This window comes from Eucalyptus grandis, chromosome 1 (assembly GCF_016545825.1).
Source record: "Eucalyptus grandis isolate ANBG69807.140 chromosome 1, ASM1654582v1, whole genome shotgun sequence".
Taxonomy (NCBI): Eukaryota; Viridiplantae; Streptophyta; class Magnoliopsida; order Myrtales; family Myrtaceae; genus Eucalyptus; species Eucalyptus grandis.
Genome location: NC_052612.1, coordinates 25,230,822 through 25,302,910, shown reverse-complemented (window position 1 = coordinate 25,302,910; position 72,089 = coordinate 25,230,822). Strand labels below are relative to the sequence as shown.

General features: G+C 39.0%; 4 protein-coding genes across 4 annotated transcripts; 2 read left to right on the top strand and 2 right to left on the bottom strand.

The window, feature by feature from the left end:
• Positions 1–23,965: 23,965 nt before the first annotated feature.
• LOC104436221 (probable membrane-associated kinase regulator 3) lies at positions 23,966–25,628 on the top strand. The gene has a single exon (XM_010048948.3). The coding sequence runs from the start codon at positions 24,349–24,351 to the stop codon at positions 25,453–25,455; it is 1,107 nt and encodes a 368-aa protein (XP_010047250.2). The 5' UTR covers positions 23,966–24,348; the 3' UTR covers positions 25,456–25,628.
• A 3,899-nt stretch (positions 25,629–29,527) lies between these two features.
• On the bottom strand, positions 29,528–33,728 carry LOC104436231 (ankyrin repeat-containing protein ITN1). The gene is made up of 4 exons (XM_010048955.3): positions 33,502–33,728; positions 32,472–33,035; positions 31,375–31,784; positions 29,528–30,717 (listed from the first exon to the last, which is right to left on the bottom strand). The coding sequence occupies exons 1-4, from the start codon at positions 33,521–33,523 to the stop codon at positions 29,893–29,895; spliced, it is 1,821 nt and encodes a 606-aa protein (XP_010047257.1). The 5' UTR covers positions 33,524–33,728; the 3' UTR covers positions 29,528–29,892.
• A 4,558-nt stretch (positions 33,729–38,286) lies between these two features.
• Positions 38,287–42,766, top strand: LOC104436241 (probable pectate lyase 4). Its single transcript, XM_010048966.3, has 5 exons — positions 38,287–38,745; positions 39,367–39,718; positions 39,801–40,011; positions 40,146–40,214; positions 42,191–42,766. Exons 1-5 carry the CDS (start codon positions 38,460–38,462, stop codon positions 42,425–42,427), a joined length of 1,155 nt encoding a protein of 384 aa, XP_010047268.2. The 5' UTR covers positions 38,287–38,459; the 3' UTR covers positions 42,428–42,766.
• Positions 42,767–44,637: 1,871 nt separating this feature from the next.
• On the bottom strand, positions 44,638–46,837 carry LOC104455045 (exocyst complex component EXO70H1-like). Its single transcript, XM_018860057.2, has one exon. The coding sequence runs from the start codon at positions 46,700–46,702 to the stop codon at positions 44,828–44,830; it is 1,875 nt and encodes a 624-aa protein (XP_018715602.2). The 5' UTR covers positions 46,703–46,837; the 3' UTR covers positions 44,638–44,827.
• Between the last annotated feature and the right edge of the window lie 25,252 nt (positions 46,838–72,089).

Sequence of the window (72,089 nt, the reverse complement as noted above, 5' to 3'; positions counted from 1 at the left end):
TGAGGGAAGTTATGCTCGAGGCCATTTTCATCACAGAATTCTGAGAAGCTTTGGTTTTCAAATTCTCCACTATGATCGGTTCGAATAGATGTGATATTATAATCTCTCATTTTGAATTCTCCGAGCAAATTTTATGAAAGAATGAATGCATCATGCTTGTAAGTTGGGAACATTACCCATGCGTACCTTGAGTAATCATCAACAATTACTACACAGTACCTTTTGTCTCCTAGACTTGTACTCCTTGTAGGCCCGAAGAAGTCCAAATGTAATAGCTGCAAAGCTTGGTTAGTGCCGACAATGTTTATTGATTTGAGTGAACTTCTCACTTGTTTACGAGAGAGGATCCATTACATGGCTTAGATTTCTCATATCTATTCTTGGGTAAGCCATGAACAAGATCTTTCGAAGATATAATGAAAATTTGCTTCATTTTGACATGACTTGATTTCTTGTGCCATAGCTCTTGTTCATCTTTGATGGACACTAAGCATTGAGCAGCAACAAGATTGATATCAAGCAAATATATATTGCTGTAGCATATTCTAGTAAATCATTTAGATTTATCCTTACTAACTCCAAAACATGTAACTTCCTTAAAGCTAATCTCGGAGCCCTTGTCACAAAGTTGACCGATAGTTATTAGGTCGTGGTTTAGTATTTTGACAAGTTATACATCTTCAATGATTAGATTTTCTAACTTGATGTTCTATTTGCCAACTATTTTGCCTTTGTCCTTTCCTGCGAAAGTGATAGTACCACTATTTATATGATTAAACTCACAAACTTAGTAGTATCTCTAGTCATGTGTTGTAAATAGCCACCGACAAGATACCACTTGTTTTTCTTCATAATCATTCGCAACAAAGAAAATTCTCATCATTTTCTTGGTCTCCAAACAGACATGGGTCCTTTTTGGTCAGGCTTGGGAGCTGTATTGAATCACCAATAGATTTTATTGGGTTTGCCTACTCAGTTGGACATTCATATTTGAAATGCCACGTTAATTGCAGGTTGAACAGCTATGAAATTGTTCACCAATGAACTTATTGAAATGGTTCTTATGAAAATAAGCCGAAGGTTTTCATTTCAATCTCTCTTTCACTTTTGGAAAGTAATTCTTCTCTTCCTCATCGTCCACATGACCCAAATCAATTTGTTGCAATGATAAATCTGAATAGATATAATGCGTAACATCCTCGATTCCGACCCCATAAGGATCGGCCATAAGGTCCAAAAATGATCGATCATGGACCATTTGGCCATGGATCAATCGGTTCAATCAGCAAGAAATTGTGGATTGGTCATAGTCTGACCAATCAACCGACCGACCAATCAGCCGGTCACGAATCGGTCGAGGTGTTGGCCCCGAATTTTCTGTTAAATTATATCTCCAGTTTGAGCGTTTGCAAAAACGCGATTCACTTGAATTAAATTTTCCATGGGATGTGTGAACCAAGACAAACGAAAAAGGAGGGGTTCTTTACCTGCAGCGTCCGTCACCGAAGAAGGAATCAATTGGTGGGGCCCAAGGTCAAACCTTTGACCTTGGGGGCACACACACACATGTTCAGCGACGAAGAAAGAAGCCAAAATGCGTGGTGAGCCCTTTTATGTGGTGGGCCCTTGATCTGGGCACATATATATACAAACAGAATTCACTTTCCTTTTTTGAGTGCGTGCGTGGAGCGGCCGAAGACCTACGTAGAATGAAGCCATCGAAGTCTACGAAGCCGTATGTCCACGAAGCCGCAAGTCCTCCGTGTGAAGCTTTGAAGAGATACAATAGAAGCTGTATGTAGAGCCTATTGTTTTGAGCTTGAATGCTCGGTATTTTTGTGTCGTGAGTTTATGTCCAAGTGAGTTGTTTATTTATAAATACTTTGGATTTGGGGTTAAATCTAGGTGTGGGAAACACTTGAGCATTTGAGCGATTGTAAACTCTGATTCTCCGATTATAGTGGATTATTTGCTGCTGGCTCTCCCCGTGGAGTAGGTACCGATACTCGGACCGAACCACGTAAATTTCTAGTGTCCTTATTTTTCTCATTTATTTTTCTGGTGATTTTGCATTGACGTAAATTGCAAGATCTTGTCGTTTCCGCGTATTATATCCCAACAATTGGTATCGGAGCTTGGGGTTGGATTTTTTGATTGTGATTTGGAGCTTTTGTTTGTTTGATTATTATATGGAAATTTTGTTACTGCAATTATGTCTGAGAGAAAATTTGAAATTGAGAAGTTTAACAGGAGCAATAACTTTGTGTTATGGAGCATCAAGATACGGGCATTATTGACAAAACAAAGTTTGGCCAAGGCACTAGATGGTGAAGATGAGTTGCCCATTATAATGAAAGGCTCAAAGAGGATAGAGCTGATGGAAAGAGCAAAAAGTACAATCTTGTTAAATTTTTCGGATGAGATCTTAATAGAGGTTGCAGAGGAGAAGAATGCCGTAGCATTATGGGCAAAACTTCAAACACTCTATGTGAAGAAAGGTTTGAACAATCGCTTGTATATGTTGAATAAGATGTTTCAATTTAGATATACTGAAGGTGCGTCTGTTAGAACCCACCTAGATGAATTTAATAAACTTATGATGGATCTGAAGAACGTCGGTAAGATACTTGATGATGAAGAACATGGCATGATGTTGTTAGCCTCTTTACCAGAGTCATAGGAGCACTTTACTGATTCACTATTGCAAGATGTACTGCAATTACCTTAAAAGAGGTAAAGTCCACCTTGTTCTCTAAGGAGTGGCAGAGAAAGTTGCGAGATGACGGTTTGGCGCAAGGAGCAACGCAAGCACTGACGATTCAGGGTAGAGAACAACATTGAGGGCCTAGTAGTAGCAGAGGTAAAAACATATCAAAATCACACCATAGAAAGTCCAAGCGACGCGTGAAGTGCTTTGAGTGTCGCAAGGAGGGGCATATCATGAGAGATTTTCCAAAGTAGAGAAATAAAGCTGATAGGCAGAATGCCACAAGTAGTGTGGCAAACGTTGCCCAGGGGAGCAATGTTGATGTAGAAGCTATTTTATGTGTGATTGCTACTTCGTCAGGAGACAAATAAGTGTTGGATTCGGGGTGTTCTTATCATATGACGTTTCGTAAGAACTGGTTTACTACTTACCAGACTACAGATGGTGGTAGGGTTCTTTTGGGGAATAATGCAGTCTATAAGGCTGTGGGGATAGGGACAATTCGGATTCGGATGCACGATGGGGTAGTGCGCACATTGATAGATGTGAGGCATTTACCAGAGCTCAAGAAGAATCTTATTTCTCTGGGGACACTCGATGACATCAGGTATAGGTACACCGCTGAAGGTGTAGTACTGAAGGTCTCTCGAGGTGCCATGACAGTGATGAAGGGGAGGAAAGTGATTACTCTCTATCATCTACTGGGAGAGACCGTGACCGGAATCGTTGCAATTTCATCAGGTGAGTCAAACTCTAATTTGACTCAGTTATGACATATGCGTTTGGGGCACATAAGTGAGACAGGTATGACGATGCTGAGTGAAAGGGGGTTGTTGAAGGGTCAAAAGACAGGAAAATTTGACTTATGTGAGCACTGCATCTATGGGAAGCAGCACCAAGTTAAGTTCACTACATCTATTCATTCGACCAAACAACCAGTTGAATATATTCATTCAGATGCCTAGGGCCCATCTTCAGTTCCTTCGAAAGGAAGTGCCCAATATATGCTGACATTTATCGACGATTATTCGAGGAAGGTATGGGTATACTTTCTGAAGCACAAATATGATGTGTTTGATCGGTTCAAGAAATTTAAGCCATTGATTGAGAAGCAGTCATATAAATAAATCAAGTGCCTGAGAACCGATAATGACATGGAGTTCTGTGATAAAGATTTTACCAAGTTTTGCAAGAAAGAATGTATTGTGAGACACTGCACGGTACCTGGGACACCACAACAGAATGGCGTGGTAGAATGAAAGAACAGAACTTTGCTTGAGCGAGCTTGATGCATGCTTCGCATGTATGACTTGGTAAGGAATTTTGGGCCGAAGCAGTGAACATGTCATGTTACTAGGTTAATCGATCTCCATCATCTACTATCGAGTGGAAGAATCCTGAAGAAATATAGTCGAGGAAACCTATTGATTACTCTGGATTATGTATATTTGGATGTCCTGCGTATGCTTATGTGAGTGATGGTAAGCTTAAGCCGAGGGTGAAGAAGTGCATATTTTCTGGGTTATGTACATGGGGTGAAAGGCTACCAGCTTAGTGCACTGATCCTAGATCACCTGGTTTTCTAATTAGCAAAGATGTGATCTTTGACGAGACCACAATGCTTCAACAGAGGAGTTCTAAGACACAACCGGCAGAGAAGATAGATCATGGTACCATTAGTGAGATGGAGATTCAGGTGGAGACTTTAGAGACCTCGAAGTAACAGAGGTTGAGATTGCAGATGAAGCTGCAATTCCTGAAGTCGGTGATAGTGAACAACCAGCAAAGCTGTAGTACACTATAGCCGCAGATAGACAGAGAAGACAAATTAAATCACCAGTACGTTATGATTATATAGATATTGCTTATGTATTAACTGTGGGTGATAAGGTGGAGACATATGAGCTTTCATCTTACTCTGAGGCGATGGCTAGTTCGGAGTCATCGCAGTGGCTAGGGGCTATGGGTGAAGAGATGGAATCACTCCATCGAATTCAAACATGGGAGCTAGTCAAAGTACCCAAGAGCCAAAAGATTATTGGAAGTAAATGGGTCTTCAAATGGAAAGAGGGCATTCTCGATGTTGAGGCAGCAAGGTATAAGGCGAGACTTGTGGCGAAGGGATATACACAGCGTGAGGGCATTGACTATAATGAGGCGTTCTCTCCCGTGGTAAGACATACTTATATTCGTGTTTTACTTGCCTTAGTTGCTTCGCAGAATCTCGAGTTAGAGCAGGTAGATGTGAAAACTGCATTTTTTCACGGTTAGTTGGAGGAGCAAATTTATATGAGGCAATCAAAGGGATTTGCTATTCCGGGTAAGGAAGATCATGTTTGCTTGTTAAAGAAATCTTTGTATGGGCTGAAACAGTCTCCTAGGCAGTGGTATAAGTATTTTGATGCTTTCATGGCTAGTCAAGACTACACAAAAAGTCAGATGGATAGCTACGTTTACTTTAGGAGATTGGAGAATGGTTCTTTGATTTATCTACTCTTATATGTTGATGATATGCTGATAACAGCTAAAAATATGTCTGATATTGATGTGTCGAAGATGCAGTTAAATGCTGAATTTGAGATGAAAGATTTAGGTGCTGTAAAGAAAATTTTGGGTATGGAGATTTTGTGTGACAGGGTTGTAGGATTTTTACATCTATCTCAAAAGAAATACATTGAGAAGACCATGGCACATTTTAATATGCAGTCGGCAAAATATGTAAGTACACCTTTAGCGAAGCACTTTAAACTTTCAAATAGATTATCACCGTAGACTGAGGAGGAGGAGGAGGAGCATATGTCCCATATTCCTTATTCTAGTGCCGTGGGTAGTATTATGTATGCTATAGTGTACACTAGGCTTGATATTTCATAAGCTGTGAGCGTGGTTAGTCGCTATATAAAGCGTTATGGTAAAGTTCATTGGGAAGCTGTGAAATGGATCCTTAGATATTTGAAGGGGACAACAGACGTGGGTATAGTGTACCGAAGGGACAGCAATGGTAGTGAGACCATTGATTTTGTGGATTCGGATCACACTGGTAACTTGGATAATTGTAGGTCTTTACCAGGGTATGTGTTTATACTAGCGGGTGGTGCAGTTAGTTGGAAAGTATCCTTACAAGATGACATTGCCTTATCTTCGACTAAGGCAGAGTATATGGCATTAACCTTTGTAGCGAAGGAGGCGATATGGTTACAAAGTTTGCTCACGAACTTTGGATTAGAACATAAAAGTGTGGATGTACACTATGATAATCAATGTGTGATATATTTGGCATATAATCCAGTTTATTACGAGCAAACGAAGCATATCAACATCAGGTACCACTCATCCAAGATGTCTTAGCTAAGGGTAATGTTACTGTTAAAAAGATTGCTACAGCAGATAACCTGGCAGACATGATGACTAAGTTTGTTCCTTTAGCGAAGCTCAAGCTCTACATGAGCTCTATTGGCATCTGTGGAGAGTGAACGCTCGTCAAGGCATTGGGAGAGCAGCATGAATAATGAGCACTATAACTTGATTTCAAATATCGAGCCAATGTGGAGAATTGTTAAATTATGTCTCGAATTTGAGCGTTTGCAAAAATGCGATTCGCTTGGATTAAATTTTCTATGGGACGTGCGAACTAGGACAAAAAAAAAAGGAGGGGTTCATTACTTGCAACGTCTGTCACTGAAGAAGGAATCAATTGGTGGGGCCCAAGGTCAAACCTTTGACCTTGGGGACACACACACATATGTTAATGTCAAAGAAAGGAGCCAAAATGCGTGGTGGGCCCTTTTACATGGTGAGCCCTTGATCTAGGCACATATATATATACAAATAGAATTCACTTTCCTTTTTTGAATGCGTGCATGGAGCGGCCAAAGACCTATGTAGAATGAAGCTGCTGAAGTCTACGAAGCCATATGTCCACGAAGCCGCAAGTCCTCCGCGCGAAGCTTTGAAGAGATACAATAGAAGTTGTACGTAGAGCCTATTGTTTTGAGCTTGAACGCGCAGTATTTTTGTGCCGTGAGTTTATGTCCAAGTGAGTTATTTATTTATAAACACTTTGGATTTGTGGTTAAATCTAGGTGTGGGAAACACTTGAGCATTTGAGCGATTGTAAACTTTGATTCTTCGTTTATAGTGGATTATTTGCCGCTGGCTCTTCTTGTGGACGTAGATACCAATACTCGAACCGAACCACGTAAATTTCTAGTGTCCTTATTTTTCTTGTTTATTTTTCTGGTGATTTCGCGTTGACGTAAATTGCAAGATCCTGTTGTTTCCACATATTATATCTCAACATTTTCTACTGACCATATTGATGGGATAGGATCACCAGCTCATAGATGACTTTTTGATCATGAAAATTGATCATGGGATGATTTTGGATCGGTGGATGGTCATGGGTCGATCCGACCGGTCGTAGTTTCTGGCTGCGGGTGATTCCGCTGGTTATGCACTGATACACCAACGATCCAAATTGACCAAATGCGACTTCCTTCCAACCAAAAATGCATCATTCCCTATTTAATTCTTAGTGATCAGAACATAATCTTGAATTGGTGATGTTTGATCATAGATTGCTAATGCACCGACCATAAACCCTACCGGTGGATTGGGTGTCGACCGGTATAAGCCTTGGGATAGACCCGGCTATTCTGTCACTCATTCTAAGGTCCATGGGTGCCTTGGCTTAGTGCTAGGCCATGGGTAGCCTTAGAATTGGTCTCAAATTAGTCAAAGGACGATTGACCTTATTGGCCGACCGACCGTCCAAAGGAATGGTTTGGGCGAATATGGGACATGATAGCCGAACCTTGGGTGTATGTGACTTGATTTTTCGAAGTGTAGCTAATGATTCATTCTCCGGTCCTGAAACCAACTTGGATGATAGAATTCTCTAGATTGCCTCATTAATGAAGAAAAAGACAAAATAAAGAGAATTCTAGAACCTCTTTATTTAATGAAAGGATGAGTTGTCCCCTTGAAAAGTCAAACGTCATGATGGCGGCAAAATATTTGGAAGTTTTAGAAAAAGTGACGTACATGTGGACCAATTGGAATGCGCTACATGAGCCCTCATTATGACCGAATATTCTAGAATTGCCAAGTTGGCAACCTAGAGTAGCATCAATATAATACTTCATTAAATGTCCATTAAATGCGGGGTATTAGTGGGACCAATAGGAGGGCGAAAAGTGAGTCGTCATCAATGATGCCTACAAGCCTAGATTGCCAAGCAAGATGTTCCAGCGAGCCAACTCATTCTTTAGGCCTCAATTATTCGACTAATAGACTTGCCACCCAAGAAATTTAGGCGGGCCACTTGAACACTTCGGAATGGACTGCTTGACATTGTAATGATGACACCAAGGGTTATAAATAGGAGGAGCCCTTCCTCATTTTCCTCACATTGTCATACATTTCCTCCTCCTCCTTCTTCTTTCTCCCAGCCTTGCATCCTCAATCCATCAAGCTATATAAGTTGGTCATCAAGGTTTGCCAAGATAAGTAACATCCCTAAGTCTCCTCTACGGCGGTAGTCTCAATTGTCAAGTCTAGTTAGGTGCTCACCCGTCAAGCCATGGGTAAGATGTTGGATATTTTGTATGATTTTGCTCATGTTTGTGCTTGAATGTGTGCTTGAGTTGTTCACGCTCGGAATGAGGCCGAGGTTTGTTCGGATTGAGTTCATCTCAAGGCAAGGTCGCCCCAAGCCATTAAGCCTTGGTTTCGGTATAAATAGGATGCTAGGTCCAAACCTCGCTTGGTGCGAAAATCGCCTAAGGCCGCAAGGTCTTAAGTCGACATTGAGGCGTGTTGATCTTATGCCTTGATCAGTACACGGATTGTCCAAATCTACGAGGTCTTGGTAAGGCACCAAGCATGCCGATTTCTATAGTCCAAGTGGACGTGGGGACTTTGTGCTTGGTGTTGGATCAAACCATGAGCTGAGGGTCATTCTTGATACATGTGCATTCACATCGAGTTGGAGCTAAGGTTCGTCAAGCTTGGGATCATCACTTAAGTGAGGTGTACCTAAGCCTCGAGGTTTTGGATCGGTATTGTGGCGTACTGTTTTTTAGACTTGTCCGGTGTGGGGATTGGCGCTAAGTGATTGATTTAAGTTACAGACCAAAGATTGTTCACAACATATGCATTAATGAAGTATAAGAAAATCCTGACACACACGCATGAATGAGCATGCCTTCAGGCTATGCAAGCGTCAGCTAAGAGTAAAGATAAGAACCGGCTTGTATGATGCATTTATGCATGCACTTAATGAGGAAAATGTGTCCGTTGCCATGAAGCGTTGGCGATGATGCCTCATTCATTGAACGTGATGCCTTGGTTGAGTTGTGATGCCTTGATTGAGCTAGGATACTTGGTCTTGAACCCGAAAGCCTCGGGAAGCTAGCCCGAGAAGTTTCGGTCGAGCCAAAATGCTCAGGTCAAGCAAGGAAGCCCAGCAAGAAGCTAGAAGCCCCAGTCGAGTCGAGAGGGCCTGGTCGAGCTAGGACAACAATGCTACATAAATTTGCATGATTGTCAGTTTATGCATAAGTATGATATGTCGATATATTTATTGATATGTCAAAGGAAAGTATGCATTGAAGTATGTTGTGATGGACATTTGCATGTAGTCAAGGGTAGCAACAAGTTTGCTATTGATATGCTATCGACACTATTTGCGAGTGTGTACTTGCTGGGCCTTAATGACGAGATGCTTTCCTAGCAGAAAACTAGGAATTTTACTTACTGAGTTTCCCAAAACTCATCCCTCATCCTTTAGTCTTGTAGGAATAGAAATCTCACATCAATTTTGGGAGCTGCAATCACGCTAGAGAAGATAGGATTTCCCTTGGCCTATGTGGAAAACTTGTACTGTGATGTAAAAAGAAAAGATGACCCCTAGAGAAAGGACTTGTAAAAGTATTGTTATGATATAAATTAGTGTGTTTTGTGTAATATATGTCCCAGTCTTCCAACAGTTGTTTATCCGGGGAGTTGTTTATTCACGTTTCCGAATGTGCTTAATGAAAAGATAAAAAGAATGGGACGATAACATGCCTGGGACGTTACGAAAATAACCCCCGTCGCTCCTAACCCTAGAGATGGAGTTGGGGTCGTGGCATAATGTGCTCAAGTGTTTTTTTTTTACCAGAGAGAATTTCATGTCGATTTTGGAAATTTCTTTCTTAAGAGAAGCACTTTCAATTTGAGAAAGTTCATGCTCACCTTTAAAAGTGACAAGTTCCATCTGCAGATTTTCAAGTTATTTTATTTGAGAAAGATTTTGGCTTGTGAGTTTTGAAACTTCAATTTTTAACTTAGAAATATTTTTGATGCCTTACCTCTCGGAAATCCTACACCTCTTCATCAGAGAGTTCATATGTATTTACCTCATTTTCTTTGTTAGCTTATGGGTTAGCCACTACACACAAATTTACCTCATCATCATCACTTGATTTGCTTTTAGTGTCACTCCAAGTTTCAGCTTTCAATGGTCGTTTCTTCTTTTCATGTTTGCCATTCTTCTTTTTGATGTGTCCTAGCTTCTTTGTTTTCATAGTAGATAATATTCTTACTTTTGGTCTCTTCTTTGTTTTAAAGGACTTCTTGTCTCTTTGAGGATCCCATTTGTCTTGTGCCTTGGAAATTTCTTTCTTTCCTCACATTGTTCTTGAATATTCTTACTAGTAGTACCACGTCCTCATCATCTTCAAATGAATTTTGCTCACTTGTATCATCATGCTAAGCTTTAAATGTGATAATTTTTTTACATTTGCTATTTTTATCCTTATCCATATGCTCAGGTTCATAGGACATCAGTGTGTTTATCAGTTCATCCATGGTTATAGGTTGGATTCTTATTGTTTCTTGTATGGATATCTTTACATGACTCCATTATTTGGAAGTGCTCTCAAGAGCTCGTTCAATTTCTCAAAATTAGTTAAGATCTTCCTTTGATTGGCTAGACTATTCATGATCTCAATGAATCTTGTAAATATTTGAGTCATTATTTCGTTAGACTTCATCTTCAATAGCTTGTAATTCTTGAAAGAATATTCGTTTTCATCTTTCTCACTCTATCAATTCTTTCAAATGTGACTAGGAGTCAATCCCATTTTTTTCTTAACTGTCGCACAAGAAAAAAATTCTATTTAATCAATCCCATATATTCTTAACTGTCACACAAGAAGAAATTATGTTTAACTCATTTTGTGCAGTTCTTCTATGTGCTTTTTTGAGATGAGTAGCAACCATGACAACTTGTGCATTGTTGCCTTCCTATTGGACATGAGCTCTAGCTAGTATTGTTGGTCAATTTGAATTATATCCTACATGAAAAGATCATGTGCTTTAATGTAACCTTGCATTCTTTTTTTCTTTTTTCTTTTTTGTAGTACCCGTAGTTATTGCCATTAAATATGGAGGTTTGCTAGGAGCTTGAGAATCAAGAGTAAATAAGCTAATTTAGCAACAGATACGGATCTTTATGCTCAAAAGTGAAAAACTCCAAGTAACAAGCAACAAAAATTTGATACCAATAGTTAGGGGCTAACTAAGCAATCTAAATGGAGATGAATAAGTATTTTAAAGACTTTGACAATCTTTTGTACAAATCAACAACCACTACTGAAATCAATTGAAGCAGATGATATCAAATGAACATGAAGCTATTGATAAGATATAGATGATAATCAACAAGTAGAGATAGCACACAACAATCTATAAATCCTCATGCTACATGCACTCTCTAGACTAACAACCTTAACATAAGCTGAAATCCACTAATAATTTTCAAGATAAGTTATAATTACCAAGTATTGATTCTATCAATGATAGATTACACTAACAAGATTCACGTGCTGTCACCTTGTACACTTAATTTTATCAAGATTACAAAGCAGCAAGAAGACTACACTGAAAATCTTAGACTAACAGATCATGCTTTTATCAAAAGAGAGAATGATGATGGACATTAATAGTTTTATCTATTTTTGTCCAACCATTTGAGCTTCATTCATTGTCATTTATATGGACATCTTCAATCTTACTACTGGAGATGGTCTCAAGGAGCAAAGAATTGTTACGAGTTGTTAGGAGTTAGTGGTATGAGAATAGGATTGCCTATATAATCTTTTTCCTCAAACATCAACAAGATTTCTAAAAATGGAGTTTGCTGGACCTGTCACATCATCAAGTACTCTAATAGTCTAATGAAGTCTGTCAATTGCTCTTTGACGATTTCAGGTTCTCCTATTGCGGTGTTTCCAATTGCTAACGGCTATAAATTTTGCTTCAAACGGTCATTTATAAATGGACATGTTAATAGCATCACCAATGACTTGATGTTAGCGCAATCCATTGCTCATAATTAGCATGTGCATATATTATCACTAAGTAGTTGATATTGTCCATGGAAAATCTACATGAAATGATATGCGATTCATCTTTTGATGATACTTCTAAGCATATCAGCTTTCAATGACTTCACAAATCGACCATGGTCCTTCCAATTCCTCATGAATACCTTGTCATATCTGACTTCTTCATCTCCTAACGAAATCTACATTACCACAATTAGTCTTTGCTGAGCTATTTAACTAGTAATGCACATCTATAATTGTTATAGTAGATGTTATACCAAAGATAGCTTAGGAATCGTAAGAGTTCCATAGAAATGCTCTCCAACATCTACCAGAGCTGAGGAGGAACCTTTCCTCATTTAATACCCTCAATACAATTAGATATTTGTTCTTTGCTCAAGATTGATGGTTGAAAGTCTCATGGGATGCGCTTTCCATGATGACAAGAAAGAGAGATAAGGGTTGTATACTTTCTCCAAGTATTTATGGGAATAGTCTTTATAATATCCTCAATTTTGACCCTTATTTTGGTCCCAACTAGGAGGCTAAGTTAGATAAGCCAATCTTCTTGAAGAACAAGAGTCAAATGTATTAAATGAGGATAACGAGTGTGGAGGCTTATGCATCCCAAATAATTAATGAAAGGGGATGACTCATGGCCAAAGGAAATGATGACAAGTGATCTTGCAAGCCAAGTAGGGTACCACCTCTCCCCCATAGACTTGCCACCTTTAGTTTCATAGGTTTTAACTTTCTAATTTTTCGAAACTACTAGATCTTTTCTGCTTTCCGATTTTATAAAGCTCTTTTTGCTTCAAATTTGGAGAAACTTCCTTCATAAAAGTTGTTCAAAACATCTTAATCTATAACATATTTAAATTTCATATTTTCATAAGGTACAATGATTGGGACGAAGACCCAATTAATTATCATATAGAACCTGCCCAGTATAGTGAAAATGATAACCAGGTTGCTTTCTCGATTTTTTTATAAAATCTTCCCTTTCAAATTTGGACATAATTCATTCACAAAATTTTAAAATGACATACATATAACATATTAAAATTTCAAAGAGTTTTGTGAAGATTTGGATTTCGAAATGAGTTTCTCTCTTATCATTGAATCTGCTTGACGGACGAATTTTTGGGTTGTGTTCAATGATTGTTTGCTCTTTTCAGAGAACGAATTTGGCTTGGATCTTTTATGAAAGATATTTTTTGAGGTCTTCTCTACAACATATTGAAATTTTATAATTTTTCAAGCCCGTTTGATAAGGTAATGGTACTGATTTCGAAAGTTGCTCAAAACTGTTTTCGCCTAAGAATGGGAGAACCACACGCCCAACTTGGAGGCAAAGGGGGCTGCATGCCTAACTTAAGGAGGAAACCAATTGAGAGTCTTCTTGGCTTGAAGATACGAAAGCATTAAATGCAAGAAGCCTTGTCAACGTCTTAGGTGTCCATCTTAAGATTATGTAATAATGGCAAAAGATTTGCCTTGGTAAATAAGTTAGTGATTTATGGCTTAAGTGAACCATACCATAGACAGTTCTAAAATGCTTAGCTTATTGAGCAAGAAAAGTCAAGAAAATGTGCCAAAAATCCAAGACTTATGATGGCCATATCTTAGGCATTAAATGAAGGGATGAATCACTAGCTTAGAAGGCCATTTGAAGATTTGATCATCGTTGCGTAAGATTTTCCTTGGAGATTAAGTTAAGCCAAGTAATGATGAAATGGTGACTCACAAGCTTAGGTGGACCAATTAGGAGTGGCTTGGCGAATAAATAGCATGTGTTCCTTGGAGCTAGTCCTTAAATGAAGGTATGACTCACTAACTTAAGTGGCAAGGAGAAGACTCGGTAATCATGACGATAGGATCTTCCTTAAAGAATAAGTTAGGGCCATTAATGAAGCTTGGCCTATAAATAGGAGAACCACTCCCATCCATTCTCTCTAACCTTTGGCTCATTTCTTTTCCTCCTCCTTTCTTGCATGTCCTCTCCCTCTCTGGACCTTGCTTGCCCACCACGTCACAAAACGACCCTTTCTTGGTAAATCACCTATAGTTTATCGTGGTTTATCGAAGGTAAGCAGAATCTCTAACTCTTGGTTAGGGCAATAGCCTACATCGTCAAGTTTAGTGGTTTGCTCACCCGTGCAAGTCGCGTGTATGGTGTAGTGTTTTTTTGTATGGTTTGTTCATGTTTGTATGCTTGAGTGTGTTCACACCTCGGGATGAGGTCAAGGTTCGCTCAGCTTAGAATCAACGTTAAGTCACGATAGCCTAAGCCGTGAGGCCTTAGATCGGTATTGAAGTGTGTTGATTCTAAGTCTTGTTGGGTGCGGACATTAGCCTAAGTGTGCGGCTTAAGCCACGAACCAAGAATTGTGCCTGACATATCATATAGCATGATGTTAAGAGCCATGGCATCCTCACTTAAGTGAGCATGCCCTTGAGCCTTACATACATTAGCTAAGAAAAAAGATGAAAAACTAGCTTATGTGATACACTTGTATGATGCAATTAAAGAGGAAAAAGCGCCCATTGCCACATAGGATTGGCGGCGACGCCTCATTCCTTGAACGGGATGCCCTAGCTAAGCCTGGATGCCTCGAGTAAGCTAGCTATGGAATGCCCTGGTTGAGCCCAGATGCCTAGGTTGAGCCCGGATGCCTTGGTGAGCTAGTGCCAAGATGCCTCGGTTGAGTCGGGATGCCTTGGTTGAGCTAAGATGCCTAGCTGAAACTAGATATCGCAGTTGAGCCAAAAGGGCCTGGTTGAGCTAGGACAATGATAAATGAATTTGCATGAGTGCCGGTATATGAATAAGCATGATATATTGATGTGTTCATTGATATGCTAAAGGTAAGCATGTATTAAAGTGTGCGGTAATGGACATCTACATGTAGTCGATGATAGGGATTTTTTCTTACTGAGTCCATGACTCACCCCATTATTTTTTAGAATTATAAGTATGGAGGAGTTGCAATCTCAATAGGGGAGCTAAGATTTACTCTGACCTTTTTGAGCATAGAGCATGTAATGATTATAAATATAATGACCATCACAAAAGGGCTTGTAGATATAACTAATGTAATTATGTGTTTGCAAGTGGTTGTTTTCCTAGCCGCTTGTTGTCGTCTGGGTGTTATATGTACGCTTCCGCATGTGCTTAATGAAAAGATAAAAAGAAATGAGATGATGATGCGCCTAAGATGTCACAAAAATAACCTTTACTGCTCAAGACCCTAGAGAGGGAGTCGGGATCGTTACAGTCTTAGTAATGTATGTAATTAAGATGTGACAGGGTTATAGCGCAAGTGACTAAGGCACGTGTTAGAGAGAGTGATAAGCATTATGAGTGACAAAGGTCTTTTATGTGGCTAGAAGACTCAAAGGTGAACCTTTGCTAGCAATGTAACCTTAGCAAGTAGCACAACATGTAGTTAAATAAAGTTCACATAAGCGAGGATACAATTGATTACATTCACTCACACTTACGGCATTGTCTTCTTAGGTGCAATTGAGATCAATGCCAAGTAATTATTATCCTAGTAAGGTTTAGGTTTTGTTTTCCAAAGCACAAGGGCAAGGTTTCAATGATGCTAGCAAGAACACCTAGAGGGAGGGTGAATAGGTGTTTAAAAAAAATCTTGACAAATAAACGTGGAATAAAATAAATTATGAACAAAGTCTGATAAATGAGTCACCAGACTTCTGGCAAATGTTTAGAATCAATTAAGCGATCAAACAAATTTTTGAAATAACCTATAATAATGCAACAGACTTAAATAAGGAGAGTTAAGGGAAGAGAAGATTGCATATATAATTTATAGTGGTTCAGCTTTAATTTAAGTCTACGTTCATTCTCCTATATTGACAGCCTTTTGGTTGGAATTCACTATAGTATCAATAGAGTAATACAATTTATGAGTGCAAACACTCAGTGGAAGATCCCTTCTAACTCACTAAATCACTCTTTTTGTGATTTTCTCTCTTGAATACAATTTATAGGACCACCGAAGAAGAACAAGTAGTCGAAAAAACTTCAGACTTTAGAATTCTAAGTTTCACGTCTCATCCTTCAAATAGATTGAATGACCTCCTTAAATATTCCTCCATGTCACACTAGCCGTTGATATTTTTCGGAGGAATTTCTTCCAATCAATCCGTTAGACAAAATCGATTAAAAAGATTTTGTAACTATTTGAAGATTAAGATGGAAAATCCACTGATTTTGGTCCCCCATACAATCAGAATCTAGGTTTCCATAAGTAGATTCTTCCCAAAAAAGAATTTGTCTTCAAGATTGATTTCATCAATTTGTGATTGATTCCATCAATGTATTTATAAAGAAAAGTGAAATCTTTTGCTAGAGAACTAGATGTTGCAAAATAAATTCCTAATAAGTTCATTTTGAATTCTTGTCACAAGATCAATAAGTCTGAATCTGATTTCATCCTCGTTTTGGACACGGTTTCATCTACTTTTTGCTAGAGAACTAGATGTTGCAAAATAAATTCCTAAAGTGAAATCTGATTTCATCCTCGTTTTGGCAAAAGTCTTCGATATAACTTGAGAAGCATTTTGTTCTTCAAAATAAGAGTAAAAAGCAAGGTTTTGATGGCAAGAATAAATTGACTGATAAGATGAAGAGCCTAATAAAGTAGAGTTGATGGAGAAAGTGAAAAGTATAATGATGTTAAATATGTTGGATAGGGTATTGATTGAAGTGACTAAAGAGAAAGATGCCGTGGCATTGTGGACAAAACTTAAGGCATTTTATCTTATGAAAGGTTTAAATAATCACTTTTATAGGCTTAAAATTATATTTTAGTTCTAGATGGTTGAAGGCACATCCATCAGAGCCCACTTAGATGAGTTTAACAAACTCATGATGGACTTGAAGAACATAAATGAGGCATTGCTTGATGAGAAACAAGATATGATATTGTTGACATCTCTACTAGATTCTTTTGAGCACTTTATGGATTCACTACTATTAGGCATACTATGATTACCTTGGAAAAGGTAAAGTTTGCCTTGTTTTCTAAGGAGTGGTTAAAAAAATTACAAGAAGATAGCGCAAAATACTGTGCAAAGTTTAGTTATCTGAGGTAGAGACGAATGAAGAGAGTCTTGAGGTAGTAGATGGACCGTTCTAAATTGAGATGCAACATTTGAAACTATCAATGTTATCACTGAGGTAGAACGCTATAGGAGAGATTGTCCGAAGTACAAGGGTAAAGGATTTAAGGTGGAGTCTACAAGCAATGATAATATTATTACAATAATAGATAATAGCTTTACTAATGCCAATGCTGTATTAACAGTCACCATGAGTTCATTAGGTGATAAGGTGCTTATGGGAAATGATGCTACTTGTGAAGTAGTAGGAATAACTAGTTTAGATTAAGAGTGGTGCAAATGTTCACAAATGTTAGGCATATACCGAAGTTCAGAAAGAACCTTATCTCATTGAGTGCTTTTGACAAGTTCGGAAATTAGATCTCATTGCAGGTAGAGTTTTAAAGGACTCTTGATATGTGCTTATTGTGATGCAAGGAAATGATAGACTACGGGTTGTCACCTCTAAAGAATGACAGTAATTGGCTCATGTACTGGATTCTCTAAAGCTTCATATCAAAGCATGACACCATTGTGGCACATAAGACTCAAACGCATGAGTAAGAGGGAGATGATTTTTTTGAGTTGAAGGGGTCTATTGGGAGCCCATCGAATTAATAAGCTAAACTCTATGAACACCGCAACATGGGTAATCAATGGAGAGTGAACTTACGTAGGGCAGTTTACTAGATCTTAGAGATTTTATGTTGCTACATACACTCAAATTTCTGGGGACCTTCTCCAAGGGTGGTGCTAGGTATGTATTGTCTTTTGTTGATGATGTTTCAAGAAAAGTCCAGATTTGTTGTCTTAAGCACAAGAGGGAGGTGCTCGGTCAGTTCAATTCTAGGAGGGCAATGATTGAAAAGTAACTAGGAAGAAATAGCATGTGCTTAAAAACTGATACAAGGTTGCAATTCTGTTTTGATGAGCTTGGCAAGTTTTGCATAGAGGAAAGCATAGTGAAACACTCGCTGTTTCAACACACTACTTAGCGGAGTTGTAGAACTAATTAACAAAACTATATTGGAGAGAGCTCACTCTTTACTCCCTAATGCTAGATGAGATAAAGACTTATAGGCTGAAACAGTGAATATCAATAATTGATTAGTGAACAAATCACTATCATTAGCAATTGATTGGAAAACTCTTAAGGAAATATGGTCAGGTAGCCTGTTGATTACATTGGACTGAGGATGTTCATTTTCCCTACTTATGCTCATGTGAGTGATGGTGTGCCAAAGCCATGGTAAGAAAGTTCATATTCCTATGCTATGCACATGGGGTGAAGGGATATTGGATGTGCCACAATTAGGAAACTTCACCCAATTTTATGTTCAGTAGAGAGGTTACCTGTGACGAATATACTCTATTTCCAAAGGGGAGTAAGGGATCAATTGGAGAGAAGATTTAATTGGCACCTGAAAATATATGGAGCTTTAGGTAGAGCCTAAAGATGTTCAAAGTACAATAGAGTGCTTGCAAAATTGCTAGATTCTATAGTGGTTAACCGGTTGTTTCGAGGTCACAATTGATGAAGCTTCAGGTGATTAATGGAGGTGGATGAGGTAGAATGACAATTGTTTGCAAATATTGAAATAGATTATAAGAGTGCAATAGAGATGGTTTCAAGTATGGAGATGCCTTAAGAGACTATTAGAATGTTTCAAGTGACTGGAAAGAGTTACGTAAGAAAAGTGTTAAAGTGCTTTGACATGTAGCTAATAAATTCTATAAGTACCCTACTTGCCACATATCATAAATTGTCTAGTTTGTTACTGTGTACTTGGATGGAAGAGGAGCACTCGTCCCATGCTTCAAATGTTAGTATTGTTAATTGTCTGAGTTATGCCAATGATAATACTAGGCTTGTTCTATCACATGCAATTAGGAAAATGTATATGACTAATCCATTGTGATGCTATGAAGTGGATCATCTAGATTTTATTGGAAACGACAAACATTGGGCTATGTTTCAAAAGATGCAATAACTGGGTTTGTGAACCCAGGTCATGTAGGAAACTTGAAAGATAGTCAATTTTTTGAGCAATTATGCATTTGCTTTTGTTAGTTGTGCTCTGTTTTGGAAGATGTTGTTGAAAGGCATGGTGACTACTAAAAGGAGCCAAAGTGGTGGTGGGGTCTAATAAATTGGTTAGTGATGTTGATGGGGGACATTCAGTTGATGTGGTGTTTGGTGACATCTGGACCCTTAGAGTGCCAAAAGTTGATACAAATGGACATTTAAGTGTCAAAAGTTACGAAAGTGACACTTAAAGTACCAAAATCTGAATAAAATTGATCACTTAAGTACCAATTCGGCCAAAATCCGATCAAAACGCTAACGTGTCAATTTTCCGGTGAAACAAGTGGAAAACAACATCATTTTAGTGCTGACGTGATAAAAAATCAATATAAAAATTAATTTAATTAAATTTATTTAAAACATTTAAAAATACAAGTACAAATATTAAAAATTTAAAAATTTAAAAAAAAAAAGAAAAAAAAAAAGGGAGGCGGCCGAGGGCTAAGGGCGATGGAGGGGGAGGGTGGGCCGGCGTCACGGCCCTCGCCCGGCCAAGCCAAGGGCCATCACCCGCTGGGCATCCGCCTCCCCCTTTTAATTTTGTTAATTTTTGTATTTGTATTTTTTAAAAATAAATTTAGTTTTAAATTTAATTTAATTAATTTTTATATTAATTTTTTACCACATCAACACCAAAACAATATCGTTTTTGCATTGTTTGGTCATGTCATCGTGCAAAATGACGCTATTTTGCACTTGCTTCGTCGAAAAATTGACACGTCAACATTTTGGTCGGATTTTGGCCAGAGTAGCACTTAAGTAATCAATTTCTCTCCGATTTTGGCACTTAAGTGTCACTTTTGTAACTTTTTGCACTTAAGTATTCTTTTGTGCTAACTTTTGGCACTTAAAGTGTACTTTTGCCGGTGTTTAGTAGAAGTAAGAGCATTGGAGAATTGGGTTCATTCGTGATCAGAATTTCTGCATTAGATAGATCAAGTCAAGAGGGGATATGACCATGAAGAAATTTTTTGCGGTATATAATTTTGTAGACATGTGGTTCGACTTCATTCCTTTCGTTAAGTCAAGCTCTGCTTGGGCGCGAGATACCTCTGATGGTTAAGCACCCAATGGGATGTTGGGTGAGCTAAGATGGATAATGAGCATTAAGACTTGCCTAAATGTCAAGCCAAGGTTGAGTTTATTAAGAATATGCCTCTAGTTTGAGTAGATTTCCTAAGTTGAGTGAATTTCCTAAAGAAATGGTTCCTATTTTGGATAGGAATAATATATGTGTGTCCGTGTGTACTCTATTTGATATCAGATACAGCAAAGCAAACAATAAGAGTTTAATATTCTCTATGTTTTTTGAGTGAGATCTCCGTGAGAGATTGTGAGATAATACTTGTAAGTTTACTTTGGGCTTAATTTAGATGTGTGAAATAATCGAGTGTGTAAATGATTGTAACTTTATAATTCTCACATTGATTAGTGAATTATTTGTTGTTGGCTCTTCCTATAGAATAGGTACCCAATTCAGATCGAATCGTGTAAAGTTTTGATTTTTTTTATCGTTCCTTATCTATTTATCTGGTGTTTTGGCATTGACCTAATTATAAGATTTGTTAGTGTTTTCGTATTATATTACAACAATAATTTATAATGCTCGAAAAGGTCCCAAAGCCCCAAATCATTCTTGGAGCTCTCACGATTGAACAAAAATTTCCAGGTCTCTAAGTTATGGCGACAATGTCAACTCACCGAAATAAATCGTGTTCATAGTCTCGAGCCTTAGGCCCCGATTTGGGACAAAACCTCGTCCGTGAATTGGTGATTTTACCTATCAATATTGAGCTCATTGGAAAACTCTCAACACAAGCATCCTAATGCCACAATAATCAAGCAAATTGAATGTCAGTACGCAAGTTACGAGCCTGGAAAGTTGCACGTCACAAGGATGAGGCACACCCGCCTTATGTCGAGGCACTCGCAGGTCAACTTGAGGTGGTTGCTTCAGCCTATAAGTACGGCCCCCCTCCCCCCATTTTTATATCAAGCATTTATTTATGGCACACTCCCGCTTCAACATGAAGTAACCCCTCCTCCCCCTTCCTTTCCCCGAACTAGTTTGTGAAAGGAATCTCTCCAAAAAGGTCTTTCTTTAATGAGATTTGAGCTTCTAATCTCTTCTTCAGCGTTCTAAATCCTCCTATTTATATGCGGTTAAAAAGCATTTGTAGAGAGTTATATTAGATTCTAGATCTTAGATAACTCTGTTTGGCTGTTAATCAATGCATGTTCTAGGCCGTCCTGATGCCAAATCAATCTTAGATTCCAGACTATGTTCTTGTGCCATCGAAAATTCTACTAGAGATTATGAATATTTCTAGGCAATTGTAAATCTGCAGTTGGGCCGTTATGCTACTAAATATAATTGTTATGGTAGCTGCGCTACGATGCTTGTTATTATTGTTGATGATTTATAAACTGGTTGTTTGGAGAGGATATAGGGTGGTGGATATATAAAAATGCTTAATTAAATATGTGAGTCAACCCATAGTTAAATATTGGACAATGCGACTAGAGGTCAAAAACCACCGGACAGTGCAATTCAAACCCATGAATTGAGCCCCGTGCAGAAGATCATTGATATCATGATTTAGGATTCAGTTATGATTTTTTAGTCGAATTATGATTCTGCTTTAGCCTGGCCAAAAGGGAAACATGCGTTTCTACATTACCGTGTCTAAGTAAAGCCGCTAATTGAAATTGCAATGTGATATTTGTATCTGGTTTCCCATATCTTGTGATTTTCCATGTTATGTTTCGATTCCAAAATTGCCATGTGTATTTTCCATGTTATGTTTCCACGTCATTTCATTGACGTCCTCTTTCAATTTCATTTACCATGTCATGTTTGCAGCCAAATCACCATTTCATATCATTTTTCGTGTTATATTTGGTTGATTTTCCATATCCTGCTTCCTTCTAAATTACCATGTCATGTAATTTTCATTTCACTTTTCAAATCCAAATTGTCATATCATGTTTGCATTGCTATGTCATGTTATTTTCATGTCACGTTTTAATTCCAAATTGCCATCCCAAGTTTGCATCTACATTGCCACGTCTTGTGATCTTCCATGTTATGTTTCAACCTCAAATTGTCATGTCCTGTTTGCATACGAATTGCTATATCATGCCATTTTCATGTTGTGTTTTAATTCAAAATCACCACGTCATGTCATAGTTGCATTCGGATTCATGTCATTTTCCATTCAATGCCATTTTTGCATAAAATTTGCATCCCGTGAGGAACGGATTCGAATTGTATATTATGTCATTTCCATGTCAGTTTTAATTTCATTCATGCATGTGACCCTTGTCGACATTACAAATGCACACCTCACGTCATCCAAAACGACTTCTCATTTCATCTGCATCTCATGCGTACACACTTTCACACACACACATGGAAGTCACGCCTCTACACCGAGAAAACGGGCTCGCTAACCAATAACAACATCGAACGGGTCTTCTAGCAACATTTTGAATTTTAAGATAGAACATTATATATGTTTACGATAATGATGAATAGTTAGGAACTTTTATTTTAAAAATAAATAAAATGGGCTGTGGTATTGAATGAGCACCGTGGGATGCTAATTCGTCCCAAGTGTGACTAAACTCCTAGATTTAAAATCTCTAATTTTTGTTTGACAAGTTTACTGCACACGTGCACTAGGTAGCTCACCTTCTCATCATTATCCAAGCGTCCAAATGACTTAGGTTTTCAAAACTAATTGGCGGCGAATTTAATATGTTTTTTAAGCTCGTTACCATATTCGCATCTCATAAATTACCTGAAACTAGGATTTCGGGAAGATGCTAGGAACCAAGACGCTCCTAGCCAGCAACCATTGATTTTGCAAAATCAAGGTACTGCACTAGTAATTGCACCAAGAAAAATGCATTAGGATTTTAGACGAGAGAAATGCAAAACGAATAGGTATTTCTATTTTATTTCAATCATTCTAATCAAATTGAATGCATATTATATCTATTTTAAAATGCAAACCTTGGCCCTGTAATTTTCCTCTTTTCTGATACGACATCGATGATCCCATGTACCATTACCCAATGTTATATAATCCCATGAACTTCCCAAAAGAAGTCCACTGTTTGTCGTTCAGTCCAATTACTCCTCATCAGAATGCTCATTTGGACAAAATGAGAATATATGCCATTTCATCATTTCTCATTTTCATACTAAGTCCTCTCAACGACTCCGTCTCTTTGTCTTCTCTCTCTAGTCTGCCCATGACAATGCTGTTTAACACTAAAATCACCAACTATGAACCTATTCAAACAAAATATAATTGCTTGAGCAAGAAGAAGTGCTTTTCTTTTCGTGATAATTAGAAATCCAAACAATGAAGATCTACTAACTTATATCTACATTAGTAATGTTTCTCACCAAGAAATAATCCATGAATGGGCCACGGATGTTTCTAAAAAGTTTCAAGACTTGATTAAACCAAATAAAAATAGAGAAATGTTGAATAAATAAAATAAAAAGTGGTGGGCAGAAGTGTCATTTTCCTCCTTTTCTTGATGTGCCTTGCAAGCATTTGTTGGATGTTGATGCCCAAGGCTTAGGCGTCAGAATGAGACCAAAGGAGGATTTTTTCTTTTTGTTCCTCATTTTTCTCTGGCTTTTGCTTTTACATGTATCAATTCATGTGTGGAGGAGGGAGGAGAACAAGCAAAATGGATCAGCTGGTCAGGCGGTGGCTAGTCTCCTTTCCCGGTCTGAAAATGGTAAACTATTAATTGAATTCAAAACTTTGTAGTTTTCTTCTTGGAAGCATTCAATATTTTAAGTAAGAAGCTCTGACAATTTTCCTAGAACCCAATGTCTTTGATTTCTCTTTTCCCCCACTGAAATTTGCTTTTTCTACATTGGCACCATCCTCACTTTAAATGATGCCCGCTCTCCCCCCTCTTCTCCCACACCAATAAGCTCATCTCCCCATAATCATCACCCTCACCGTACCAAACGAGAGAGAGAGAGAGAGAGAGAGAGAGAGAGAGAGAGAGATTTGGTCAAAGAAATGGCCAGAGATCAAGAACAGCCATCATGTAGCCATGCACATGGTTTGGAGGAAGAAGATGAAGAAGACTACATAGACATGGAGGTGAACATGGGGATGAGCACTTCATCTTCCTCAATCAGCCCAAACTCATTCTCCTACAGTATCTCTGCTACTTCACCTCCACCCCAAGCCAGAGATTTTGAGTTCCAAATGCCCTCATCTACTTCTTGCCCAGCTGATGAGCTCTTCTACAAAGGCAAGCTCCTCCCTCTCCACCTCCCTCCCAGGCTCCAGATGGTCCAAACCCTCATCCAAGGCCAAGACCCATGTGAGGAGAAATTCCCCATTCTGCCATCATCAGCCTCAGCTCCTTCAACAAGAACAAGCACCCCACTGGGCTCCTGCAACATCTCCCCTGCCCAGTCTTGCAGGGTCAGCTGTGAGCTGAGCCCATCAGATGTTGATGACGATGACGATAGCTTCTTCTTTGAGTGGTCCAATGAGGTCAGAGGCTTCATCAATCACGAACACCCAAAGAAGCGCAACCCTGGTAATTGGTCCAAGAAGCTGAAGCAGATCAGGCAGTCCTCCCTCTGCCAAAGGATCAGAACCTCTTCCAGGGCATTCCTCAGGTCCCTGTTCAGCAAGTCTGGGTGCTCAGATGAGTCTAGTGCTAAAGCCTCAGTGGTTGCATGCAATGCAGAAACAGAGAAGCTCGGCAGAGAGAGAGAACTCTGCAGCAAGTACATGAGAGTAGAGAACAAGAAGAAGAAGAAGAAAAGCAACCTCTTCGGAGAGAATTGCATCAATGATGGGTTCAAGATGAAATTAGCATCGGCCATAATGAAGGATATCGAGGGGGAGTATGCCGAGAGCAACGGTTTTATCCATAGGAAGTCATTTTCGGGTGCGATTCAACGGCATCCGGGGACCAAGTGCACATCCTCTTCCAGCTCTTCTTCTTCTTCTTCATCTTCTTCGTCTTCGTCGTCTTTTTCGTTTAATTTGAATGGGGTGAACGAGTTTCAGCTGCTGAAAAGGAGCAGCAGCGCGAATTCGGAGCTGGAGAGTTGGATTGAAGGAGCGATTGCTCACTGCAAACAGTCTCAACACACGTTCGTTTAGTCTTTGGGGAAAGATCCCTCAAAAGAGAAGTTGGGTTCATGACTCTGGTAATTGATCCAACAGCGAGTGTTTCGTGTTTGAGTTGGATTTCAACAGCTCTATAGCTTCAGCATACAATGTAATATGTACATGTACTCTCTCTTTGAACAGAGGGCAAGTATCAAGTCGAGATGGTTCACCATATTTGTTGATGATCCCACATGATTTTTTTTTTTTTTTTTTTTTTGAAAGCTTACTTAAAAATTTCACTTATGCCCGATGTACGAAGGCATTGCAGCACACAACAAAGTGATTATGTCGCAATTTGATAAGCGAAAACACGTGGATATGCCATCTGAATTAATGAACCGATACAGTATTAAGAATGTTAGATATGAGGACCACACTCAGTTCATGCTTCCATGATGATCTAACTTGTTGGATATCCCATTATTCACATGAAGGCCAAAAAAAAAAAAAAAAAAGAGAGAGTAAATATGAAACTGTAAAAGATACAGGAAAAGAGGTATGAACTGTAGGTCAATTTCCAATTGATACGTCGCCAAAAAAAAATTTCTTCAATTGATGCACTTTCTCAAGTTAGGTCACGATGGAGGCCTGCAGATGCCTTACTTTGTTGAAACCGAACGCACGGGTTAGTACGATGCGCGAAAACTGATTCACAACATCAACCTTACCACCCCACCCCCCCAAAAAAAAGAAAAGAGAAAAAAGAAGAAAAGGGAGCACGGAAAGGCTGTCGAAGCTTTTGTTTCAGCAAAAGCAAAGCATAACAGGACGTTCAGCACAAATGCGTGCTTCATCCTTTTTTCAAACAGTGAAGAACTGAACTAGAATCTCTAGTCCACTGCTTTAGCTGAGGTCCTAAGGTCGTAAAAGGCACGGTATCTTCCAAGGACAGTTAAAGTTTTTGCTGGACAAAAGCTTGGAAAGAGAACTCCGCATGAAAATGATGAACATCATCAGCTGTGGCTGCTTCTCTGTAGAAGTATAAAGTTGGCCGAAAAAGTCTGCGAGTGTGTGGTTACTGACGGGGTCAGAGTGCACCTGATTCCCTTTTTCGGGAAATAAAAGAAAGTAGAAGACATTGGCAAGGATTCCAAAAAGGAAATTTATATGGAACACAGTGTAATCTGGGTATTACACAAACCATCATTGATGTGGATGGTTAGAGTTTGGGGGAGAAAAAAGGAAGTAAAATCCAGGGTTGGCTAACCCGACACAGTGGATCTCATTATCAAATCACTACTTCTTTCCAAATTAACTTGGTGGTCTCTCCCGCCATCTGTATGGATAGAGGGGTTTGCAACTTGTGGGGTTTAGAGCTGAACGAATGAATAACCAAAACTGTAGCTCGACTAAAATGAGCCCATTAGTACATGGAGACGGCTAGGCTGATATTTGGGAAAGAAAGACCAATGCATGGAGAAAGAGGATAGAAACCAGTTCATTTCTCCAGTTGCAGCGTGGCAACCAACTAATCAACAATACCAAGCACATAGTTGAAACACAGAGCTAGCGTCTGCAGAAACTCAGATGACGAAGATAGAACGATTTCTCGAGCACTTTATCCACATGTTGTTGTCCTTGATTTTGACTAGACTTCAAACTACAGAAGCATGTCTGCTAGATTTTTAACATCATTAGATAAAAATCACTGAATGGGCTAGTTTTCGTGGGTCGCATGAGAATTCGGACAAAAGCAAAAATTTCCCAGCGAGAGCGTTGCCTGCAGACGCATCTAAATTCCCAACAGGAACCCAAGAATGGGCCTTCTGTTGATGTATAAGATCTTTTAGTAGATTTGATCTAATCGAAGACCATGCTCACGTGCTGTGCATGTGTATACCAATAGCTTTTGCAGAGCAAAAGATTTGATTAAACGGACTTTTGTTGAGGAAAAAGAAGCTGAATTAGTGCCTAATGGTGTTTCGAACAGATTACTACTTATGGAAGATCAAGAAAATGGATCTGCACAACCTTGTGCAGTGACACATGACGCAGGTGGCGCTGCTGGGGACCGGTCAGCAACTGGAGCATGTGGGCAATGTCAGGAAAAGATTCATTCGTGGCATCAACAATAATTTTTTCCACGCAGATATATTGGGAAAGAAAAAGAATTTCTGCAAGTAAACTGCCATATCCACACACTTTATTCTGGTGCCTATGTGACACCTCTGTAAAGTAAAAGCCAGGAAAAAGCTGATAAAAATAAAATATTTTAGTAAATTCTCTCTCTCTCTCTCCGTGTACAGTGGTTTCTGGGCACTATATTGCAGTATTGATGAATCCAATAGGGAACGAGCCAATGAAACCATTTTCTATTGCGTGTCACCAGGAAAATCGAACTCTCTGCACGTTGTGTAATTATGTTGTTGAAATCTGCAACTGCTGAATCCAGATTCCACTTATATTTGCCAGTTATAGGTACAATTATTCGGCAAAGAGTAATTGCTGAATTTATTAATAATATCAACCAAAAGGGAAAATATACTGTAGACTTGGAATGCCATGAGCTCCAAAATCTGGGAGTTACAGATTACGTAAAAATGCGCATTTTACAAGTCAGCATTCCAGACATTGCAATTCAACATTGAAATTGGACTTTTAAACACAAGGCCCCCTTTTTGTGCGGCCAAGCTCAATAGCAACCCTTACGAGATCGAGAGAGGCCAAAGTGAATTCCCTATAACTTCTCCACTGGAATCACGAGGAAACATTTTCCTGACACAAGAATCTGGACATTCATTATCCCCTTGCTAGAAATTTAATCAATGGCTAATCAACCCCACCCACCCCCCCCAACCCCCAACCCCCAACCCAAAAGGAGAGACATCATTATGTCCAAGAATCTTATGTGAGCTTTGCAGTTTGCACGTCAATAAGAGGAAGCAGGTGTCATGCAGTAGAAGTTGAAACTATCGCCGTATGGTGAAATAAGTATTGAGTCAAATTTGTACCCTGCTACTGGGCAAAACCGGACTGTCATTGCTATCATCATTTCAGGCAGGCATGTAATCTTTTTCAACATCCAATGAATATCATAATTTACATCCAGAAAGCCATATATTTTGTAACGCGATCATTAGCTACGCACTAGGATTTACTTGACTGACAAGTTGAAATTAACTGCTGGAATTGGATAATCTTTTTCACACCGTATAGCAGTGAAGTGGAGTTTCGTGATTTGCTGTAAATGAGTCCCTCATCTAGAATTTGGGGGAAACAGTGTCAGAGTCCTTTTAGTAAACCGCAGTTGTGAAAGATAGATTGAATAGGTAAGGCAAGATGTTTGAGACTTTGAGTTGGTCCTTAGTTAACTTGCTCTTCAGGCAGAAAGAGCCATAGAAATTCTCACTCCTTGATTAAACTTCAACTCGTGGTCTGTGAAGGTCTAATAAATTGTTGCCAGAAGTAGGTCGATCACAAATAAAATCACCGACGTAATTCTAAGGAAATACTCTCCTAATCTGATAGTGAAAATTGCACATACAAATCAAATGTATAGAGAGCTCTGAACATAGATCTCGTGTATGCATAAGTATATGGGTAAATAAATTATAGCAATTTTCAAATAGATCAAATCGAGATGGATGTATGAAATGTCAGTCAATGTATATACATGTGGATATTCATAGGCGATCTTATAAAAGGAATGTACTCATTTTAGACCAGCGGATTTGATCTAACCAATGAGATGAATTACTCCTAAAAGGATCCTTGTGGATAGAATAAGGTCACACTCAATTTGATAATGATTGAGTGACATTTCTTCTCCAGTCCAAACCAAGGAATCCCGTAGAGATGATGCAAGATGAATCTCGTTCTATCATTGATCAAAGATTTCTCTATTTAAGATAGGAATCAGAGTTTGAAGAATGGGGAGGAGTACTCACCCCGCAACAAATAGAAGAGGACTATGATGCATATCCAGATTCTTGGTTAGTTAAATAGACATGCGAATACGGATACCCAAAACACATCAGAACTCTAGAGTAACCGCAAGCACAGAAAATGAGAAAAATTCGTTTTATTGAAAAACACAGGAAAGGCCAGAAAGTGGGTAAATGGGTACTCTAAGATAATTATAATTCATATATTGGACTCTTAATAAATTGATAAGATATTCGTCTTTGCATTCCTTTCACTGAGGGGAAGTTCTCCATAGTTGTCAGTTGAAAAACATGATTACACTCGGGGAAACCAAGATATACCGTGAGCGGAAGCATGTCTAGAAACGGTATGAACGTTGCACTTACTCATATAGTGCCTTCAACCAATCAAGAAGAAGTGAAATCCCGGAAACGAAGACCCTTGTGCCTGATGAGAAACCCATTCTTTTTCTGGCGACACCTGGTCATCCTCATGCCATATTTACAGTGAAAAACTCTTGATCCTTATAGAAGAAGGCTCAAGCTTTGGTTTCAGAGTGTAACATCAGATAGCATATATGGCCTTCACTTCTGAATCAGTTTCTGAAAAATTGTCTGAGCGTGTTCCACTTCGTGAATACTTCTGTTTCTTTCTCACTGATCGGATCCGTTTATGTTTTAACACAAAGAATGTCATTGTACCAAGAACTCCAGCCATTGTCATTCCACCAATGACCGTCACAAGAACAGCAGCCCACTTACTATGTCGACCGATGACAATGTATGATGAGGATATAAACGCCACGGTAGTGCACACAGAGGCTAACCACATCAATTTGTTGATAACATGAACAACCTTCCTCTCGGACTTCGTCTCTCCCCTGACGAGAGTGATCTGTACTACCACAACCGCCAAAGAAGTGAAGAGTGCAATGGCATTTGAGATGAAGAAAACCTTAAATGATAGAGTACTGACTACAACAGCCATCCCACTGTCATTATCACCACCAGGAACAGTGAAAATTGCTGCAAAAGCTACTGTCGCAAAGAGGACAGCAACCACGGTGACTGAGTTGGTTGCATTGTTGATTCCTACCCGATGAAGCCTTCGGAGCTCCTTTGCAATTCCATCCACATTCCTGTTAGTCTTGCGTGTCTGTTCAAGCTGGGTATGAACATCTTTCTTGATCTCTCTAACAGTTCTTCTGAGCTCATCTCGTGGTTGGTTCAGCTCATTGGCTCTGATACCACCAAATCTACTTAAGCATTCTTTTATCTCTTCACTCTCCTGCGAGAGGGGGAGACCCTCCGCTATATCAAGGGCTGTTTTATGGTCTCTGGTTAATGCATTTACATTTGTATCAGGGAGGTAAAGCAGCTCGTTTACAATCTGCAATAAGTATTATAACAATGTAATTCTTAAAGTATCCAGAATTGCAAAAGATGACAAGATCTGAAAGCAGATGAAGAAAGAAATAAATGGGCATATCCTCAGTGTAAATGGACAGCATCCCTCAAAGCTTAGCTATTGGGAAATGGACCCACGATATTATATCTATCATATCTACTAACACCCTTCCACAAATGTAAGTTGCACTTTACGCGTGGAAGATAGAACATGAATGTAACCACATCAACAAGGACCAGAGACTACACAACACAATAATAGGACAACTAACAAAATAACAAGACATTGTTAAGATCCAGCTCTTGACTTGTGCTTTGATACCATATGAGTAGAAGTTTTTTCCAAAAGTTTAAGTTAGTAGCAAACATGCCCGCAAGGTATATCTAAAAAATCTCTAAAAGTTGGGAATTGAAGGTTGAAACTCCAAAACAAATGCAATTACAGCAATTTGATCAAGTTTAGGCAAATCTAAAACCAAATTTGTTTCGAGAAAAGACTACCTCCACAAGCTGAGCAAGTCTTTAGCTATCTTTGGAATTATATGGTCTACTGCTGACACTAATATAACGAGGCAATACAAAAAGTCCAAACGTTTAATGTAAAAACAGATTTTTGTAATACCAATTAGTCAATCTTTACCTGAGCTCGCTTTTTTCGGGTGGCAACGTGTAATGCTGTATTTCCATATCTATCTGGAAGCATTACTATAGCTGCATCTGCCTCAAGAAGCAACCTCACCACTTCACAGCTGACCCCTTTTACAGCCATGTGCAGTGCTGTTTGTCCTTTCTTATCAGTTCTTCTCGCTAGCTGTGGATCCTTGTCAAGCAATGCTTTTACAATGTCAACATGGCCCTGGCGAGCTGACAAGTGCAAGGCATTCTTCCCGTTTGATTTGGGAATCTCTAGCAAACTACAATCTTTAGACAGCAGTTCATTAACTACAGCTACATGCCCTCTCACAGCTGCAGATACAAGAGGCGTTGCATTTGATGGACCTACCGTCTTGCTCAACCCAGGGTCATATTCCAATAGCAACTGGACAATTGCTGCATAAAAGTGGTCATTTCACAATAAATTAGAATTCTTGATCTACTTACTTTGCTTTTAAGGAGCAGAAAGTTGGTAATAAACATAAAAGCACTCTCTTCACTATGGACATCTAGATAGTATTATTTTGCAAAATAAAGCACTCCAACAGGATTTATATCTTCGTTATCAACTAAAAGAGTACTGCAGCCTACAGAATCCGTTTAGTGCACTGAATATAGTCAGGCTTTGTTGTCATCATTGTGCGGCATTTCCTTTCCATGGACCGTGTTTACTACATCTCTTTCCCTTGAAAGCTCCACACTCAAATTCCAAGTGGTTGCCCATAAATATGGACTTCACACTCTACCTTCTGTAGCATGAGGAATCGTTCCACCTTACGGTTATAAAGCTATATAATGCTTATGTTAACCAGACAGGTAGTCCTAACAGGGGAACAGTGTCTCAGAAATAAAAAGCTTTCACTATTCATCATCAAATTATTGCAATCTCCATTATATCAAGTTATCAAACACTCCACAGTCAAAAAGCATAGCCAGGTATTGCCACGAACCGTCCATGATATGCCGTGTTGACTTGATGTTGTGTTTTGTAAGATGGAAGACGTCACAGACAAGCATGACTCATTTAATACGAGAGGCATTCCCCAAGGAAGATGATTGCTAAGTACAGGATTCAAACATTACCTTGATGACCTTTACTAGCAGCAATATGCAGCGGATCAAAACCAGATGCATTTTTCATACCAATCCCCTCCTTAGTTGAGTATTTCAGCAACTCCTTTACTATATCCAGGTGCCCCTTCTCGGCTGCAGCGAAGAGTGCTGTCTCTCCCAACTCATTGACCTCATTGACCACCGCGGACCTTATCTGTGCCACTTCAGCATCAAAATCTGCCCCACTGAGTGTTCCCATCATCTGAGCATCAATTTCACCTAAAATCTGCACGATGGCATCCAGATCACCCCGCTGTGCAGCCAAGTGCAGTTCAGTGTCATTGTGGCGACCGGTCACCTGCTTCACATATTTCTTTTTGCCAGCCTGATCAATCCGCTTCCCAGAGTTGGACAAAACCAGAGCCTTTCCAGAATTCGAGATGACTAGAGCCTTCCCAGAATTTGATAAGACCAGGGTCGGTGTCGCTGTCGCCGAAGCTGAAGGTGATGCGGGGATGGGCGAAGATGCAGGGATGGAGAGGCGTTTAAGGTTGAGCCTTGAAACCGGCCCCTTCTCCAGGTCCCTCTCCAGTTCTTCACAAAGAAGCCATAATCATCAGGAAGAGAAATTATGCATTCTTTACCTATGACCAGCTAAACCCATTAATCGGTAGAACTCAACTACGGCTAAGAAAGCTGTAAACCAATCTAACTGCGATTAATTAAACGTTTTGAAGCAAATTGCTCTGCCATCAAGCGCCATTCTCAGTTCAATCGCTTTGCGCGTAAAGTCTCCGACGTGCCGGATTCCCAAATGCCGAAAAGAACTCGAGCAAGAGACCCAAAAGACAGAGACAAATGACGACATTATGCCATGAAAGAAAAAACCTTCCAAGAATACAAAACTAACATCCTCGTTTCATAGATCTAACCGCGTCACCTAGTCGCGATCGACGGAGCCTTAATCCGACATGCGAACGAAACAGAAAGCGAATTCATATGATCATCATCCAACCGATCCGCCGATCGCACGGGAGGACGAACATCACGAGAATTGTACCTTCGTAAATTTCTGACTCCATCGTATAATGACGAGGGTAACGAAGTTGATCATCGATCTAAATGCGGCAACATTTCTCCTTCCGCGGCGGCGGAGAGGAGGCGGCGGTGGCGGTGGCGGTGGCGAGAGATCGGGCTCCGAGAGAAGCAGAGCCGAAGAAGACTTGGCGAAGGCGTAGAAGACGAGGCGAAGGCGTAACGAAAACGGTGACATCTCTCTTTCTCTCTCTCTCTCCCCTTTCTCCTTTTGCGCTTGCCGTTGAGATTCGCTTTTGAAAATTTAAATAAAGAATAAATAAAATAAGTGAATAAATTAATAAATCAGGACGTACTTTCGAAAAATTAAACAAAGACTAAGTGAATTAATAAATCAAAACGTGCTTACTAATGAGCTGGGCCGGGACGACGTTGTCCGGGCACTCGATTGTCGTTGGCGGTGCTGAGCGTCGGCTTGGCGGGACGACGTGGGCGCTGGCTTGGCGCCACCGCGTCCGTAGACTTAGCCACTGCGTTGGTGGGGCCCGACCACCTGCCAGGCTTGGTTTTCATGACCAATTTGAAGTCATAATATTTTTATTCATCATTTAAGTGTTATAACTTACATATCATTTAAGTGTTATAACTGGTAAACATATAAAAATTTATCCCAAACTATTTTTTATTGTACCAAAAACCCCAAACCTATACTTTTGACAAATTTACCCTAAACTGGTACACTTATGACAAATTTACCCTATGTTAATTTTTGTTAAATTTTATTCTCAAATTATTAAGTTAAATAACACGTGACAGTTAACCGGTATACCAATTTAGGATTTTACACCCCGTTTGTCACAGTTTACAATTTTTATGATTTTTTTGTGGTATTAATCGAATTTAGCATAGGATATATTTGTTACAAATTTACCGGTTAGGGTTTTTGTAGTCGAATAAATTAGTTTGCAAAATTTGTCATAAATGTACCAATTTAGGGTTTTTTATAGTCAATCGGGGTAAATTTGTCACAAGTTTACCGGTTTTGGTTTTTCATGGTCAAAAAAATAATTTGGGGTAAATTTGTCACAAGTGTACCAGTTTGGGGTTTTTCAGGATATTAACCCTATAACTTACATATGAAACTTATTTAAGTAACACATTATATTCTAATCGTTTAGAAAAGTCTTATAAATTTTTTAAAATATTTACCACAAGTCATGCCACCTTGAATTTTCAACACTTAAATAAACATTATTAAAAATTTATGATGCTCAATATAAAAGTTATGACACTTATGGTATCATCGTCTCATATAGAATGCCATAGAGGCCGAAAGTCCATATAGAATGCCATAGAGGCCGAAAGCGGATGTTAAGATCAGTTGAGCACGAGATGCTACAATAGTTATAGTCACTTCAATTACCATTTATTGTTTGATATATTTAAGAAAATGGCTCTCTTTAACCCCCTCTGAACACTAGCTCTCTTTGCACATCATACAGGAGAGCGCAATTCGTGACATGACCTAATAACATGATTTAAATACCACACAAATTTAGCGGTTGGATTGAAACTAATTGTATTTGGATCAATTTCATGTCGGCCACAAGCATGATTAGTTTTCATGTTGCATTCGTGTTCGTGTTCGTGTTTGTGTCTATTCTAGCACTCACAAAATTGATTTGCATAATTTTTTAAAATTAATGAGGTATTGACACGATCTATACATGACATGTTTTAGACACGATTAACTAAAAGATTTTTTTAAGCTATTCACTACTAAAATTTTAAAACGATAGTATTGCATTGATTGAACATGTTTTGATTTGATTTCATGATATTTCTTTTAAGGGTTATTGCAACTTGTAAACAGATTCTATGAAAATTGAGAATATTTCTCATCAGATTTGTGTTGACGTGTTGATTCCGAGGTGGGAGGTTGATATCGTGTCGTGAAGGATCATGCAATTATGTCAATTTGTCAACACAGGTTATGTTTCAGGTTTCCTTTAGTGCTGTATAAATACCCTTTACTTTTCTCGTATTTCGAATTTTTCTTACTTTTTTTTTTTTTGGGTTCTTTTTCTCGCCATACAACTTCAATTTGCTTGCTTAATGTTTTGGTTTTTTTTTTTATCCATTTTGATAGTTAGTATAGCATCGTATAAACGAATCATTCATGTGTAATCATCTAGTTTTAAATTTGCACGGAAAGGTAATAGCACCACATAATCACTTTGGATAACAACCATATTCATTGTTATTGAAAGGGCGCTAATAGAAATCTTTAGCATAACCTAAGCCTTGAATCTATGAACTCTCTAGTTTGGTGAAAATTAAGGAAAGTCTCCTGATCCTAAATTGGGTTTCTAGCCAGCCTCCAACAAAGATGTTAGTGGCGACTTGTAGATAACATTTTTAGGATTGTCTTAAAACTAAAAATAATTGATGTCAATTTTACAGGCTCTTAGTGATCGACAATGGCCAATTCACATTCTCGATTGATGGACCTCCTAGATGAACATTAAAGAAGACACTTTCGGGCCTTCTTTGTATGATGCACCTGATGACTGTTTACTGAATAAGTATCTCTAAACCTGTTCCTTGAGAGCATAAGCCTAGAGGGTTAGGTCATGACAAAGTACACAACACCCCAATGCTAAGGTGCATGCGCATTTTACAATATATATGCAAGAAAGAGAGAATGAAAACAGATCATCAAGAATGTTCTATTAAGTTAATCGATGGTATGAGTAATGTACATCAAGGGACTATTGCGAGTTTGAGTAGTTCAACTCCCCTAAAAAGCTTTTACAAACATTATCTATTTATAGTACAAGTAGACATTATAGGTGCTTGATACATCATCTAGAAATTGTGTTGAATAAAAATAGAAAAGTCTAAATACAGTAGTCCCACAACGTCTCTTTGGACGGCAATTTCAAGCAAGCCTCACTCCCCGAGCTCTTGCAATCGAGGAATCGACAATTGCGCAGCCAAGACCGATAGCTCTAATAACTCAAAGGACGACAATGTCGAGTCAGTGGACTCGTTTGCGCCGCCCCGTGGGAAAAAAGGGATCCGGGCCATCGTTTGAAGGAGTTAAGGTCAAGGGATCCATCTCGGATGTTGAGGATCAGAGGGTACCTGGTCGCCGCGGTGTACATCAGGCGGTGGTTCCTTAGCCGCGTCGCCGTCGTCCCTTCCACCTCCGCCAGTTGCTCAAGACCCGCTTCCAAAACTGTCTCCCTCGGATTCAATCGAGTCTCTCAGCTTCATTCAACACCCATCTCGAAGAATGGATTTTGCGGGCTTTGTGGAGATGAGTGGTAGAGCGAAGCGAAGGCGGAGATAGGCAGCGGTGGCAGCGGCGACGCCAATCAGTTGGACAAAAGAGGAAGAGGAGAGAGCTCGCAAGTCACGACCCTTAGAAACGAACAGGGAGAGAAAGTGGGCTGACCTGTTAACTTTACTCTTTTGATTATATGAGTTGAAAGTGGGTTTCATGATAGTCCCATTAATTTTAGACTTTTTTTCTTCTTTTTTTCAAAACCCATTTTGATCTTGGGGTGAGCATCGGTCCAGGGCTGCCCCATCCTACCGGTCTTGGTTTGGTTCCCGGGAAATTGGATCGGTCCTTGGTCCTAGATTCTTGGACCCCATTGTCTTTGCGTCGGTTTGCCGATCCCGAGAGTTCTAAATCGATCCAACTCGACCGTCACCGACTATATATATAATATTATTTACAAAAATTTTATATATAAAAATTTAAAATAAATAGCATCAACAACATTAAATAGCTATTTAGTGAGGAGTTTAAGTAATTTTACATTGTTCTTTAATAGCGTAGATTTTTAATGTCTTTTACGGTGTCTATACGAAGGAGGAATATGTTTTTGTGAGGAGTTATCATGGCGTCCAAAAAGGCATAAACAGCTCCTTATGACATCCTCCTCTAGTATCAGTTTTCTTCTGTCTTATTTGTCTTTTTAGTTTTCAATTTGCCAAAATCGAAAGAAAATAATTTCTTCGCTCGCCATTCAACACTCGTCTCTCTCACTTTGGATCACTCGTGCTGCTCACCGCTCGATGTTCGATTGGCTTGTTGCTCCTTGCTCGACATTCGATACTTATTCTATTCGATACTTATTCTATTCGATACTCACCCAACTTGACCCTTACCGCTTGCTTTTCTTAAACGACATTGCTCATCATCGAACCCATTGGGTCGATACGGTCTTTAGTTACTCTTTCAAGGAGTATAAAAAATGAAATAAAAAATTATTGGTTGGTCCTAGGTTGACTTTGAAACTGAACTGAACCCATTGTATCAGTTCGGTCGTTAATCCATTTTCTAAGAAGTACAAAAAATGAACTAAAAAATTATTAGTTGGTCCAGGTTAACTTTGGAACTGGACCAAACCCATTGGATCAATTCACTCCTCGGTCCTAAGCTCAATAGAGTTGGTTCTCAATCTTAAAAATTGAGGATCAACACTATGCGAGTTGGTCCTATGGTTGGGGGTGGACCGGCTTAACCCAAACTATACTCACCCCTATTTTGATCCATATAAAAAAATTGAGCTGACCCATTTTAACAACTCTATCTTAGACATGTTTACATACACTTGGATCGATACCATCGTGGATACTGGGGTCCTGGTCCTCCTGGATTTGCCAAATCAACGCACTTGGTGAGATTTCGTGGCACCCGGGCCCATCCCCGATATCCTGGCGAGACCACTCCTAAATGAACCGTACAGCAGGTTGAAGTTGAACTGATTCCTTTCCCCGTTCCGTAATCATTCTCTTCTTCTTCATCAGTTCAGAGAACCACCGACATAACTCCAGCAGCAACAGTCTCTTCCTTGGTGACAGGGACAAAAGCAACAGCATAACGCCAAAAATCTCCGAGACTTCAGTTTTCAAAACAGCAATCAATTCCCCTCCAATAACGCACCTCCTCGCCACCCACCCGACAGAATGGGGAACGCCTGTGGCCGTCGCACCAGGCACCGCCACGACACACGTCCACCAACCGTCCCTTTCCCCGATAAAATCGTCCCTCAAGCACCTCACATCCCCCCACCTAATTACGGCCCCGCCCCTCCAGATCCACTCTCGACCCGGAACGGCCGCGTCATGGGGTCTTTGCCGTACGCCCACGTCGACTCCGCCCTCCGGAGCCTCGCCGGCCAGGCGGAGGGGTTCGGCCGCTCCGCCGTCGGCGGCCTCCACGGCCCTCTCTACCGCGTCACCACTCTGGCCGGTCAGTCTTGCGACGCTTCCTCTCGAACTGCGGTCCTCGAGCTGAATCGAATATGCCTTGTTTCTCTTTTAATTCTTTTCTTTTCTTCTTCGTTTTGTGTTGCTTTCAAATGATTATCGTGGTTTTTGTCCGGTTATTGGTATTTTTCTACGGAAAGGGGTTTCTCTGTGGGACCAAAATTAAAAAAAAAGGGGTATTGGGCATGGCTGGAGTGGGAGATATGTTGAAGAAAACAAGGGAAATTTCTGCTAGGATTAGAAAAGGCCTTGTTCTCATCGTGTCAACATGTTCTCTACACTAACATGCTCATTGTTGACTAGTACTTTGTGGGTTGATCTACTCTATGGCTGATGCATGAATGTACGTCTGGTGAATATGATAAAATGCTTGAAAGTTTGGTTTCTTTACATTTCACATGTCTGTCATCCCTCCTAGATTAATCCAATGTAGACGATTTTTGGCTTATACACCAGGTGTTACAGTCCTGTGATGCCTATGTTTGAGTTTAGCCATGGGAAAATGCATCTGAGGAACTATCGTATCGCATTATGTCCATAATCCCTTTGGTGCATGCCTGTTTGTCTATGCAAGAAAGGTTATATTTTGCTTCGGTTGTTGCAGATGATGGTCCAGGATCACTTCGTGATGGGTGTCGCAAAAAAGAACCCCTTTGGATAGTTTTTGAATTGTCGGGCTCAATTCATCTCTCGTCTTACTTGAATGTGTCTTCCTATAAGACCATTGATGGCCGTGGCCAAAGGATAAAAATCACTGGGAAAGGTTTGAGGTTGAAGGAATCTGAACATGTCATCATTTGCAATCTAGAGTTCGAAGGCGGTAGAGGGCCGGATGTTGATGGCATTCAAATAAAGCCCAATTCAAAGCACATATGGATCGACCGTTGCAGTCTCCGTGATTATGAGGATGGCCTTATAGATATCACAAGGCAGAGCACAGATATCACCATTTCAAGGTGACTTAACTTTTTCTATTTTCGACAAGTGGTTTCTTTTATAATTAATGTGATCTCAATGAATTTGATTATTTGTATCCAGGTGTCACTTTTCAGCTCATGACAAGACAATGCTCATTGGAGCAGATCCTTCCCACGTTGAGGACCGATGTATAAGGGTGACCATTCACCATTGTTTTTTCGATGGAACTCGACAACGGCATCCCCGAGTGAGGTTTGCGAAAGTACATCTGTACAACAATTACACCAGGAATTGGGGCATATATGCTGTTTGTGCTAGTGTAGAATCACAGGTGATAATGACAGCCCATGGAATCTCTTCTTTTTGCTTATTTGAACATTTTCCTTGTCTTTGTGGTATTGGTGGCACGGTTTAGATCATAAGTAACAATGTTTCATTCATAATTACTCTTCATTTTGCTACCAGATATTCTCCCAATGCAATATCTATGAAGCTGGTCAGAAGAAGCTGGCATTCAAATATCTCACAGAAAAGGCAAGTGCTTATACTTTCTTGTTCACCATAAAGTGAAGTGCAACTGGTAGTTAATTGTCAGAGTGTTTGTACTGTAAGTGTTAGAGATTTCTTGTTTGTGAATGCTCATAATTTTTCTCTTGCGAATAATGGAGAATGGTGATACGTCAATATGAATGGTTTGTGAATAGTTGCTTCCATCCTGGAGATCATTTTCCTTTCTCTTCATGTAATGTCATTATTAATCTCCAGAACAGGAGCAAAATGGCTGTTTGTTGTACAGAGTTGGCAGTTGTGAGAGTAAACCTTGTTTTACTTTGTGCTAGGTAATCAATAAGTTTCTGGAACTCATTAGCTTGTTACATGACCTTGGCTTTGTTAAGCATTGCAGTAGTTATATATGTAGGGATAAAGCTGAAGCAGTTAGGCAATCAGATTAAGTACAATTACGTTGACTAGAATTAGTTCATTGTTAGCTCAAACACCTCTATTCATCTCTGATTTTCTTGAGCTGAAAAATGTCGTTATTTTAAGCATAGCCAACATATTATCCCAAATGCAAAAGAGACAAAGGTTGATGACTGAAACGAAAGTTGACTGAGTATTGGACTGAAGATTCTCTTTTTTTTTCTTTTGGTCAAAGACTGAAGATTCATTATAGTTGGAGTACCTTTATAGTTCAGGCGCCTTGCTTGTGTATACTGTAATTGAAGAGGAAGAAGCAAGAAGCATGGGTAGTCTAGTACAATGCCAATCTTGAGCTTACTGAGCTTCAATACATTGAATTAAGACAAGGTTCTAACTTGATTTAACACGGTTGCTAGCGATATCAATTTAGCTATGGTAAAGCTATGTTGCAAAAAGTCCATATAAGTGTTCTCTACCACATCTTACCATGTTAGCTTCAAATTATTATGGGTATTTTTTTGGAAGATATGGCACTCATTCCTCTTGATTGATGCACTTAACGAATAGACTAAGCAATGGAAGCAGAAGTAAGAAAGATTGCGTTGCAAGTAGTTCACTGGTGAGGTCGTCGGAGCGAGCAGGGCAGTGGCTGGTGGTGGCCAATGCCAGTGGACACTAGTTGCCTGAGACTGATTTGGAATGGGTGTTCTGAAGAGGGTATTTTAGTCAGTACAGGAACTTAGGATTTGAGATGCAAAAGTGATGTTCTAGAAATAGGGGGATGTAAATTGGTTCTAAGATGAAAAATGAGGAGTTTTTCTGTTTTCCCTATACAAAGTGAGTACTCAAATAAGGCTTCCAAATGTCATTTTTAGCTTGTCGAATCACCATCTTTGTGGCTAGTGCTGTAAGAATTGTACTGGATGGTCATCATGATTACGTATAAGTATCAAGTTCATCGTGATTGATAGGGGCAGTGAAACATGCTTTGAATTTTTGTTCTGACTTTCAAGGTTAAAAATTTGAAAGTCCTGACCGTGTTTGACCGCCACTTTGGCAACCAATCGATGCACATATGAGATTTTAGAGAATGGATCTCGTGGAGAGAGGTAAATTCTCTATTTGGAACATCTGTATAGAAATCGGGATGAGTACATATTAAAGATTTGCCAGTAGACTTGGCATCAACTATGGCTTAGATCTCGTGGAGAGAGGTAAATTCGCTTTGTCTTTTGAGTTGAAAGACTAAAATCTCTTGCATGAAAAAGACAGATTAAACTCATGGCTTCTTTAGATGGCTTTGATGTTCCTCAGAGAATTCTATCACAATTACATTTTGCAGAAAAATTGATGACATTTTGTGGTTTTTGAAGTCTTCCTGCTGCCTCATGACAAATCGCTTGCAATTAGCATTCCATGTCCTAATAGCATAATGGACCAAGTTGAGGGCTATCTTTCATCTGTTATGTATTTAGGACTTGACATCATCACTGGATTATCTACTTATTTTGGCTAATTGATACGAGATTATATCGTATTCCTGTGACTAGCCATGTGCCTGAGACTTGTGATCTCACTTTTCTATATAGGCTGCTGACAAGGAAGTCCTGGGCACTGGTCACATAAGATCTGAAGGGGACTTGTTCATGGTGGGAACTCAACCAGGTCTAATGACTGATCAAGCCGAACACTGCGTGTTTCATCCTAGCGAATACTATCCCACTTGGACGGTGGAACCTCCGACAGATTCACTGAAGCAGGTTCTACAACATTGCACAGGATGGCAGAGTGTGCCTCTGCCGGTTGATCATGGAGTCGCTGCATAGCGTGCCAACTAAAGCGCTACCTCACCGTGCTTCTTGTCTTATAAATAACAACGTTCCTTTCCTTACACCGCTGTATAAGTTCAGGTCTAAATTGCAGACAGAACTTTCTTCTCCTCGTATATACTTGTAGCAATGACGTAATTGTCGACTGGGGATCAAGATAAAAGGATGGTGTCCACAAATATGTAGGCCTTGATATTTTGATGCAAGCTGTTTCGTTTCTGATCCACCAATCGACGTACTTCGGTTTAGTGGAGTAAAATGAAGGGTTTCTTGCAAGTAACATCAGCGTCGCGGACCAAATGAAGCGTCGTCATGTATACGATGAATCTTCAAGTGTGTTTGTTTTCTTCCTTCCTTCTTTGTTTCTTTCTTCTTGCTTATTTTTTAACAGAATGCTAGAGCAACAAAACATCTATTGACCGGCGTTGGATGGTATTGAACATCACCACTTTGGTGCAATGGCAATTGCCGAGATACCCATGCCTCAAAAGTCCCACATGCCATGAGTGGTGTTCTGGACTCGAGGCATCTAGAAGGGGGTACAAGTTAGGTCTTCCAAAGTCAGGTCATTCATATTTAGAAAATTTGTTTTGGGTGGCTGTAGCTCGAGACTCGTTTTAATATTCATTATTCATGCTGCAAACACAGCGAATTTCAAAATATGCATTTAACCGCGAATTTGATCGAATCCCTGAAATTTTCCCTCCGTTCATATTATGGCAATCCTATTTTTTTCCCACCATTTAAACTAGAAGCTGGTGTTATTTGACTTGCTGATGTATGAAAACTTGAAAAGGGGGAACTCATGTGATCGTTTTGATGTGGAGTTGATTTCCATGGCGATGTCCAAATTTTCAAACACTGACAGGGTTGTTGACAGAAAATATAAGATCCCATGTCCACATCAATTGCCTAGAACTTACGGCTCGCGAGAAAGGGTTGCAGTTCTAGTCCACCGGCTCTTCAACGCTGCTTAATAACAAAATAAAACATCAGTATGATGTTGCTTTTATGGTATGATCGTCTAAGTTGAGATGAATCTCATGCATGACTAAACAAACACAAATGACTAGGATTGCTACTGTCTAGACTTCTGTCAATGAATCAGGTGCGGTTCGAAAAACTCTCATGATCAATTGTAATGATAAATTCGGTCTATTTGAACTCTAAGTCGAACAAGTATTTGTTGGAAGAGTGTGCTGATGTGGGTGTAAACTTGATGTATTATCTTCTATGATTAGGTTTCATATCGTGATCCCGAATTATTGAAGTTTCAGTCCCAAACTATAGTTGCCATACAATCAATATTTTAAATATTCCTAGGACCATAAATATCCCGAAAATTTGGGGCAGAAACAAGTACCTTACAAAAGTTCAATTAGGCCGCGTTTTACTGTTTTTCTTTTCGGCTTCTGAACTGGGAATTGTGAGAGGAAAGATTCCGCGGGCCAAGTGGAACTTCGGCAATGTGAAAATGAATGTGCGATCGTGGTCTCTCCACGTTGTCGGCAGGTGTGGGTCCCAGGGGAACCAGGCTATTTTCCAAAAATTCTTGTCTCGATGTCTCGATTGAGATGTATTAGATCGAGTTCATCTTAATCGTTGATTTTGTGAGCCTCATGCAATTAATTCACATTATAAATTCGCAAAATGGACAGTCCGATGTATCCAGTATAGTGAAAAAAACGGGAGGATTTATTAGCAATCAAATTGACCCCATTTTGAAAAAAAAGAAAAAAGAACCGACCCCATCAATTGCATCATTATCAAGAATATTTTTAGATACCGTACGTTAGTACAAGCACATTCTACGGAGGCCTCCATATTTCCATTTTATTTTATTTTAGAAATAGATATATTTAAAGTTGTAAGACTTATCGTGAAAGTAATTTTTCAAAAAGTATAATTAAATTCTAAAATTGATTAAGTTAATAAAATTAAGTCTTTAAAATTATTAATATTTTTTGTTTGTCAAGTTTTAAGATTTGATTATACTTTTTAAAAAATTTTATATTATAAATATACTTTTTGTGACAAATTTTAACATTTGATTACGGATTTTTCAGACTTTCAATGCACTTATTTTTGTTTTTTTCATGAACAAAAGGGGAGGAGCATACTACTGCCTGCGGTGGTGTCGGATGACGGGGGGGCATACAGAACAGAAGGCAGGGATTTGAGGGAGAAGATCGGAGCTAGAGCCAGGATCCCCGCCTCACCATCCCTAATCTGATCAAACTCAAATATTAATAACTTACAAACATTTGCGAATCTCGATCGTCGACAGTTATTTCACTCTACTGCTGTCTAAGTATTTCATTCACAATATTTTACTACGAAGAAAAGTATAGGGAAAATAAAAAGTAAAGGAGTACAAAAAAAAAAAAAAAATTCTTCTCAACGAGACCATGATAGGCGCCGGTTCGACAACGTCGACGACGTGCTCCCGAGATCGCCGCCCGTCCCGCAGAACAGCTCCGACAGGTAATTTTGCAGATCCTCAGGGGCATAACGGACAAAATGCCCCGCGTTCCTCTCCCTCCCTATCGCCGGCCTGTGCGCCTCGTAAAACTCCCGGTACGCCGGCACCAGCCTTCCCCCGACGGAACCCAAGATCTCCTCCCGGAGCTTCGGATCCGGCACGACGCTCTCGCCCTGCTTCCGGTACGCCTCCCCGAAGCTCGCGTTGAACCGCCTGAACCGCTCCTGCGCCTGCGCCGGCGACGGCGGCGGCGGCGACGAGCCCTCCGGCAGCGATGCGAACACCTGGCCCCACGCCAGCCGCTCGTACTTCCCCGCGAACTGCTTCACCTTCCTCTCGTGCTTCGCGACCCACTCCTCCCCGAGCAGGTCCTGCAGGTTCGACGCCCGGACCTTGGAGACGACGTGCTGAAGGTTGTTCGCGAGGAAGAGGCAGGACGTCGCGACGTCCTTGTACCGCTTCGCCTTCCCGTCCAGCTTGCAGAGGAGGACGAGGATCAGCCACGCCAGCCGGAGCGAGACCGCCGGGGCGTCGTCGGACTCCGGCGACATGTCGAAGTACAACTCCGGCAGCGACGGCTTCGCCGGACCCTGCCAGACGGCGAATATGTCGACGACGATGCTACCGTAGTCGGCGAGGAGGGCGAGGTAGTTCATCACGCGCACCGTCAGGGTGTGGACGCCGCCGCCAGCGACCAGCGGCGACGACTTCGGCGAGTCCTTCTGGATGGCCGCCTCGACTTCAGAGAGCATGGCGCGGGCCGACTCCCCGATGCGAGCCAGCGAGGAGATCGCCTGAGACCGGACGGCGGAAGTCGACTCGAAGGCGAAGATGGACTCGATCTCCGGCCAGTTCTCGGAGATTGCCGAGTACATGTCGAGGAGGCGGAACATCTTCTCTTCTTGCGACCTCTTGCTCCTCGCGACGAGCTCGGGGAATCCGAATAGGAGCATCGCCCCGTCCCTCGAGATCTCCGAGAAGACGGACTCGCGAATCGTGTCGGATGCCGCGAACACGTGGTCGCAGAGGATCCTCTCGCCGGTGAAGAGGGTCCGGATCGCGATCTTCACCGCCTCCAGCCAGTTCTTGACCTTCATCTCGAGCACGTCCCAGTCCATCTTCGCGGCCTGCGAGGCGCTCATTCGCTCCACGCCGAGCCGGTAAATCCCCTCGTCCACGATCGATTTCCGGATGATCTTGTAAATGGCGACGCACTCCTTTCCGTAGCCGGAAGCGATCATGCACTCGGCGATGGACCGGAGGTCCGACATCGCGGCCGTGGAGGCCTCCTCCACCTCGGTGATGGTGTCCTGTGCGGCGCACGCCTCGTCGCCGTTGCCGTCGTCGCTGTAGTCGGAGGTGCTGGAACGCGCGGAGGTGCGGGACGACCGGGCCGAGACCGACTCGGGATCGAGGTGGGCCCGGTTCAGGGACAGTATCTGGTAGAACTCCTTCTGGAGCCGCTTCATGGCGATCTCCATCAGGAACTGGGCGTGGACCAGCCTCTCGTCGGAGACGGGGCTCGCCGACGCCAACGCGTGCATCGACTTCTGGAGGTTGCTGACGCAGGCGATGAACTGCGCGGCCTCGCGCTTGCTCTCGTAGAAGAGGGAGGTCACGCGGGCGTAGCTGGAGGTGTCGGGGTTCCACTTCATGATGAGGAGGGCCGCGGACTCGATGACCTTGTCGGCCTCGGCGGCGGCCGGCCCGGGCAAGGCGCGCCGCGCGGGTAAGGCGAAGGAGGAGGTTCTGGGATTGAAGCAGATGCTCCTCATCCCTTTCCTCGGCATGGTATGTCGAGTGGTTTCTGGTTTCTGCTGGATCTTTGTAGGGACGGTCGACCTTTCTTGGGAGAGAAAGGGAAGGAAGAGGGTGGCGAAAATGCGTTGGCGAGTCGAAGCGGGAGGGGTTTTAATATAGAGAGAGCGGAGGTGGGGAGAGACGGAGGGAGGAGAACGGCGTTGCTCGTGGAAAAGTAGGGAGGATTTGAAGTGGTGGCCGTTGGAGAGCACGGAAACGTGGGGGTTTGACTTTTGGACTTTGTGGAGAGCGTCGAGTCAATCGGACACGCAACACGTGGCGCCCTCTATCTCCGTTCCTTGGGAGCACACCGCCGAAGACAGAAGACAGTTCTTTTGGCGGCCCGCCCCCGCCCCGGTATTTCGTTTGTTCCGATGTCCTTTTGGTTTCCCCAACTGGGGCCCACTTGGCCCACCCGAAGGCTTTTATTATTATTTATTATTATTTTCATCATTCAAAACACGACGTGCTTGTATATTAATGATGGTCAAGTTTTGATTGGACATCATTGCACTTTGCCGGGCAAACCCATGCGAGCCCTCTTGACTATCCTTGCCCTTTTGCCCTTTTTGTACAGCCACGAATGCCTCGTCGTGTTTGCTTGGACTATAGGACTGTTTGCATACTAATAACGATGGCTAAGGTGTACGGGATCTCTCTGATCTTGAGCAATTCCCTGCGGTGGTGCCTCGTATTCTCGGTCGATTGTTTATTTCGGGCATATTGATCTCTTTTTTGGGTCAAAGGGTATATTGACATCAATCATGTATAAGAGATTTTGACTTGTGAAGGTTTGTGATTATGTGATTTGTGATTTATGAATTTACTCTATTTATAGGCGGATTGGAAAGGTTTTTATTTTTTTTTAAGTAGAAGCCAATTTGTCAACGGAAATTTCTAATGGAAATTTATTGTGCACAAACGGGCATAAATTGAGATTGCAGAGTGATTTGTACTTAGAGGATAAAGCGATATCTTCCATGATGCCAAATAGGTTATCTGGTGATGATACAAAAAAGGTAAGTTCCTGCTGAATCCTCATCTTATTTACTTGAACAAGCTTTAAATTCTAGCGTTGTACTTAAAGGGCTTCTGCAACCAATCTTTGCGCCATCTCTAGCTTGGTGGCTCATTCGACTCGCAGATTTGCCAAACAATTTGGTGCCACTTATTGTGTAAACAGCCTTTGTGAAAACCATGAGCATAGACCTGGAGTAGGAATGTCCTCCAAACACCGGACGTTTTTCTTTGTGAAGTCACCATCACAATTGCTTGAGGGTTTTCTCTTGAGGTAGTGGTTTCCTCCAAGGTCGCGTCTTCGTGGGTACTAGCTTGCAGCATTCCCCTACAATTCCTTCCGATCATTAGGTTGTTGTGTATTCTCATTGTCAAATTGGGCTTGTTGCAAAATTCACTGAAAATTCGAACAAGTTTGCCAAGTGCAGTATGGATTGAGTTTGATAATGACAAACGGAGGTGGTTGTTGTTGTTGTTGTTCACCATTACAATAGGTAGGATGCAGTTAAATTTGTTATAAGAAGAAGGGAAAATTTATGAAATTCGCAAAATATTTTAAAGAGCTGTTAGGAAGTGGTTTGTAAGTGAGAACTGAAAAATAAAGAAAATGAGAGGGGAGCGGACTAATTTTTAGAGAGATTTTTTAGCCAACGGTAAGTGACCGTTTCTTTTTGGGGCCATTGGGCTCCAGAAAAAAAAATAAAATGGCCTTGTTCCGATAGCGACAATGCCCGTCACAACTGGTCAGTCTAACAGGCATGTGCCCAAGAGCCAGTCGCAAATAAATGGGTTGTTATCTTAAGTTTTAGTAAGTCCAAGATACAATGTTTTATTTTAAAAAGGGATACCTTCTCGTGGTTGGTCAAATCACAAGAAAAGGTCCTTTATGAATTTTTTAGTGCGCTATGACTCGACTTTGATTGAAATGGAAAGATTTTAGTAGAGAGTGGGGAAGTAGCCTAAGGGATCAGCTAATGGCAAAATAAGTAAAGAAACAAATAAAAGCAAGCAACAAGGAATTGGCGTAAATGGTAGGAGAGCTTGCTCATCTTTCTATGGTTATGTATTCATGTCTTGATGGGAGCATCTCAGGAGGCAAATTTTGAATGCACCAAGCTGAAATGTGAGAGTACATTCTTAAGATCATTAAGGAAGGTCGAATTGTCGATTTGCATGAAAACTCACTTGAATATCACCTTACTGCTGAACCTAAACAGAATAAGACAAAAGAAATTTTGTGATAGGTAATTAAGCTCATATATGATGGTGAAATCAACAAAAGTGAGGGACATATGTCAATGTGCAAGAAGGAATGAGAGAGTTTAGTTAATGAAGTTTTTATTTTGTCTATATCGGTGTGAAAATATGGGTTATTTCAATTTTATGGGAGACATTAATTAAGAGTGAAAATTTAGAGATCGTTAGCCATGTATAATAAGTTCATTTTAAGCTTTCACTGTAACAGTTGATGTTAATTTTCTTTTTTCTTTTTGGAAGAAAATTGGATTAAAAAAGTCTCCTTAATTTTCAGAAACAGCAATTCTTGTTTGATTTTTAATAAGGGACATGATGCAACTTTTTATATCTACTATCTATCCGACAGAGCTTTAGCTGTTAAATCGGACCTACATCAATAGGAAACCCACTTGCCCAAAAAGTTTAATAGATTGACAGTTATCGTCCGTTATTTAACAACCCACTATAATTCCTACAAAGATTTAGCTAATATTATATTTGGACCTGTCACAACATGGGCAAATCACTTGCACAAAAGTTGATTGGTTGACTTTAGCAGTCCAATATTTAGCAAACCCTATATTTTAGTGATTAATTTCAGGTGGATAAATTTCAGACCAAAAAATTGATACCAGCCCAGTTAGAGTAGGTTCTTGATTTTTGTACCGGGAAACAAATCAGTCCTCTTACCTTAGAACTGAATTGGTCTGTTTCAAGGTAAATGAGAGAAATATATATAAATTTACAAAATATAACTACTATTTATGAAAAAAAATTATATAATGTGAATAATCTCTGGCATAGTTGTTAAGACATTAATAGATATCGCATCCTTTCTAGGTTTGAAATCCATTTCTGTAATGTCAATATATTTTTTAAAGCTAAAAAAAAAAAAGAAAAAGAAAGCCAATAATCGGTTCTCAACTAGCCAAGGCCAGGGCCCTAATTTTTTTTCCCTGAGAACCTACTGGTATCCTTGTAGAGCGGACTGGAACCGATCGGGCAAGGCTAGTTCTATTCAGTTTTCAGATTGCACCCGTTTGATCGCTCTTCGCTACTAAGCAGCCTAAGAATATGGCGAGCAAACGATCCATATTTTAGGATCTCCCTGTGTCAAGCGGTGACATACATCATTATATTACATACAATGCTATGTAGAGCTGTATTTCTTGCTTGTTTTTCATCCTTCCGCTTGCACGGCAGAGTTCATCGCTTTTGAAATGCACTCCTGGGACACCATAAATCAGAGTCCACTCTAAAATGAATTGCGCAAGGAGAGAGCTGTTCATGGAAAAATTGATGCTCCCGCTTGTAATCCATGTAGTTGTTTAATGTGCCGAACCTTTCCTAGTCGACGATAAACTCTAGCGGCACCTAAGGAGATGGAACACCGAGTAAGTCTTTCTTGGACGGATCGTTTAGAAAAATTATATGGAAAATGGCATTACCTTTGCTGGCCATACCATGCTCCATTTGGTTCACACATCCAATTTCTTGAGTGAAACATATACAAATTACTTCAGGGCAACAATTGATTTCAGCCCGTTGCAGCCATCATCGAGAGAACATTATGAACTCCCCATCAGTTTATGCATAAATAGTTGAAGCCATTAAATTTACATTCGAGAAGTTTAGGTTTTTCTATTAGACGTGAGTACATTTTCTATGAAGTATAATCTTAGTTTTTATCTATAGCTTTTTAGATTTATTTTTTCCAATCTCTCTACAGTTTTTTAGCAAGAAATTGATTCTGAGTAGCAAGAAAATATTAAAATGCTTGATCGACCTAACCTTCTACTGCTGTGTTATTAGTCTCAAATAAGATTATCATTGTAGCCAAATTGTTCATTGATCTAAACTAGCCTATACGCATAATAAGAGAAGCATGGAGTCAGAATGAGAGAGTTGTGCTTATAACTTGATAAATATTTTTTTATTTCTCCTTTCTTTTATCCTTGTAATTACCAATTGTTGCTGAAAATCGAAATTTTTTGATGGAATAGTCACATTATGTAAAGTATCTTCACTCTCAATGTCTAAATACAAGAGGCAAAAGATGGGTGCGTGATGAATCAACTGAATCCACATCAATGAGAATGGTCGTGTGTGGATTGAAGCGTTGGCATCTAGCGATTTACAAGCTCGAATGTGTGGATCAGGTAACCCTTTTTAGAAAAGTCTCTTGTGAGATACATCATACATAAGAGAGACACCTTTCCCTCGGTCGGTCCAACGAGGTGACGTCCACGGAATTTTCATTAGAGGAAAAGGAAGGATGAGTGGTAAAAGTCCTCGCCTCCGCCTCTCGCTTTCAACGCAAAATGTTTAAAATGAGAGATCCACAGAAATTTGTCCTTTGTGGATTAGATTTCAGTAACGGCGGACGGCGGTCTTGGTCTCTTTATTTTATTTTACTCTTCTTTTATCTTTTCATTCTTCACGAGGCAAGGACGTCAGCAAATAGACCACGGAAAAAGGGAAAGAATGGTTAACAAGCGGCTAAGCGACGAAATACTCGGACTGCAAAATCAGCGACGACGAGACTCCTTCCTTTCGCGGGTTTAATCTTCCACGTTTTTCGTGAGCTTACCTGTCTCGCAAGTTGCGACGTGCTTTCAGAATTTTCTTCGCAGCGTTTAAGATAGATTTTCAATCATGCGCGTGAAGATGAGTTGTTGTCTATTCTTAAAAGATGGAACGAGTAAGACGGTCATCGTCCCCAAGGGCTTGAAAGCTCTAGGAAACTGGCCAGGATTGTGGCTACAACCATGAAGATTTATAAAAAAAAAGTCCTGATTTAATATTTAAATATTTTATATCTAAGATTCAGCATAAATTGGATGTGGACTTAAAATAAAAGCATGAAGCTATATATAAAGAGACGAGTAAGGATATACAAAGATTTGAATTCGAAATTTGTCAAATATGTGAAAATTTATAACACTACTACCAAATGTTCATAAAGACTAAGTTATTTGACGTAGGCATAGTTTAATATTTAAATATTCTAACAACAGTATAATTGAACTACTTTTCATCATGCATAAATTGACCGTTACACTCAAAAGATAGGATACGGACGTGATTACATCAACAAGAAAAAGAGGAAACATGAAAAATTTAGAGTCTAGAAATTTAGATTTGTCCAAACGTCCGCAAAATGAGTGAATTGACTGGGGGTTTCATATTGAGAGGGCTGTGGTGGTGATTGCCTAACTATATCATTATGTGGCAATATTGTTGTAGGGAGCCAATGGTAGAGAGGTGGCCACGTGTCAGAGGTTCGGGCCAATCATGGATGGCAAAGTGCCCGATGGATATAGGCCGACACCAAGTCCATTATAAAGGGCAAGATAATATGTTGAACTGACCTTAACAAGTCTCGCTCTTAACCCATCAAGTTAAAACTCTATAAAACATCCCAATCGGACAAGAATAACCCAAAATCTTGTCACCTATCCTAAGCCATTCTTGTGTATAGCAATGCTTACTTGAGCTAAACCTGTGCCAAAAATCTATAACAATGACATTTGCTAGTAAATACAAAATAAAAACGTACATTTACTCTTCATAAATATAAAGGGGAAAAATTATGCCTCTACAAGAATAAAATTGATGCGGGAGCATGAGATTCTATTGAAGAATGCTCAAGCTCAACTTAGGTCTCGTCGAATGATCTAGCTTAGTCCTTACTCCGGCAAGTAAAACCAATTTTGGCTACAAGTTGATTTGATGGGTTCAAGATTGAAAATGTCGATTCAATCGACTAGTTGTTGATTTCATGTTGATCGGCTACCAAGATATCGAGCTATAAGTTTTCTGTTGACTTCGAGGCTGCTAATTGATAACCTAGCAACTAGAGGCAGTTCTGATCTATTTCATTGATCTTCCTAGGTGGCTATACGGCTTCCAAGGCTAGTGGATGAATTTGGAGAGTTTAATCCTAAATCACTATGCTTTTGGATTAAGCTTAAAACATTTAGTCCTAGTTATCATGCATTATGTCCTAGTTATCATATGTTTTGATTGTGTTGTCGGTTATGAGTGTTAGTTTTTATGAGTTTTTAGTGTGACAACTGTTTCAGGAGTCATAGTTACTTATTATGGTTTTTAGAATTCCAAGAGGCAATTTTGTTAGCATTTATTGATATAGGCACAATCTCATTTTGTATACACAAGACTTGAATATGATGAGTACATACGATTTTTCTCAGAGTGAGTGAATATCTATCTTCGGTTCTTTATCCAATTTCATAGATGGTGAACCAAAAGTTCTTTATCCTTGATTTGTGGTGTTCCTTTATACCTTGGCGGCGAGATTTATTTATATGAAGTTCTTTATCTTTGGTAGGTGGTTTGATCCTTTATGCTATGTGGTGAACTTCATTTAATGGTTCTTTATCTTGGCTATTGGCATATTTTTTTATGCTATTATGATGATCTTCATCTATCCCAATTTCATTTTCCACTCATAAACATTCATTTAGAACCTTTTTATCAACCGCTCACATTTAACACTCTTCCGTACATTTACCCTGGAAAACGAATTTTCCTAGTTATCTCAACCGCATTAAAAGTATATGCCATGACATAATTTGTAGCAAGTGCACGAGGACCAGCGACCATTCCAAATCAACAGTGAACCTTATAATTGACCTTAAACCAAATCTAATGTATCTGGACTCTCTAAAATGACCGTTTGCTGATGTGAGCCTGTGACTTCCAATGTGGTTGGAAAGACCCGTGGAGATGGCGTTTATAGAATTTTTGTCTGCAGTGCCCAGCCAATAAGTTACTACGTTCTTGTGGCTACTAGACCATCATGAAGGCAGTGGGCCATTTACAACATATTGTCATAAGAATTGCACTATTAAAATTGATAATTGATGTAGGAGTATTAGATATGGAATCGCGAGAGCGGTCAGAAATTTTTATTTTGGTCTAAGATCGTTTTTTTTTTTTTTTTATCGTAAGAAATGTGCATAATAAACAGGTCAAGCTTTACTACATATTTTATTCACTTCAAATCGTCATGTGGTCGTATTCGACGGCTTAATCCCTACGATGTGACAGATTACCGGAACAACGTAGTCTTACCGAATACTGCAACGGCCAGGTCTCCAATACATCACCATCTTCTACAGAAAACTACAGGTACAGCTGGTCAGTTTTTACCTTTGAATGCACGATGCAGACTCTCACCTCGCCTCGCCCGTAAAAGGAGGCCTCTTGCACTAAATTTTGGGAATTTTGATGCTGATAAATTAATTGCATTTTGCCTTTAAGATACAGAATTGATTAAGAGTCCCAAATGGACGAGCTATGTGAAATAGTTAGATACGACCTAATTAGATGGTAACTCATTGCAGGAATTCAACCGATAAATTGATCATATTGCCCCATGGAGTGTCGTTCAATCGCTTCACAAAGATGAGCGCATGTCGAGGGCAACTTTAACAAACAAGGGCATTGCCTTAGATGGTGAAGGATTTTATTTCTCTCTTTATGATTTTGCGGTCAAGTCCATGTGGGGAAATGTGCCCTTACGATCATTTGAAATGGTGAACTAATCGAGGTGCACAAAGACTGGTTTGAACACCGCATGATTGGTAAAGAAAAAAATATTAGTTATTTTCTTAGCATTTTGGATGCATAAGTTCTATTCGTCTTTTCTTGCGTAGCAAGAAATACTTGCCTCATATGAATGCTACTTTTTTAAAAGCTGTACCAATCTCATGGGTCATCAAGTAAGAAGTGAGTCAAAGATCGGAAGCGTGAGAAAGTATGAAATTTCTTTACACTTGTGGCATGAACAATCAAATCTATGCCAAGCACCTAAGTCCTCTTGCACACATGTCCATGTCTTAACATTTCAGCTAACTCAAATGGGTTTTCATATATTTGGAGATGACTAGTCCTTCTTTACTAATCTACTCGTTATATACGCGCCTTCTCGAAAAATCGAGAGGGTCCAAACCCTTTAAGAAAAAGAGGGTGAGGACGAACACGGCAAAACACATCACCGGGACCAGTCAAAATGATGGAGATATCACACTTTGCATCTTGGGGCAAGCCATTGTTTTCACAGTGCGTACCTGGGCACGTCACGGTTGTCTTTCGTAGAGCACCATAAGGCTGACTGTTGACCACCACAACGAGGACTCACACAATTGGACCGTAATAAGCCTCCTCCAGCTGATCCGTCCCTCGAGGCTTATCTTCTTCCTCGTGCTGCGGAAGACATACGCCTCGATAAGCGTTCGAGTACGTATCCGATGATGAAAGAACGCCGTTGCTTGCGAAAAGTAGGAATGATTTGGTTGGCGGACGAGAGCGAGGCACGTGGGGTTTGACTTTTGGACTTTGTTGAGCTTTGAGTCGACATACATGGAACGGGTGGCGCCTTCTAGCTCAGTTTCTTGTGAGCATTTAGGTTGCACGGACACTCTCCGGGACCTTTCGTGTCGTGTCCGACATTCCAACACTTGTCCGTCACGCTTCACCACATTTCGACACGCTCCAACACGCAGTCAACTACCTTCGACACACTCCGACATGTGACTCTGACACGCATCATGGGGTTATTTTTATAAATTTCCAAAACTTTTAGAGTCTAAATATAAATATATGAAAAAAAACTAATAAAAACTAAAACAAATTTGCAATACTCGTTTGAAGATGTTGTGGATACTTGAAGTTGCAAATTTTTTACTTAATGAGTTGGAGATGAGTTTTTTATTTTTATTTTTTTTTTTTTTTTTAGAAGAAATGGATAATGTGGATGAATGACTTTTTATTATATTTGATGATGAAATGTTGATTGTTTTTTTTTCTTATTGTTAAATTTTAAATTTAATAATGAAATGTGGATTACTTATTTTTTCCTCCAAGTTTTATGGATTATTACAATGAAATGTAATTGAATTTGTTAAATTAAAATAATGAATGATATTAACAAACGCATGATTAATATTTTTAGTATAGATTAATTCTAAGCTCTTTTCATTATTATTTAGTTATTTATGCATTTATATATTAAAATATTTATTTAATATATAACGTGTCGGAACGTATCGAAATTCTTTACTTTTGATAAATAACGTGTTGGCGTGTCGTGTCGTGTCGTGTCGGGTGTCGTGTGTTCGTGTCAGTGCAACCTAAGTGAGCACCCAGCCGAGGACAGTTATTTTGGATCCCCTCCTATTTCGTTTCTTTCCAATGTCTTTTTTTGGTTTCCCGGGTCAGGGCATGGTTGGCCCGCCCCTTTGTCTTTTTCTTGCAAAACTAAGATGGCATGTGATGTATAGGAAACACGACTTGCGGATATATTTATAACATTTAAATTTTAATTGAACATAATTATGCTCTGCCATTTGAGGCTTACCCACTCGCCCCTTTTGATTTTAAATCGCTTTTTATGTCGTCACAAATGTCTTCTCTTGTAATTTGGATTATACACAAAAAGTTAACAGATTTGCACGCTATACGACACCCCAGGTCCGGGATCTCTTTGATCTCCAACAATTCCCACACGTCGGTGTCCCTTCCTCTCGGTTCCCCAACTCCAATACATTACAAATCAAGTCGGTCACGTGTACGATATTCACAATTTTTTATTTTTTTTTTTGAAGTTAAAGCTGTTTGTCAGCGACTAGAAAAATGTAGTCGTCCGTGGAGGCTGAATTTTTATTTTCGGATGTTGCAAATAATAAAAAAATTAACTGCAGAAAATTAATGTAAAACACTCATTCAATCTAACACCAATGAAATACAGATACCAAAGAAAAATTATATTTACAAGTGCCCTAATAACTTTAAAAAAAAAAAGCATTCGATTGAGTGCCATAATTTTTAATTGATCATTGAGGGCCATAACTTTTTAATAACATTCATTCAAGTTCTGAAAATCCGACATGAAATGGCATTTGAAGACGATTTTAAAAATTTATGATATTCAAGTGATCAATTGAAAAATTATACGACACTTAAGTAATCAGGGAAAAAATTATGATACTTAAGTGAGTTTCGTATAAGGTACGACACTCAAGCAATTGAAAAGAAAAGTCATGACACTTAAATGAGCGAATATGAAAGTTGTGGTATTATTTTCGCCCAAGAGAATGTCTAATTATGATACTCAAGTGAGTTTCTAGTAATTACCAATTGTTGCCCAAAATGGATTTTTTTGATGGAACAACCCCATTATAAAAAATATCTTCACTCTCAATGGTTATATACAAATTTAGAGAACATAAAAAGAATAGGATGCACATGGTACTAATGTGTGGGATCAAACAAATCCCCATCAATGGCAATGTTCATCTTTGGAATCAAGCGTCAGCATATAGTAATTTATATGCTCAAATGTGCAGATCTCATGCAACCCTTGTCGGCGAAGTGTTGAATAGACGCCTTTCCCCTGGTCGGTCCAACGAGTGACGTCTATAGAATTTCCATTAGAGGAAAAGGAAATCTGATGGGCGAAAGTCTTGGCCTCTCGCTTTCCACGCCAAATGTTTGAAATGAGAGATTAACTTTAATTTGCCCTTATAGATCTCAGTGTCGACGGATCTCTACTATTCTTCTTATCTTTTCATTCTTTACAAGGCAAAGACGTCAGCGCATAGATCACGGGAATCAAGAAATAATGGTTAATTAGCAGCTAAACGACAAAGCGCTCGGACTGCAAAATCAGCGATGACAAAACTCTTTGCTTTTGCGCGTTTAATCTTTCCTCGTTTGACCTGAACAATGGAAGCCGATATGAAAAGACTTCACTTGTCTGGCAATGTGCTTTCAATAATATTTTCCGTAGTGTTTACCCGGATCATGGTTTAGAGAGCAGCCGTTAAGATAGTTTTTTTAATTGTGCCCGTGAAGGTAAGTTATTGACTATAGATTGTCATGATTCAACGGCTTTAATAATACCTGAAGATGAATATTCAAACAATTATGTTTACATGTGAGTTGGGTTTGGGCCTAGAGTTAAAGCCTGAAAATACATATGGGGAAGCAAATAGATAAATGAAAAGATTTGAATTCAGGATTTCCAACTACAATATCTTGTGAAAATTTGTGAGGTCATTGCTAATTATTCAAAAAACATCTGCTGTTAGATGTAGACAAAGTTTAATATACAAATATTTTAACAATAACATACTTCTTACTTCATTTCCTCTTGCGTAAATTGACCGATACACTTGAAAGATGGATAGTGGATGTGATTACATCAAGAAAACAAGGAAACATGAAAGAATTTGGAGTGTAGTGGTTTAGAGTTGTCCAAAAGTCTCCAAAATGAGTGAATTGATTGGGGTGTTTACAATGAGAGGGCAATAGGAGTCCTTGGTCGACAAGGTCATGCCATGTGGCAATTTTGGTGTAGGGAACCAACGGTAGATAGGTCTTCACATACCAAGGGGGGCAAGGGTTGATCATAAGTTGTTGCGTGTCAAGAGAACACATATTGAGTATGCTAGAAAGAGTTAAGCAATAGCTAATTTATGTATAAAAAGTCAATCCCATTTTCACATATCCTTCGAGATAATAATAGTTCACTAGGATATCACAAAGCCCCGTCCAACTTTTCTATCTTTATGAGCATGGGAGTAATCAAACGGTGACAAATATATTGCACTTGCAAGTACTTTTTTCTTAGCGCAAAAAAAAAAAAAAAAAAAAGGAGAAAAGGAAAAAGAATCAGGAGAGAGTCCTTCAACGAAAAATTGATACTCCCTGGCACACTAGTTAAAACCATTAAATTTACACATGAGATGTTTAGGTTTTTATGTTTGATGTGAGTAAATTTTCTATGAATGCTTCATTTGTTTCACAAAAAATGGATGGATAATTTGAAAATTATTATTTTTAAATAAATTATTTGTATCACTTGAAATAACTAATTAATGAAAAGTACTTTTTATCATTGACAACAATTTATGTTTATACATTTTCCTTGATTATGAACATTTTTTTCGCTCATTTATTTTTATAAGCAATACAAAAGATCATCTTAAGGAAAATATTTTCTAAACTATCAGTTTTCCGTGAAACAAACGGAGATCGATATTTTTTAGATTTATTTCCATTCTCTCTACACTTATTTAGTCCAAAAAAATTCATTAAGAGTAGAAAGTAAATCTTAAAATGCTTCATTGACCTAAACTTCTACTATGGTGTTACTAGTCGCCATTTAGTTTTTTTTTTTTTAATTGTTCATTGATCTAAAGAATAGTTTATACTAATATAAAGAGAAAAAGGGGTCAGAATGAGAGAGTTGTGTTTATAACTTGATAACTTTTTTTTTTTTGATCTATTCCCTAGTTTTTTTTTCTAGTAATTACCAATTGTTGCCCAAAATGGATTTTTTTTTTTTTATGGAATAATATCATTATATAAAATGTCTTCACTCTCAATGGTTATACAATTGTTGTCCAAAATGCATGCACATGTACGTGTGGGATTAACTAAATCCCCATAAATGGCAATATTTGTCTTTGGAATGAAGCGTCGGTGTCTAGCAATTTATATGCTCGAATGTGTAGATCTCATGCAGCCCTTGTTAGCGAAGGCTTGTACGAGATAGAAGACGTGTAAAAGAGAAGCGTTTCCCTCGGCCGGTCCAACGAGTGACGTCCATAGAATTTTCATTATAGGAAAAACAAGAGCAAGTGGTAAGGTCCTGGCCTCTCGCTTTGAACGCAAAATTTGTTTTTTATTTTTTTTTTGCTATATTAAACGCAAAATGTTTGAAATGAGAGATTAACAGTAATTTGCCCTTATAGATCTCGGTGTTGACGGATCTCTAGTATTCTTCTTATCTTTTCATTCTTTATGAGGCAAAGACGTCAGCAAATGGATCACGGGAATCAAGAAATAATGGTTAATTAGAAGTGCTCGGACTGCAAAATCGGTGATGACGAAACTCTTTGCTTTTTTTTTTTTCGTTTAATCTTCCTGTTTGACCTGAATAAACAAAGCCAATTAGAGAATAATTTACTTGGCTCGCAACGTGCTTTCAATTAGGTTCTCCGTATCGTGGTTTAGAGTAAGATATGTATATGTATATAAATTTTAAATTTTGCGAGTGAACATAAGTTATTGACTATAGATTGTCATCGTTCAAAGGCTTTAATTATATCTAAAGATGAAATGTCGTAGTTTAATATTTAAATATCCAAACAATTATGTTTACACATAAGTTGAATTTTGGCCTAAAGTTAAAGCATGAAAACATATATGAGGAAGCGAATAAAGATATGAAAAGATCTAAATTCGGGATTTTTCAACTCCAATATCATGTAAAAATTTGTGAGGTCATTGTCAACCGCTGAAAAAGCATACACTATTAGATATAGACAAATTTTAATAAATAGATGCTTTAGCAATAACATCTTTCATACTGCTTTTCATTTTGCGTAAATTGACCGTTACACTTGAAAGATAGATTGTGGATGTGATTACATCAACAAGAAACACAAGGAAACATGAAAAAGTTTGAAGTCTAGAGGTTTAGAGTTGTCCAAAAGTCTCCAAAATGAGTGAATTGACTGGGGGTGTTTATAGTGAGGGCAGCGGTAGTCATTGGCTAACAAGATCAAGCCATGTGGCAATTTTGATGTAGGGAACCAACAGTAGATAGGTCTCCACGTGCCCGAGGGGGGGGCGGCAAGGACTGATCATAAGATGTTGCACGTCAAGAGGACACGCACTGGCACCAAGCACACTAGAAAGAATTAGGGAATATGCCGATTCATCCCTAACGGATCCCACTTTGAACCCATCAAGCCAAAACTCTCTAAAACATCCCAATCGAATATTAATAACCCAACATCCTGCCACCTATCCTCAGTCAATCTTGCGTGGAGCAGTGTACAAGTAAAGTCCATATCAAGTCCCCAATAATCACATTTGTTGATAAATTCAAGAAATTGTATAAAGGAAAAGTAAATTTACTTTTCATAGATATGAAAGGATCAAATTATGCATCTACACGAACAAGATGACCGAGAATCCACGTCGCACCAAAAATAAACATCATGACGCCTTTCCTAGCAAGTTACCCGCCGACCGGCCACAATTCCAAATCAACACGGAACCTTCTAATTAACCTTCAACCAAAGCCAGCTGGAGTCTCTAAATTGACCGTTTGCCGCTGTGAGCCCGTGACTTCCAATGTGGATGAAAAGACCTGAGAGGATGCTACGTTCTTGTAACTACTAAACCACTGAGAGCGTATTGTCATAAGAATTGCACATTTGAAATTGATATTCGACGTAGAAGTATTAGAAAATGAAGTCGCGAGAGGGCTTACAAATTTTATATTCGGTCCAAGATCGCATTTCTTCGTTATAAGTCATGTGGTTAATTAACGGGTCAACCTTTACAATATATTATATTCACTTCAAATCGTCATGGGGTCCGACTCGACGGCTTAATCCACACGCTGTGACGGCTTACTCCAACAACGTCGTCGAACGGGTCAGTTATTACCTTTGAGTGCACGGTGCACGCTCTCACCTCGCCTCACCGGTCTAAAGAGAAGCTCCTCTTGCGTTATACTTTCGTAATTTTGATGTGACATGTTAATTGCATTTTGAAAAGAAAAAGAATCGGTTAAGAGTCCCAAATGGACGAGATTTACATATTGTGCTGAAATATTTGGATACTCTCTAATTACATCGTAACCTGCCGCAGGAATTCAACCGGTGAGACGATCATATTGCCCCATGGGAAGTCGTTTAATCACTTTAGAAAGAATGGTACTTAGACAGTGAAGGAGTTTGTTCCATCCTCCTGATTTTGTTGCGAAACCTTATGGGGAGTAATTCAGGAGTGGAATCCCTCAATACATAAGGTTGATGTGGGCTGTCGCTAGTTGAAGTGCACGAAAACTAGTTCAAACATCACGACTGCTTAAGTTAAAAAAAAAAAAAAAAAAAAAAAGGAAATAAAGTTCGACTTTAAGTGGTCAACATTAGTTATTTTCTTAGCATTGTGGATGTATAAGATCTACTCGTCTTTTCTTGCATAATACGGAATACTTGCCTTAGATAAATACTTGTTTTTTAAAACTACACCAATCTCATGGGTCATCAAGTAAGAAGTAAGTAAAAAATTGGGAGCGTGAGAATATATGGAAACTTTTTGCACTTTGTGATGTGAGCAATCAAATCTACGCCGAACGACTAACTCCTCATACACACATGTCCATGTCTTAACCTCTAACCTAGCCCAAATGGGTTTTCACATCATTTGGAGATGATACTACACTCTTCACTAATTTACCTGTTATATATGTTCTCTCGTAAAAAGAAGTCGGTGATGATGAACAGAACAAAACATATGACTAAGGCCAATCAAAATGTCGAAGATAACGCTCTCTCAAGCTGACTTTGCATCTTGGGGGCAAATCTTTGTTTTCACAATGTGGACATGGGCATGTCATGGTTGTCTTTCATAGAACACCTTAAAGCTAACTGATGAGCATCACAACGAGGACTTGGACAATTGGACCGTAACGAGACTCTCAGAGTCAGATCCATCTGTCAAGGCTTTTCCTCTTCCTCTTGCAGCGGAAGACATACATATTAATAAGCGTTCAATAACATATCCAATCATGAAAAATTGATGGCAAATAGGGAAAAAAAATGGGCATGCTTTTGTTCAATAATGGATAACGGACCCTCCTAACTAAGGAGGGGTGATCAAGTCCAAGGTGGGTAGGAGTCCTAAGTCGGCTTGTCTATGCACCTTTCTTCACAAAAATAAGATGACCTTATTTTGAAATGGAGGTTTTATGTATACCTCACATAGTTAATTATAAAAATAAGTTTCACTATATATAAAATCATATTACATTCGTGCTAATTCAGTCACAAAAATATTGATTTGATCAATTTAATCCTAAGAATTTTTGACAATTTGCTAATTGAGTTCTTTTGGTCAATTTTAATTAGAAATTGCTAACTAGATGTGAGCCTTATCATGTGACATAGTTGGCACTAACGTGAACAATGTATATTTTTTTTGAACTTTTGAATTTTTATTTTTATTTATTCTTTTCTTTTTTTCTTTGCTTTTTTTTTTTTTTTTAATTGTGCTAGCAAGGGCCATTGACGACTCTTGCTAACTATGGGCAGGGGTGTGAAAAGGCTCTCACCAGATCAAAAAAATTTAATGAGGTTACACTTATGACAATGGATGGTAAAACCTTAAATCAATATACTTATGACAAATGGATGGTAGAATCCAAGATTGACACACTTGTTAATTATTGTATATATCCAATTCAACAATTTGACGGTAAAATTCAAAAAAAAAAAATAAGAGGTAAATTTATCACAAATATACCGTTTATGGTAAATTTGTGACAAATACAATAATTTGAAATTTTTCATCAAATTAAGCCTTGAGAAAAACTCATCTTTCAAACTTGATTGACGAATGGGGTGAAGTGGGCAGTCTAACTTGTCATACCAATACCACGTGGACCAGCTCGTAGTTTGCCAAATCAACAAAAGAAACTTCGGAAGTCCCCAATTGTGCAACGAGTTATATTTGCTTGATTGCGTCGTGTGGTCTACTAATTGAATTGACCATTCGCGGTCTCACGTTGGACTCTGATGGGGACCGACTTGGTTATGCGTCACCTTAAAAAAAAAACAAGTATGGCCTATATTAATTTCATACAAACCCAATTCACGTGTCGATAAATTAAATGAATCTAATGTATAACTTATATTATTTAGTGCCCCACATGAACGAGATTGAGTAAAATTACGCAATCACATAAACTTATCGTAAGGATATATATTTATATTTTAAACTTTTCAACTTTTTCTAAATCCATTATATGGCAAAAATTGACAAGAATAGCAATATTGAAATTGTCGTGCAAAAATTTATGACTAAATTGGTAAAATTAAAAAAATTAAAATTAAATGGGATACAATAGATTTAAGACTAATCGGATAATTTCTCTAATTAGATTCACATGCTCTGGCTTGACATAGGAATTTCTTTTCCAAATTAAACTTCCATTTACGCATGTAAGGTTTAATCAGACTATTGTGTCGTAAGGCTAGTTGTCATTGAATGCGTCACAAGACAGTGTGCTTTTACTTTTCTCAATAAATTTCCCATTGGACTGTTTACATTGATCACGGAATTGAACGGAAAAATATATAAATCAATATGTAAGGATGATCAGCAAGCTAGTAAAGTCAAATGTTAGTTTTCTTTGCCAAGTTAATAAAGTCAATAAGAACCGACCAAAAAAAAAACCAATAAAGTCAATAAGAAACACCCTTTTTCATTCTCGGTGTTAAAATTGCACAAAGGTCCTATTGACACCAAAATTTGACATGGCTCCTATGAAAAGAAGCCAACATCGAAAGGAGATATGTGAGATTGGAGTGATAACGAAAGGATTAATGGTTTGACAGTCTTAGGTTTGATTAGTATTAGGTTTGGTTACAAAAACGTATTACATTTTGTTAGTCTTGATGTGAATGTCCTTTAATTCACGCAATGTTGAGTTGACAAAAGTATATATATATATATTTGATGTTTAAAAGCAATAAGTATAGGGAAACACTGGACCTGACCCCAAAAAAGAAGAAGGAAACATCAAACATGTTAAAAACGGGAGGCTGTAAGAATGCATGAACTTTGACTTTCAGAAGACTACACGATAAAGAGAGTAACCTTTCAATCACGCTGTCATGATTTGAAGTAATCCATTTTATCAATTCCAGTCCAATGATCTAACCAGTCCAACTTTTTCCTTTATAATTCAATCAAATAGAGATTTTAACTTTTGGAAGGCTACAATAAACAATTATTAATTTCATTGTATAATCGGAAAACGATAATGTTAAAATTTAACCTGTATATTCTGAATTGACTATATCCAGCTAAAATTTCTTTTGAATACATATTACGTAATATATGAATTGTGCATTCATATCATGCTCTATCTATGTTAATTTAGCTCCATCTATGTTTGTTAACGTATGTGATACTTTTAGATTTCATGAAGAGTTGCACAATCAATGCTAAATTGATTACGTAGAGTTAAATAGTTCTTAACCATTCAATTGAACCAATGGTAGTCTTAAATCATTTGAGTGAAAGTGCAATCAAGTCCTCTTAACCAAATGTCGTCTGAAATTTCTAACATGGCGGTCTAGTCATCGTTGAACATTCTATATCTTAGGGAACAATATAAAAAAAGTCATAAACTTATTGCATTGATACCAATTTGGTTCTAAACTTTTTAATTTGACAAATTTAGTCATAAACCTTTTAATATTGGTACCAATTCAGTTCATATAGCCAATTTTGGTCGGTCAGCACTGACGTGGAAATTTTTATGATTTTTATTATATTTTCGATTTTTTTATTAATTTTTATTATTATTTTTTCTTTTTTCTTTTCTTTTCTCCCTTATTCCTCCTTGGATTATTCCGATAGTGGCCGATGAGCCTCAAATGAGGCTTGTCGGCCACTGGGTGAGGACCGCGACCCTCGCCGACGGTAGGTGAGGGCTTCGCGGCCCTCACCTGACCTCTCTTAGGGCCGTTAGCGAGGCTGCTTCACCCTAGCCTTGCCGTGGGCAAAGGTGGCTTTGCCCGTGGCTGGCAAGGCCATGGTGGCCATCGCTAGGGCGGAGGTGAGGGCTACTAAGCCCTCGCCAACCACCAGCGAGGGTTGCGGCCCTCGCTTGGCCTCGCCCAGGGCCGTAGGTGAGGCGGCTTAGCCTAGATCTGGGTGAGGCTAGCCTCGCCCTGGCCTTGCCGTGGGCAAAGGTGGCCATCACTAGGCCGTCGTGCTGGCAATGGCTGCGTTCGCCTGCGATAAGGCTTGGTGAGGGCCGTGTTGGCCTCGCCGTCCGCAGGTGAGGCCACCTTTGCTTGTAGCGAGGCCGGCCTCGCCTCGCCTAGATCTAGGCTAAGCCGCCTCGCCCGCGGCCTTGGGCTAGGCCGAGCGAGGGCTGTGACCTTCGCTGTTGCTAGCGAGGGCTTAATGGCCCTCGCCTCTACCCTGGCGATCATTGCCATGGCCTTGCCAGCCATGGGCGAGGCCGCCTTTGCCCGTGGCAAGGCCAAGGCGAGGCCGCCTTGCCTAGATTTGGGCGAAGCCGCCTTGCCGGCAGCCTTAGGAGAGGTCGGGCGATTGTTAGATATATGTCCAAAAGTAACCATGTAATAGTTACATGTTAAAGATTATTTAATGACAAATAAATATTAATTCATTGTCCTATTTATATGAATGAGTCAACAAGATTAGTTATGACTAAACCTATTCTTGTTAAGAATATGTGTAACAAGTTTACAGTTATGCTGGATCTTTAAACAATTCCCGGTCGATGGATAATCAAGAGGATATTGATGATCCTGTTGAGATCAGGGTGTTCTCAAGCTTCACCATTCAGTATTGGATACTTGAGAGGAGGATGAGTCACACATCATTGGATATTATGATATCTGAGCTAGAATACAAGTACTTGTCTTGAACAAGTTCACTAAACATGATATGCATATAACGATTAGCAATATGAAAGTTTTTTGTGGGGTCAATGTCTAATCGTTTATGCTTTTGGTTTGGTGTAAAATCCTTAGACTCAAAGCACGATGCTGACTTGTGTCGAATGATTATGGTTCACAAGTGCACATATTGATACTTTGTCGAACCGTCTTTGTAATTGATGGTCATATTTTGTTCACATACGAAGGCACATGTGTGCCCAATATGGAATTTGTCTTCTTATTATATATAAATTTACAAATTTGATGTCCTATGCGATTTAATTGTGACATTATATTGAAATCCTCAATTGATATTATGACCGAGAATGAATGGTTCATGTCTCGAAGAAATACATGTCTATTAGATTTGGGCATATGATTGAATTGGTGGCTTGACTAATAATTCCATGGCCTTTGTTCGATCGGAACATAGTGAGATAGAAGGATCGAATAACACGGTCACCAAAGCTAACAGGTTTATAATGTTCTTGAAACATTTCATATTATTTGGATATTTATGATATATTGTTAGATGTCACTTATGATTTGTAAGAACAAGAAATTGATCTAGACAATCAATTCTCTTGGTTGTATTAATGTGTTAGTATAAGTTCTACTACCAGCTTAGTAATGAATCTAGATATATCACACACCATAACCAATAAGAATGACGCTTGAATGAGAGAGACAAATGTACAAATATGTTTGCAATTGAGTCAATCAAATTGAATCGGGCTAAAAATAAAATATTTGAAAAAAGGGGCTTTGGACTTTACAAAGTCTAAAGTGAGCTTAAGAATTCACGGCCGAATCAAAGATCCGAAACGCATTTAGATTCAATAACCGAATTTACAATCTGAAGTGAGTTCAGAATTAATAGCTGCATTAATGATCTGAAGTGAAATCGGAGTCAATGACATCATTAAAGATTTGAAGTGAGTTCAAACTTAATAGCAAAATTAATTTACTGAAACGATTTCAAACTTAACGGCTTAAAAATCTAAAATTGTTTAGGACTTAACGAACACATTAATGTTCTGAAGTGGTTTTAGACTTAATGGTCATATCAATGATTTGAAACGGTTTCAATGTAATGGTCAGATTAATGATCTCAAGTGTTTTCTGAACCAATGGGCAGTTTAGGGTGCATTTGGTAACGTTTTTGTTCAAAAATTATTCCGGGAACATAAATTAAAAAAAAAAAAATTATGTTCTGGGGAACAATTTTTTAACAGAAGAACGCGTTTGGTAAACTTGTATAATTTATGTTCCTAGAGTAGAAAAAGAATAGAAACATGTTTGATAAACTTGTATAATTTTTTTTTTTTGTTTCTTTTAATTTTTTAATTTTTGAATTTTATTTTTATTTTTTCCTTTTATTTTTTTTTTTCTTCCTTTTGGCCGGTCACCGACCTCGGCCATGGCCAGTGACCGGCAGATGAGGGCTAGCAGCCTCACCTAGCCATGGCGAGGCTCACCGGCCCTTGACGAGGCCGAGCCTCGCCGGGGGCCGACAACGCTCCAGTGAGGTTGCTAGCCTTCGACAACCAGTCACCGACCATGGTCGAGGCCGATTATCGGCCAAAGAAAAAAGAAGAAGAAAAGAAAGAGAAGGAAAAAATAGGAGAGAGAAAAATTATTTTTCGGAAGTATTCCCAGGAACAAAAGTGTAAACGAACGCGTTTCTATTCTTTTTTTGTTCCCCAGAACAAAAGAACAAAAATTGTGTTCCAAGGAACAGAAAAAGAACACAAACAAACAAGCCCTTAATGATCTAAAATAGGTTAAGATTCAAATGTCCAATTAATACTCTGAAACGATTTCAAATGTACCTGTCAAATTAATATTTGTAACGGTTGCAAGGTTAATGCCCAGAACAAAGACTTGTAATAGTTACAAATTAATGCTTAGAATAATCCTCTGTAACAATTACAGAGTTAATGCCCGAATTAGTGTTTGAAAGAGTATCATAACTTATGTCTGTAAGATGTTATGGCCGAATTAATTATGAATTGGTTTTAGAGTTAATGAGCCGATTTAAATGTGATCTAGACTAGTTATATATATAAAAAAAAAAGGCTATTGTGAGAGCAAATCACAAAATGATCGACAATCAACAATTGAGAGTGTTGATAGTGATCAACCAAATCATTCACACGAGAGCAATTGCTAGCACAATTATAGTTCTCTCTTCTATTTAATATAAGATTGGTGGTTTGTCTAAATTAGAGGCCCAACACATGTGGGTTTGGGAACGTGAGAACCTTTGTTACAAAGAGATTAGATGTTCTACATATGAAGAACATTAGAACTAATATTACTAGAAGACATTAGACGTTCGTGGACAAAATTCTAAGAATGTCATAATCAGTATTACCAGAAGATCAAATGTTCGTAGTAAGATTCTGAAGAATGTCAAAACCACTACTATGAGGACATCGGACATTTGTGTTCAGAATCTAAAAAACGTCATAACCAAATTTTGAGTAAGGACTAAGGATAATATGATTAGCCTACTTCTCATTTCTACAAGTTTTAATTAAAATGCATGAAAATGCTTTGGAATACATGTATAAGCCTTTTTTACTTCCGGTGCAATTAAACTTTGATCTTAATTTACTTATACACGTATTCTTATTTATTAAAACAAACACCAACAATTAGAGCTGAAGATCCTGAATTCGAATCTTTCCATGCTCCATTGGCCTTCACAATTAAATATCCACATTTATTACTATACCAAAAATCAAATTAAGCGTGAAAGGGAGTGTTAGAATATTTAAATAATAAATTACACTTTCATCTAATAGCTTAAGCTTTAGAATAATTGGCAGTGATCCTACCAAATCTCACATATTCTATGTGAATAAATTTTCTATAAAGGCCTCATTTATTTCATGGGAAATTAATGATTTGAAAAAAAAAATTACTAAAAATAATCGTTTGTATCACTTGTAATAATTAATTAATGAAATATGTTTTCAATGTTGACAACAAGTTATGTCAAAACATTTTCATTAATGATGAAATTATTTTTCATTCATTCATTTTTATAGGCGATACAAGCGATCATTTTCGGGAAAATATTTTCCAAACCATTCATTTTCCATAATAAAAAAAAAAAAAGAAAAAAGAATAGAGCCAAAGTATTCGATAATTTTCTAGATTTTTTTCCACTTTCTCTACACTTACTTAGTCCAAAAAATTCATTTAGGGCACGAAGCAAGTCTTTAAAATGCTTCGTCGACCTACACTTCTACAATTGTGTTACTAGTAGTTATTTAGTTTTTTTTATAATTAAATTGTTCATTGGTCTAAAGAATAATTTAGACAAATAAAATGAGGAGAGCGGGGTCAGAATGAGAGAGCTGTGTTTATAACTTGATAATTTATTTTCATTCACTTGTTTAATTTTCTAGTAATTGCCAATTGTTGCCCAAAATGGATTTTATTTATTTATTGGAGTAGCCATGTTATATAATATATCTTCACTCTCAATGGTTACATACAAGTTTATAGAACATAAAAAAGATAGGATGCACATGACATGTACGTGTGGGATCAACCAAATCTCTATCAATGGCAACGTTTGTCTTTGGAATGAAGCATCAGCATCTAGCAATTTATATGCTCGAATGTGCGGATCTCATGCAACCTTTGTTGGTGTTGTATGAGACGGAAGATATATAAGAGAGAGACGCCTTTCCCTCGATCGGTCTAACGAGTGACGTCCATAGAATTTCCATTAGAGGAAAAAGATGAGTGAACGGTAAGGTCCTGGCCTCTCGCTTTGAACGCAAAATGTTGATTAATAGTAATTTTGCCCATATAGATCTCTGTGTTGACGGATCTCAAGTCTTCTTTTACCTTTACATTCTTTACAAGGCAAAGACGTCAGCGCATAGATCACGAGAATCAAGAAATAATGGTTAATTAGCAACTAAGCGACAAAGCGCTCGGACTGCTAAATCAGCGATGACGAAACTGCTCGTGCGTTTAATCTTCCTCGTTTGACCTCAATAAGCAAAGCTGATTAAAGAAGAATTTACTTGCCTCGCAATATGCTTTCAATAATATTCTCCGTATCGTAGTTTAGAGAGCAGCCGTTAGGATAGTTTTTAAATCGTGCGCGTGAAGGTAAGTTATTGACTATAGATTGTCATGATTCAAAGGCTTAACTACACCTAAAGATAAAACGTGGTGGTTTAATATCATGTAAAAATATGTAGGTCACTGTCAACTCCTGAAAAAGCATACGCTATTAGATGTAGACAAAATTTATTAAAAAATAAAAATTCTTTCTTACCAAAAAACAATAGAAATTTCTTATTGATTTTCATCTTGCGTAAATTGACCGTTACACATGACAGATAGATTGTGGATGTGATTACATCAACAAGAAACGCCAGCAAACATGAAAAAGTTTGAAGTCTAGAGGTTTAGAGTTGTCCAAAAACGCCAGCAAACATGAAAAAGTTTGAAGTCTAGAGGTTTAGAGTTGTCCAAAAGTCTCCAAAATGAGTAAATCAATTGGGGTGTTTATAGTGAGAGGGTAGCGGTAGTCATTGGCTAACAAGATCATGTCACGTGGCAATTTTGGTGTAGGGAAACGGTAGATAGGTCTTCACGTGCCAATGGGGGCAAAGGCCGATCATAAGTTGTTGCGTGTCAAGAGGACATGTACTAGCACCTAGCACACTAGAAAGAGTTAGGCAATATACCAAGTCATCCCTAATGAACCCCCTTCAAACCCATCAAACCAAAACTCTCTAAAACTTTACGATCGAATAACAATAACCCAACAACGAGCCACCTATCCTCAATCATTCTTGTGTAGAGCAATGATCAAGTAAATTAAACCCCTAACAACTCTCCAATAATCACATTTGTTGATAAATTCAAGAAATTATATAAAGGAAAAGTAAATTACTTTTTTATAAATATGAAAGGATCGAATTATGCATCTACACGAACTAGGTGACCGAGAATCCACGTCGCTCTAAAAGTAGACATCACGACACCTTTCCTAGCAAGTTACCCGCGCGCCGGCCACAATTCCAAATCAACATGGAACCTTTAATTAACCTTCAACCAAAGCCAGTGTATCTGGAGTCTCTAAATTGACCGTTTGCCGCTGTGAGCCCGTGACTTCCAATGTGGATGAAAAGACCTGAGAGGATGCTACGTTCTTGTAAATACTAAACCACTAAGAGCGTAATGTCATAGTAATTGCACATCTAAAACTAATATTTGACGTAGAAGTATTAGAATATGGAATCGCAAGAGGGCTTACAAATTTTAAATTCAGTCCACGATCGCATTTCTTTGCTATAAGATATGTGGTTAATCAACGGGTCAAGCTTTACAATATTCTATTCACTTCAACTTGTCATGGGTCCAGATTGTTTTGGTGCAATGAATTCATAAGCTTCTTTACTCTCCTCGCCTATGCGAGTTTCTCTCTACCGCATGGTAGTGTTTCTGTCTTTTACAAGCACCAAACCCTAATCCGATTTCCTGTTTCATTACTCAGCTTCCAAAAATGAAAATACTTCAAAAAACAAATTTCACGGTACGCTATGCATTCTCTGGA

Excerpts from the sequence above, each read along its gene's own strand:
- LOC104436221 (XM_010048948.3), top strand. The coding sequence starts at position 24,349 with ATGGCCAGAGATCAAGAACAGCCATCATGTAGCCATGCACATGGTTTG.
- LOC104436231 (XM_010048955.3), bottom strand. The coding sequence starts at position 33,523 with ATGGAGTCAGAAATTTACGAAG. Across the intron at positions 33,036-33,501 it reads GGAGTCAGAAATTTACGAAG|AACTGGAGAGGGACCTGGAG; the intron begins GTACAATTCTCG and ends TTCTTTGTGAAG. Across the intron at positions 31,785-32,471 it reads TGCTAGTAAAGGTCATCAAG|CAATTGTCCAGTTGCTATTG; the intron begins GTAATGTTTGAA and ends ACTTTTATGCAG.
- LOC104436241 (XM_010048966.3), top strand. The coding sequence starts at position 38,460 with ATGGGGAACGCCTGTGGCCGTCGCACCAGGCACCGCCACGACACACGT. Across the intron at positions 40,012-40,145 it reads GTGCTAGTGTAGAATCACAG|ATATTCTCCCAATGCAATAT; the intron begins GTGATAATGACA and ends TTTTGCTACCAG. Across the intron at positions 40,215-42,190 it reads TCAAATATCTCACAGAAAAG|GCTGCTGACAAGGAAGTCCT; the intron begins GCAAGTGCTTAT and ends TTTTCTATATAG.
- LOC104455045 (XM_018860057.2), bottom strand. The coding sequence starts at position 46,702 with ATGCCGAGGAAAGGGATGAGGAGCATCTGCTTCAATCCCAGAACCTCC.